Below are 72,089 nucleotides of genomic sequence, written 5' to 3'. Positions count from 1 at the left end.
AGCAAACTCTGAAAAAAAATTGTCCAGTGCTCAAATGAAAGCTGTCATCATGTCTTCATTTTAAATATGTATTCAGAGGAAAAACATTTTTGTATATTTTTTCTGAAGGTTGGGGTTTTTTGGACTACTATTTATTAGCAGAAAAAGAGAAGGACCTTTATATTTTTCTGTTATAGGTTATTTTGAAGAGTGCCACAATGCCAACATTTTAATGCATATATAAAAGCTGGGTTAAAATAATTATTCTTGTTCACATGCTATTATTTCTATTTTTCAATCATCACTTAAAATGAGGGTTTGCGTTTACGTCATAAGCGATATTAACGGTGTACTCCCTTTAAATATTTTTTATCCAGTGATTAGCAATTTGTACAATCCCTTCATTTGCAGAAATGAAATCTAAAAATGTCCTGGAAGATTCTGGTAATTATAAGTTGTGTAGCTAAATCCTGAGTATTAAGTATTCAGCACTCCCTATTCTGCATGACTATTAACTGTCCATTTGTGCCATCATGAAGCAGTTTCAACCCTGTCTTCGTTTAATTTGACCACTGTCTTTGTGGCTCTATTTAACTAGCACTGTAAATTCATATAGCAAAGCCACCATCTCTGTCCAAGACTTCTGTACCTTTTGATATTGGACCAATAATTGTCCCAGGTAATTCCTCAAAAACAGGGATGGTCTTACATAAAGAGAAAAACTAGAACAGTAGACAGGGCAACAGACTGTCCAGAGCGCACAGCAATGGAAAGCCATCCACAGACCCCGAAATCTAGATCACTGTTTCCATGCCTAAAAACATGAGTTAATCTTAAAAACTTAACACACATTAAAACCAGACAGATTTCTCTCCATATTCCTTCTATTAGAACACTGTATCCGGAGCCTTCATGCTGCCAGCAATGATGGCAGATAGCCCAGCTACCAGCCTTTGCAGGTTACATTTGCTTCAGACCTCAGACAAGAATGATTGATATCAGCTTTTCAGGGAGGTCTTCCTCTCCAAAAAGCATAATGGCAGTGATCATGGAGTTTTAGGATTTGATTTATTAAAAAGCATTTTTATTCAAGTTTGTGTACTATAAAAATTGAGCACAAACAAAACAAGCAAAGATGAAGTGTGTCTCTAAGCATTAATTTTATGCAATATTCTTATAAAGTAACACTGAATTATCCTGAGCTACAAAACAAGTGTTTTTTCCTAACTAGACATGTTGGTACACTTTTAAATATATCACTACTCACTCTGTCTTATCATTCTGAGTCCAATGATCTAGATCTTCAAAAGGCATGGAGGGGTACTTGACTTCAAAAAACTGTGCCCTAAATTCCTGTGATCTCAAATAGGCAGTGTCTTAATAGCTAACTGATAGCTCATCATAAGTTTTGCATTTTAATTCAAAAGCTAATTTCCTACCAAGCCCTCTTCTGTAGAAAAGAAAATTCAATCTGCTCCTGCTCAGTCTTCAGACAAAAAAAAAAGGCCTGCGCACTAAGCACTGACACCTTACTATATTTGAAGGAAATACATAAGAAAATAGGTATTTTATAATTTTTTTTTTTTAGGATTGCATGTTAATTATGCTCTATTGATTCCCAGTCTTTCCTGGAACTGAAGTGTTGGGTATTTACTTATTTTATTCTGAGTTACACAAAATATACTCCTAAAGTTTCTGAATTCCATCACAACATTCCCAAAACTCAAGGTTACCTTTTCTGACCATAACAAAGCAGCATGAACACCCTCTCCAAAGATCCCCATCTCTTTATTCTCAAACTGGAGAGAGAATAAATAATATTTCCAAAGGAGAAAATCCATTAGAAAAATGTGAAAACACAGTGCATAGCACAATTTCAAGGAAAAATAAGGGGATGATACTTCACAAAGAAAGACCTTTCAATTTCCTGGAGGATGAAACAAAAACAAGCATACAAAAAAAACAAACAAAAAGAGAAAACTTTTTTCAAAGGAACTTTCTAAATCCTTTCCCTCACAAAAAAATAATCAGTAACAACAACAACCACCAAAAAAGCCCCAACAAATTGACACTCTTACTATAGATTTTGAAGGTAAACACACAATGACTTCTGAGAAAGCTACCAGACACTATAACTTCATATAATTTTTCTCCTGGCTGTTTACCCACGCTGCCTTCAGAGTCACCACAGTCTCAATGACACATAGAAACACACAGCCAGGATAGTGACAGGGGAAAGTAGTCTGTGACACGAGGCCTCACCCCTTGATCCTTTAAAGCTCTTGAAAGCACAAGCATTACCCAAGTGTTGGCAAAGTGCTAGCAAAGTGTTGGGAGAGCTCACCAGAGGGGCAAGCAGATGAAGAGTCCTCCACTGACAGGCTACACAGCTGCTCTTTAGCCACATCCTTGTGTGTGAAATATGATCTCCAGAGCTTTCACAGAGCCTAGCTGCTAAACCTACCTATTCAAACCGGGCAGTGGAGTGAGACTGAGGTTTTATTCAGTGCTTAAATATGAAAATGACTGCAATATGCATCATGGACAAGGACTTGGAGAACAGTAACTCCAATAGATCTGAGTATTTGCACACATACACGTTCTATTCAAAGCATCTGTATGCTATAGAGTGTTATCAGAAGACTAATATATCCCAATCAGACGGGATTTATTTATAGAGAACGCTCTTTTCGCAGTGTTAGATGCCTCATTAACTTGATTCAGCTTGCACACAGCAAAAATATTCCCTCCCTCTTCAGATTTTTGATATGGAATTATAATTTCTTGTTTCATTTGTTAAAATCCTTTCGCTACGAGGACATTTCAGAAATGCTTTATTGCACATGACTTTTTAAAGTGCCGAAGTATTCATTTTGACCAAAAGGCTCTCCTTTTGATGATTTCCTCTTAAGAGAGATACAGAGAGGATTGTCCTATTTCTTCTTTTCATTTGCCTCTTCCAGAAACCATTAATAGCCAACATTTGATCCTCCTACACAAAAGTTCATGATAGCAAAGTTGGAAGAGTGGGTTATGCATCGTGCTATGAACTGATTATGACTTTGGTATGTCACTGCTACTGTCACTATAAAGCTGAGAGAAATTGTACTGTAAGAATTTCATCTAAATGTAAGTACAGTCTTTTTCAGGAAGATCTAGGGAATCTATGAGCTTAGAAAAATTGGAGATTTTAAGCTCAGCATTTCAAGTTAGCATGGAGATTTACAGAAAGTATGATCAGAATCTGTCCAGGAGAAGCTGACAAGAGTATAACAATTTTTTGGTAGTTTAACATTTTTCTCTTGGTTTCATAAAGCAGAAAGCTCCAAGATCCCTACTTCCCTGGTTTCAGCTCCACAGCCTACTCTCATTTCTGATTATAATTAAAGACAGAGCAAAAGGAACACATGCAGAAAAATGTATGAACATACAAATGTATTGAAATTGGTGAATTTGAGTCATAAGCTTACCCAGCAAACAGGGTCTCTGTCATTATTAGAATACAACAGGGATTAGGAGCTGGGCATGCTATTTTAAAGAAACGAATAAGCAACACATTCTTTAGTAGCTGCAGTTCATTTGCAGTTTGATTTTAAACTACTGTTATCAATTTTCTTCAGTGGATTACTTATTTAACTCTTCTATCTTAAAATCTTTCAGATCAATTCAACCTCCTTTTTTAATATCTCTTACAAGAAAAATAATGTTTACACATGTTCTAATCATTCCAATGGCAAGCCCCATCCTCTATTCCACACCATTTTTGTATTTTCAGTATCTGAATATAGAGAATTCTCTTTTAAGATTGGATTATCGAATTTCTTTTTGAGCACCATATGGGAAGGTGAGATGAAAATAATTCTTTCCATCAACAGTAGGTTTGTTGCAATGCTGCTTAAAGGAAGATTCCATTCTCAAAGAATCTGTGCAAAACAGCCTTCCTTTTCCAAACATGTTAAACATGAAGTCAGTTTTAGAGTCAAGAGCAATCTGAAGACCTGTTGTGTAAAAAAACCACAGAATTGCTGAATGCTGTGATTTTGTTGCAAACTGTCAAGATAATTTGGTGGTTTATTAGAAACGAGAATGAAAGTTATGAATTTAATTAAATCTTATTTTTAAAAAATTCACATCTATGTTCTATGAAAACAGTTGGGTGAAAGATCTGGAAAATTAGGCCTGAATCAATGTGAGCAAAAAGAACCATAAATATATCTACCTCTAATTCTATGTCTGTGCCTGCCTCTATTATTACCTTTCTCTCTAGTTATGTCTCCATTCTCTCTCACTCTGTTCAAGTATGTCTCAGTTTTTAAGGCAATCTCATGATTTATGCACCCACTACATAGCTCTTGAATATTTCAAATATTTGCATAATACTTCTGAATCCAAAGGACTTTGAAACACAAGAAATTATTACAGAGTAATGAGTTATCAGATATGCTCTGCTCTGTGGCAAAGATTGTCTGAGAAATCCGACAGCATACATGATAAAGATCATGAGGTACTTTGAATTAACTTCACAGTAAGCGTCAAGGCTCAAACGTTTAACCTGGAGCAGCTGATGCATGATAAATCAATAATTATGCTAATTGTATTGCAAAATTACTTCCGCTCAAGCGTTTAAAGTTAAAGAAAGTTATGTGAACACTACAAGTACTGTTTAGCATCATTTGTGCCAGAAAGGAAAGTTATTTGCTGTATGCCCTCCATCAACTTCCTTGGTGCTACATAATCTAGGGGATCAGGGATTTCTCAGCCTTTACAATCCCTGGTTTGATGCAGAATGGTCAGGGCAAAGACCAGCTTCTTTTTACACTATATGAAAATGTTTGAGATGTCTCTTTTAGCTGAGCACGTGTGTTTCATTTCTGTCTCTAAGAATGCTTTTTTCATATTTTGGCAATACATTCATACTACATTTCTGCCTGTATTTTCTTCCTTGGTGCGTTAATGCTGATGAGTCTGTGCAATTTCCTCCGTGATGAAGAAACCTGCCATTAAAAACACTGTTTAACCTAAAACACATAACAAGCATAAAAACAGCAGCAGCTCATAAATGAGCCTGAGTTTCCATGGAGGTACTATAGATCTTACTTGTGTCTTAATTAGCTTCTCTACTCTTTAAAAGTGCTTTCTGGCTAATCTGATGGTCTACTCTACTGAGAGTACAGACTGGCTTTATAAGCATGAATTCCTCTTTCTTGCTGTATATCATGGCTGCACCAATCAGGATGATGAAAAAACAGAACCTGCAGTCTGCTGATACAGCTCTCAGGGAAATGAAATCTGATGAAAGGTGGTAATAATAGTAGTAGCAATAATATAGAGACATATTAGAATAAACTCCTTTATTTCTCCAAACTGTCAGATTTAGAGACACTAATGGTATTTTTGTCTCTAATAGCTCCCTAACTAAAGTAATCTTAATTTAAATCTCAGCAGTTAGTTATAGAAGATGACTGCAATCAGCTGTTTAAATTAACAAAAGAGATTATATAAATTAATCACTAAGTCTGTCTACTATGGAAAAGTTGTATTAAAATCTTTATTATTGCCACATAAAGGCCAGCTACAAAGGGCAGGGGTGAATTTCAGAAGCCCGTGTGAAATCTTGGTTTATTCTCTATTTTCATCTGTTTACCTCCTCCACAAATTATTCCAATCACATAAGAGCCCCTCAATCATATTTTCCAATGTCTTCTTGTACCTGTATATATCTTTTTTCATGGCTTGCTAGAATTATATTCAGCATGGCCCAACCTTTCCAAAGAATCACTAGCAAGATTGTTATTTTGCACAGGGGTACATGAGACTCTTCTGATACCTGATCAGCTCTGATAAAAGGGAAGGTTTCTAATAAAAGACTGCTATACACATGTTGTTTAAATACTGGACAACCTTCTCCAAAGAAATCCAATTATCCTGTGTTTACAAAGAATGTTTTCTCATTTGTCTCTTGATTTTGATTAACTTCCTTTCTTATCCTGTCTCAGCTTCAGATTCTAATGTTTTATCTTGCCATGTATGGTCAGATTTTGCAGCAATTTTATTAGTGGTCCAAAATGCCTTATGTCCTTATAGATACTTCCCTTGTGACTTCTCTTCAGAATAGATTCAGTTAATTTTCATCAAATTGTGTATCTCCTTGTCTTCTCTGGAGCAATGACATATCATTCTGTTTTGCCCCACGTAACTACTGGAGGTAAGCTATCTCTGTTTTTATCACCATTAGAATTCAAAGTAGAATCAGAAGTTGAGTCCTCGTTGGCTGTGTTAGGCTATGGCGAAATTATTCCTCTTTCCTCTGCAGAAACCTAAAGCAGTAAACAAGTGCCAAGAGCTTGGACAACACGCACCAGAGGCACTCAAGAAACAATGTGGGAGTTCAGATAGACAGACAGATAAATGGACCTCAAAGAATCTTGTGTTGATGTGGTGGTATTCATGAGCTGAAAGAGCAGCCCCCACACAGCCTGAAGTGAGTCAGGCTGATTATAAAATGCAAGGGATGCAGCCTCCCACATCTGACTCTAAATTCCCATTTGTTCTGCTAACAAAATTTTTTCATTTGATCAAATTCATTTAAAGACTGTTAAACATTTCTGTGGTCAGTGTGAGACAGAGCAAAATATGCTCAAGCCTTCAGACAATACTGCTTACTGGATTAGGTTGGAAAAGGTTTTTTGAGCCATCAGAGTGCAAATTAATTTTAAAAAAGGACATGAATCAACGTGTCTAAGCAGCAGAAGCAGACAAGTGGGCCAGAAAAACTCTATGAGAAAAGATGCAAGGCATCATTTGTATAGAAAACCTGGGAAAAAGAATCTTTCAAGGGCACCTGGATGTGGAAAGGTAAAGAATTGCTCAGATCTGGAGGAAACAAAACAGACACCTTGGAGTGCTCTGATTCATGACCTGAGCAGAAATATCACTTGTATGAATGTATGTTCCCTATATGTTTTGTCATGTTGCCATTAACAGTTTTCAGTAGCCATTCCCCAAACTGGAAAAAAAGAGTACATTTCAAGATGTTTTAAATGCAGGCTGAACAGCAGGATTAAATCAGGCTGTACTTTAAGGAACAGTGTTAGAAGGAAAGAGTACTTCACTCCCTTTGCATAGATGAAAGGACATCACAGATATAATGCCAGAACACATGAAGTACCAGTGAAGCAAAAACAAAATAATCTTTTGATTACTTTCCACCTCCCAGGTCCAGTTTAATGACTTCTGAGTAGTATGTGTTTAGAACTGTGGTTTAGGCATGACAGTCAGGTTCTAATGCCATGTGCACTCTTCCTTCATAGTGACTCTCACTGCTTCACGTGTAGTCAGTCTTACCTGCATGCATGCAGGGACAACAATTTACAGAAAATTTATTCTTAAGGGCTGTATAGTATTAAAGGCAACAATGGCTGAAAAAGTAACTGGCAAAACTGGGATGTACTTAGAGAGATATACTTCTGTAGCTCTTAGTCAAATCTTATTTCAAATTCTGGTTTTTTTCTCATTTCCATTTAATTATGATTTTGGATTGTATCCCTCTAAATCTGTACTTCATTATTACCACAGCATATCTGGGCTTTTTTGAATGGCTCTAATTGGCATCCTTGCTGGCAGTCTCAACAAAGAGGCCAAAGACTGAATGTGCGTGGAGAATGAATTGTCACCTTCTCTGAAACTGTCCTCCTTAAGCACAGTGGAGACACGCTGCAGAAGCAGGGTCTGTGACCACTGGTGATGCCAAAAGGCTGACTGAGAGCAGGATGGACCTCTCTCTGCTAGCAGACTACCAGCCAGCCAGGAGCCAAGCTCCACTCCACGGGCCCTCGCACACAGCAGTGTGCAGCACCAGAGAGTAGATGAGCAGTGGGCTTCACCCTTAGAGGCCTGTGGATCTCGTCATTTTTAAAAATCGCAAAATGCAAGCATACAATTAAAATATAAATGTCCAAATACCTGCTACTTTCAGCTTCTGCTGCAGCATAAATTGGATGAAGTCCCATTCATATTGAAATGTAAATGCAAAACATAAATTTAAAATGTTAAAAAAAAAGGATGGCTTGGAAAAAGATAACGCTTTTCCTCTGTGTAGAAGATAATGATACAATATTCAAGTTTTCCACTCTAAAGGTAATATTTTTTGTCTAAGTCAACATACTTTACCATTTTTAAACTTTTCTCATCATATTTTTGACAGCAGGTTTTCCAATTTTGACAGCTTTTAAAAAGTAATTTTAACAGACGAGTGATTTCTCCTCTCAGCAAAGTCAGATTATGTGAAATGTCAATGTAAAAACTATATACTGTGACACATAATCATTTTTTCATTGAATTTACTTATTAATTTTACTTGCTATTGCTAATAAAATGTAAGTGCTTAGCTAATTGTATTGCTTATTTAAATTTTTTGAAGGAATGTATTTTAAAATTGTGCTTTTTTTCCTGACTGCAAAATTTCTGAGGCAGCTATAATTTGTCACCCTTCCAAATTATTTAAAGAAGAAGAATTACTATCACAATTGATATTCCCAGCTGAGAGGCCAAAGAATGAATCAGCAGGGAGGGGTTAAACCAGTCTTTCATCTGTAAGGGTGGGCTACTTGAGTTAAAGTTTGGAGCATATCTTCAGAATTTTACAGGGAATTTCTTTCAGAAATGCTGCATGTAGTCCATAGAAATCTGAAGATTATTGGTATCTATGCTATCAGTTGGGTGCCTTCAGTAAGAGTGAACTCAGCAAAGAGGGGAGAAAATCAAAAAGGGAATGTACAGTTCAAAGTTTGCACTTCTACATCAAAGTTCAAGTGAGGCATAAATGAGTTGGACCAATTCCTACCTCTGATTACAGTTCTTCATCTGAAGTTTTTTATTTCGAGGCAATTAGTTTTATTTGTAATTTTCTATACCAGAAATCCAAAGGTATTATATATTTCTACTCTGTAAGTCTAAAAAAGGTCGAACAACTCACACTCTCAAGATCAGTACCATAGGTACTATAGGTAGAGTGTGTCTTCAAAGCCTTTGGGGAGTAAGTCAAATCATGGGTTCACTGCACCTTCACACACCTGTAACAAAAACTGGAAGGCAATCCCAGTATAAATCACTTCCTTTATTTGTCCCGCTTCATCCAGGAAAACACTTTAATGTCTAAGAGAAAGTACAGGGACAAGAGCACATTTATAAGAAATAAAGATTTTTCTCTCTTTATTAACCTTAAACCATCAACTAATCTTATGAAGTGAGGATTATGTCTCGCAGGAAGAAAAAGGCTCAGTGTCACTCCTTGTATTTAAAGTATTTCTATATCAGCTCAAATTAAGTGTCATTACAATCTATTTCATATTCCATTTTGATCCATCCACTTCATATGTCACTGGGCCAAAAGTACGTGTGCGTTTGAAACTGCTGACAAACTTACCATGATGTAGGCTGCTCCTTCACAGCATTAATATAAAACAGTTCTAAATCGAGCAATGTTCAATTATCCCTGAAAGTACAGATGACTTAGTTCTTCGTTAACTCCATTGTTTTCCAGTAAAAGTGAAATGTGCTGTATGCAAATTAAATAATACCAAGTGTCAGCACTTAAAAGAAATGCTCATTTAGCTTCAGAAGAGGTTTTTGTCACAAATTTTGTTCATTTATTTTATAAGAAGTTGTGTTTGTCTTAATTTGTTCCAAACATAATATGATTGTGAGACACAGTGCCTGCTGGCAAAGTTGGAATTGCTGTCAGCAGGAAATGGCAAACTAATAATAAATGGTGGTAAAATATTTATGTTATACTTTACTGGGAAAATGAATGCTGTTTTCTATTTCATTCCTGCTTGAGACAGTACACAATAACATAGTTGTTTTCAAAATAAGTAGATAGGATTCTAAACTCTGTGGTGGCTTATCTTGTAACCATCAGCTGAAAAAAAATAATTATAAAAATAGACCCTTTTAGTAGCTCCAATTTAAGAAATTTTAACTGGGAGTACATAGTGCAGTAATTAGTAGCATCTCACATTCAATGTCATCGGACACTAGTCCGATAGATCAAACACTTGTGTATGTGGCCTACTTACTTAGTTGCTCACTCATAATTTTCAATAACACTGCTGTTCTCATGCAGGGAGGGGTGGTCCAGAGCCACTAGATTACTCTGCAGGATGGTGATGTTCAAGTACAACACTGTGTTTATGTACTCCCCAAAGTGTATCAAAGCTCAGATCCACAGAAATAAAAGAAAAGTCAAACAAAACAAGCATTAGACTGCGTAAAATAAGGTATGGACAAGGCAAACAGGTGAGGCATTGTTTAGGTGGCTAAGGTAGATCAATATCTGTGCTTGCAAGCCAGGAATTCTGCCTGCTTTCCTCTGGCACTATGCAGATCATCTTACGGCCTGCAGACAGACTGTCGCCTAAACCCAATTGACAGACAACCTATTTCACCCTTGCAAAAATCATACCCATCTTCATTCTTGTGGCCCATGAAGGATAAATAAAAGCTCTCCATGCCAATGGAATGCTGAAGACTAGGCATAAGCATCATTTCAGCTAACTTTTTTACTATTCTGTCTCAGCCATTACTTGATGGAAGCAGCTAAACTTTCTTTTTCTTCAGACGCCAAGAGAAAGTTTGCATTTTGCCTAGGCTGGTTTATGAAAGCACACTGCAGTAGTCTTTCAGGATTTGAAAAAGATTCATATGACAGGTGGATACTGTTGCCTCCTTCTCTTCAAATGATCCATTTATTATCAGAGATGATTTCTGATTTCAGACAGGCAGACATCAAGAAGCTCTGACTGCTCATAATAATAACAGAGATCACTCAAAATCTTTCTCCCTTCAAAAACACGTTTTCATTTCTAAAAAATTAAATGAACACATGGTCAATTTAAAGAACCACTGAACTCCTTCAATAAAATCCTGAAGACCATGAAGTGCTTCATTTCCAGCACCAGAGCTTCCAATGGGAAAACCTGCCTGCAGGGGTGAATAAACTGCAACTTATGCCAGCTTCAGTACTGGAGAGACCATTCTTGCAGCCTGTATCTTTTAGGTCTTAGACACACAGTGTCATAATTTGAGATTGGGAAAACAATTGAGGATAAGTAGACCTTTTTAAACCCTTAGAGAAAACTTATATCTTGCTTTTATTAAAGACGTTCGTGCAGATACTCTTCAGGTTCATTCTGTTCACTCTTTACATTTAAAATCTCACACTTTTTCTCTCATCTCTGAGCTGATTAGCTATTAAAATATAGTTACAATTTCAAAATAATGTCTATTTCCTTATTTTAAGAAGGTAAAATGCTCAGCTTTAATCTCCAGAGTGGAAAAGGTCACCTTTGTAGACTGATGATTATCATATCTCCAAGTAATGAGAACAAGTGCGCCTTTCCTCAGTGCAACAACCTTAGTTACTCTTATATTGCAACTATTTTCCTGCCTTACCTTTCTTTATGGTAGAGGAAATGTAATTTACTTGTCAGATTGAAATGTTTGATATAAATCCTTAGCCTTTCTTTCAAACAAGTATTTCTGTAACATTATATTACAAACAACTGGCATGTTTAATTAAACAACTGCTTTATTTTCAGCAGCAGAAGAAGGTATGATTATATTAATTGAATAGTAGGACCTATGACCAAATTTAAAGAAAACATTTTCAGCTTAACAAGGAGGTATGATTATCTCAATTTCAAAGCAAAACATGTGACTATAACTGAAACAAAATGTTTGTCTCTGTCTTATAGTTATTAAAAAATAGTTTCACTGAAAAACAAAGTGAATAAATGCAATTTTAAAAGTGTCTTTCCATAAAAACTCTTCTTTCAAATCATGAGCTGGCTAAAAAAATTAAATCAGTTAAATAAAAAGCCTGGAGCACTTGATTTCTCTGATGAAATGCATTTTAATTGAACCAGTTTTAACATGTTTACTAGTATGTTGAATTAAAACACTATATTTCTACATATGCACTATAGCAAATCTGCTGCATATTTATAAGGTAATTCTTGTAGCTAGATACAGAAGCAATGCTTAAGCTCACATGGCTTGTTCATATAAGAAGTCCATTTAGTACAAGTGATTCTACCAGTGTGAGTAAGGAGCAAAATTTCACCTATCGTGAACAAAAAATGGCTTTGAAGTTTCAGTACTATCAACATTGCTGCTGATTTTTATCCTGTTTTCTCAAAAATAGTTTATGTTATTTTCTACATGTATAGAATTTTAAAATTTAAGTTATGATGATTTCCTGTGAAGAGAAAAATAAGTTACAAAGTGTTAATAGGAAAAGGGATGAGACACAAAAAGTAATTTTTTTCAAATCATCTTTTATTTATCTGAAACAGAAAAAAGAAAGACATACATCGTTTAAATGCTTATGAGCAAATGAAATTATCAGTGAAAATGGCGAAGCTGTTAAAGGAAACTTATATTGAATTACAATTCTAATTACCCATGTTTAGATATGCTTATTTAGGTAAATAGATGAAATATTTTTGATCCAGATGTGACAAATTCCATGCTGTCATTTACCTTGCAGAGATCATAGAATTTTTGCTTTTATCACATTCCCCGGAGTGCTTTTGTGTTTTCATTAAAAAGCTGTAGTTGAGAAAACATGTCAGATGCTAAGAAAAAAATCCACAATGCAGCAACATGGAAAAAATATAACAACTTTTTGGAAAAAATGTCTTTATGTCAACCTACATACAATTTTAAATGGCTTGCCAATGAATGTTAATTAGCTTTTAAGTTACACATGACATGACTTCATGCGCTAAGGAAAACACTTGCTTACTTGGCTGGTGCATGACCAAAGAACAAACATTAACAGATACAGATTTGACAAATAACTATTTCTAAACTTGTGTTGGTATTTGAGATGGTTTATGATAACTAGAGATTAAGCCAAGGGTTAAGTAATGACCACTGGCAAGTTGTGATCATTAAAGATGTGATTTTTTTTTTCTGAACTACTGACTTAAACTGAAGCTTATGGTAAAGTGCAAAAATGTCACTGTCTGAGACTGGAGTATTTCTCTTCTTTTACAAAATCTTTGCATTTTTTTCCTATTGCAGCTAATGAGACTCCTCGGGGATCTAATTTGAGGATATTGTACCACTTCTGTGTATCATTATCCAACATATATATAACAGTTTGTAGGATGCTCATTAAGAATATTTCCAGTCACAATTAAGTTGAACAGGAACATTGTTCAAGTAACCTAAAAACTTCAATAAACATCACGAGTATTGTGTTCCTTTGTCAAATGTGGACAGTACACTAGCTCCTTCTGATTTATTTATATTTATACAAGCAAGTGCAATACAAAAGGACAAGTCTTCTCACCCTCTCACACAGAAATTGCTGAGATGTAAGTGGAATTATTCATGAAGAAAATTAATGAAGTTTAGTGCAAGATTTTGAATTGTTAATTTACTTGGGATGAAAAATGTATATGGATTAACAAAGATGAGTTTTTCATTTTCCTGATAATAGATGATTTCCTTAGAGTCTTCCATGACATATCTCATCAAGATTTATTGTTCTACAAAGGATATAAAGAAATCAAAAGCAACTACTCACATTTGCTAATGTCTGCTGTGAAGTTTGTTGAAGAGAAAGGCAAGCAGACTTTATTACTGTTTTGCTGTAGAGATCTGAGCAGACACTCAGATTTAAACAGATAAATTAAAACAATTGGCTTGCAGGGGATTGAAAAGACAACAAAACTTACATCTAGAATCTTCATGGCAGACTTGTGATATTTCACTGCAATGTACCTTTCTAGTTAGGAATATCTTCCGTTAAATCTGTAAAATGCTTTGCTGATTCAAGGAATACTTTTAAGTAATGACTCTACTTCTAGTGCCATAATTTCCATCCCTTTACTTCACCTCTCCTCTTTACTTCAACCCAAATAAACCAATATATGTTAGTTTGCATCTGAGCAAATGTCATTTCCAAGAAACATGACAATTCTGTATCTGTTTCAACCTGTACTCTAAAATCCAATAGCTTTGTTCTATGAAAATAGATGTAGATAATGAAGATGGACATAATATCTGGTAATCTGCAGCACTCACAAATCTGACAACTCCACTTTTCAAATCCCTGTGCTGATTCATCCTGTGTCTGAAGAGCAAGCAAGCAAATAATTGTGTAAAAGTAGAATGCCTTCTTAACCCTCCTAAATACTGAATGACCGTGGAATCAAACCTTTGGCATAAAATTATAACTTCAGCTTTTATCTTGGACTTAATGATCATTTTTCTGCTTAGGTTGTAAGGTTTTATGCTATCCTTCAGAAATATTGATGTCTAAAACAAAATATGATTGTTCTGAAATTATAAAAATTGCATATAAGGAATGTTTCTTTAATTCAATGTTCCATTCATATTAGTAGAGCATGCTCTCCTAAAAGTAGGGATTGTCCTTGATTTCTAAATGTGAAGAGGGTAAGATGTTCTCTTCTGGAATTTGTAAGGGTTCCTTGTTACAGGTCAGAATTTTCATTTACTTAACACAGGCTTCCATTGCCAAAAAATGGCTTATTTTAGAGAGACAGGATTTCTAAATTATTTATTACTCCTGCATTAGCCATTTTCTGTGTCCCACACTTACAGCTAAGCAAATGGAAAGCTAACTGTAAACATGTTGCACTGACTTCTGACAATATTGATGTCCATAGCAATCCTGTGGCCACTAAACAATCCCACTGGCCATAATGAAATACAGATTCTGTGCTGGATTCTGAGCCCTGACAAACAATTACCAAAGCAGGACTAGGAGAAAAAAATGCACTATTTTCCACTCTTCTGAAACAGAGTGTTAACATTACGGTCAGCTGTAGCAAAACTGAAAAAAACATAACAGATAGCTAATGAAAGAAAAGCACCAATGTGAACTGTGAAGGAATTCTATCCCTAGTAAACTTCAATAATACCATTTAGGCACAGACACTGAGGTGACCACAATAGGGGACTCCAATGGCAGAGACTGGATGGGCATGAGAGCACACAGGAAACATCCACAGCTCCTGTTCCCTGTGAACTCCAAACCCATCTTACAGCAAGATACTCAGGTAGGGAGCTGTTAGCATAACCCAGGTCTACTCAAGTTATTCAGTCTGAAGAATCTTTGGAAAAAGAATCATGTAAATATTAGCTCAAATTTCAATATGAATATCTGCTTGACTGGATTTATAACTGCTTATATTTATTTGACTTTTTTTCTCATCTAAATATATCTTTCCACTGAAGCCAAAATGTTCCATAAAAATGTGTAAGATTTAATGATGTTTACAATGGGAATGTTCTAAATATCCTGGCTTGTCAATTTAGTAATTTCCTAATGAGAGAGTGAAACAAAGGATTGGAAAGAGAAATGCACACACAAAAAAAATTTATTTGATCCCAAAACAGATGTATGCAATTTTATTACATAAAAGTGTTCCAAAGAGTTTTGTTTTATTTTCAGTGTGAAACAAAAAGACATCTCAAACCATACATATTTTCACAGATTGGGAAATAACACATTGCCCTTAGGTTCATTCAAGGTATGACATTTTCTGTTTGCTTCCTGAACGGAATACAGTAGTTCTGTAATAAGGAATACTTACAAAAATATTTTTCAGGTCTAATTCATTAGTAGTTCCAAAAGCAAGTTTCAGTTGAATGTAACTTTTATATCTACATTTTTTTCATATGTTGTGTTGACCTACATAAATCAGCTCTTCAGTGAAAAGAAGCAGTAATTACAAACATAGCAAACCAGTACCATATTTACAGATGACACTCCAGATTATATTCATTTGCTTTGTGAATAATGTCAGTTATTCTGAATGTATTTGTATGACGTATCAGTTGTATTGCCTGCAAACATATTTTAATTTCACAGTAAAATATAAATTCTGAATTTTTCATTGAAAGGATCCATAATGCTTCCCTATAGCCACAGTTAGGCATTGAATAGATGCAACAGTTATACAAAATTGCCTTGGTCAACCCAAGTTTCCTGAAATTCAGGAAATCGTGCTTGCTCTTCCTACCTCCAAAGAATCCAGTGTGAATGGATGTATACTCTGTGTCCATGGTTCTTAAAAAAACAAACAAACAACAAATAATCACTTCCTTAATCGTAGTGTTAACTTAATTTAGGATTTAGTCAAAAGCTAGAATTAAGGTGTATCAGAGGATGAGAACAAATGTCACAGGTTCTTGAAATTATAATTGCAATATATTGAATAAAACTGTCAGATAATCCATAGAACACGATAATATTATTCATTACAAAAGGAGATTAAAATAACCTCTTAGTGGTTCTTCTAATCAGATCTGGGGGAAAACAATCTTCCTAGTTGAAATTTGGCAGCTGGTTTTACCTCAAAGCCATGATCATGACATGTTAACTTTTGAAAATTAACCGGTACTCTGCTCAGATTTTCAGTCAAGGCAAGCTGGCATAATGTAGACCTATGTATCCTGAAAATGGCAGCATTAATCCACATAAGTTACTTAAGGAATTAATAAAATGTAGATTACAAATTGTCAAAACTGACAACAAAGAAGAGGGTCTATAGATTGAGGATTACCCACTGAAGTGATTTACAAATAATTTTGAAGTGTAACAGTAGTAAAGAATTCTGTAGCCTGTTTGCAAACAATTGGGGAACAGAAAAAAAACCAAAATTTCACCAATTATTCATTTGTGTCAATCAGTTCACTTCAGCTGACACTATACTGGAGACATTTTATACAAGGTTTTCAAACTGCGCTGATGTAAGGCATGCACAAAGAAATAATGGAAGGCCTTTTGTTGTCCTCATAGTTTCTTTTTATTTTTACTTTCACAATCATGTAGAAACCCTTTGGGTCATCCATGTTGTTTACAAGGTGATGCATGTCTAACCTATAATATATCTGCAAAGCACAATATCTGTCAAATTTTAGTCAAAAATCGCTTCCTTTCAAAGCGGTCACTGTTAAAATAACTTATAAAAAATTTGCAAAAAGACTTATAAGATTCTACTGATGTTCTGTCACATATTTTAGAGTTATTTTCTGAAAAAAATCTCAATATTTTCAAATAATTTTTGATCTAATTAGAAATGGCTATGAAATCTAGGAATAAAACAGCATTGCTATTATTTATATTTCTACAGAAAGGAAAGATAATATCCAGGACTGGCTTTTAAAACTATTAATGAGCCCTGGCAATGCGAGAAAGAGATGGATTAGGTAGATGTAATGAGATATGATTAAAGGGTGTAGGCACTGAAGGGTGTTGGAGAAATTCTTTTCAGAGGGAGTATAATTAGTGTCTGATAAAAGTACTTAGTAGATAAGATTTTTGAGGAAGAAAGGTTAAGATAAACACATACCATATGACAAACCTGCTTAATTTTTTTCCTTTGGTTCTTGCATAGTCAATAAACGGTTGAAGTTTTATACATAAATAACATTTGCTGAATACCTAATGAAACCCCACAAGACAATTAGAAGAGCTTTAATTGCAAAAGACAGAAAGCAAAGAAAATGTCCTATTACATTTCCTTTTTTGTTTTTCTCTTTTGATTTATGCAACTTAGATAATAACAAGCAACCTTTTCCTGAAATTAAACAAACAAATGGACTTATTAAAAAGCAAGATTTCTAGAAGTTGCTTAGCAACTTTCAAATCACTTTTTATTAAATTGGAAGCTTCTTCTCCTAGTTTAGTGTCTAAAATATGCAGTAGCCTAAAGCAGACCATCCCAGCCAGCTTTATGCAAGTCCTAGGTGGAGTTGCTTCTTTGTCCATTTAGCCAATAGTATTGTGCACACATGAAAATAACTCTTAGAATGAGGTACCAGGCCTTCAGTTTTCTACTTCTAGGTCTGAACCTTCAACTTGCAGCTGGAGTTTGGATTTGGGGTGACAAATATCAGTCCAAGTTAGAGCACTCATAGATAAATTGCAGATAAATATATTAGATACTTACAGATCCAGAAGAGAAGTTCACCATGTGAACTGACCATGTGAAACATGAAAACCTGAAATAAAAACAAATGCTCTGCCCTGCACATCTGGGGATTCCTCAGTAAAGGAGAGGTACCATGCCATGGTCTCTGGTCCCTATTTACAAGACCAGCAATGATGAATTCCCCTTTGTTGCCTTGTTTTTAAGACACACTCTCTTTTCTACAGTAATTCATGGCAGCAGAAAATTGTTTAGGACTTCATAGAATCATAGAATGGTTTGGGTTCAAAGAAGTCCTAATCTCATCCAGTCTGAAGTCATTTCCCCTTGTCCTGTCACTACATGCTTGCATAAAAACTCCTCCTCCAGTTTTCTTGCAGGTTCCCTTCAGGTACTGGAAATCTACAATTAGGTCACCCTGAACCCTTCTCTTCTCTAGGCTGAAAAAAACGAGTTCTCTCAGCCTTTCCATTCCATCCCTCTAATCACCTTGCTGGCCCTCCTGTGAACCTGCTCTCGAAGGTCAATGTCTTTCCTGGTCTGGGGACCCCAGAGATGGATGCAGCACTCAAGGCGAGGTCTCACCAAAGCAGGGTAGGGGGACACTATCACTTCCCTCAACCTCCACATTCTGCTTTAGAAGATTGGAAATGGTTGGCTTTCTGGGCTGCAACATTCTGCAGTATTCTGGACATAAAGTGTTTCAATTGTCCTTTCCTCATCATGCTTTCAAGAAGAAAAGCATTGGTAAAATTAAGCATTGGAAACTCTAGCCCTGACACGTGGCTTCTGAAACAGCTCTGAAAGCTAATTCAGGCGCATGTTCCAAGAGAATTGGCCTCAACATGGCTGCTTCTTCACGCTCAGTCCCAGAGCAGAGGAACTTAACTTGCAGTAGCAGAGCAGAAAAGCAAAACTGCAAGCTTGAGATCGGGCTTGGCATGAAGCCCACATGCTGATGGCATGGGCTTTACTTCAGTGCAGAGGGGTAAATCAGGATCATCTTCCTCATCCTCAAAAAGTATATGTCTTAAAGGACTGCTACACATCAGGAGCAGATTTTCTTCCTCTTTCTGTGTACAGGAGTGTCATAGTTTCTTACATCAGACTTCCTGTTCCATGCTGTGTGTGTGGAAATCAAGTCTCTACATGGCATGGAGAGTGGTCCCACTTATGGAAAAATGCACACTTATACAGAATATTCTCTGAATCATTGGCCAAGTTATTTAAGTGTACTTCTTAATCAGTACATAGGACCAGTTCCCACCAGGCACATTATCTACCCAGAGAATATCTGAAATTCCTACAAGGCGCTGAGTTCAAGTATCTTGCAAAAACTACCCCAGAAGACTTACTGTTATCAATGAGCAAGTAACCAAAACAGATGATAGAATTGAATAGAAGTTCCTATCCCTAATAAATAAAACCCAAATACATACATCCAGACTTGAGGATTATTTTTATTAGGATTGGTATGGGCAAAGAGAACAGTGCTTTTTGTGATATTTCAATACTAGATCAACATCTTAAAAAGAAAGAAAATAGATCTTTTTGTCTTGTGACTTCAGTAATTTGTGCAGTTCCTTCTAGTTCACTACTAATTAACTAATTAACTGTGAGATTTTTAGCTCCTCCAAACTTCAGGCAGGTTTTCAATAGTAGTGAATGAATTCTAGGTGCCAGAAGGAAGTTTGAAAGTCACTCCCTATCAATAGTCCTAAAGGAAGATTGAAAAACTCCTTTTCTTAGCAGTACCCTGTTATTTCTGAAGTGTAATGATAACACTGTAAATCAACATTGTTCAGCATCATGAACATTGGTTTTGATACTTCTTTTTCAGATTCAGCTCCACCAATATATCTGAAATATTTGATTTTTTAAATGGGCACACCAAGATAGTATAAAACTTGGCTTATGTTTTTGTGAAAGTAGCAATTCTAAAAATTTGTAGAAGAAAGATCTACAGAAGAAGTTCATCTATTTTCTTTCAATGAAAGGACATTGCTCAGATTACATTAATCTCTGGGGGTTTTTTGCAAACTTGGCATTGAATGATTAGATCCGTGGGGTTTCCAACATTTATGTAAATAATCTCAAAAATCTTTTCCACCTGTTTTCATCAATCAGAAACATTTCAAGTACATTTAAAACAATTTTTTTGCAGCTTTTTATTGTTAATCTGCTTCTTCCAGTGATATTTCTGGGTCATCAGGCAAGGAGGCAAAGATTCAATGGACTCTGGCAGAACAGGACTGAAAATGGAGGTGTCAGGAATTCTCCTGTGTTGTAGGAAGAGAGAGAGGGGTGGTTCTTTGGAGAGAATAAGGCAGGGGGGTCTCACACACGCTTGGTTGTACACACCTCCTTACACAAGCCCTGATGCCCAAGTTTCTTCCTGTAAACCAACAGCACTATTTCACAGTTTCAGTGGGGATCATGGTGGAATTTTACAGAGAAGGTCTGGATATCCTTAGGATCTACATGAAAACACGGCAGTGAGCACTTTTCTGCTCTGCTTGTAGGGGCATGTGTCAAAAAACTCTTAGAGACATTTAAAAAGATGGGTTAATGTGCTGCAAAACAGACTGATCAGACACCCAAAGACCTACACTACTCTCTCTTGTCATCTTTTAGGGTACTGCAAGCTGTGGTCTGCTCTGTTTTTGGGGTAAGAATCAGGTAGGCTGGAAATCAGTAGTACCATTCTGTTCTGCAAAACACTTCTACTTGTTTTCTTTCACTGCTGTTAGGCTTTCTTTCCTCTTCCTTCTATCTTTATTTCCTTGATAGAGTCTCAGCGTTGCTGTTGCTGATGCTGCTGTTCTGCTTGAATCAGGAACCAAAAACTTGTGACTTTTCTAGCTCTCCCCTTTTTTTGCAGTTTCTGCACCACTCAGAGCGACGGCACAGAGTCCAAAGTCACAACTCTGGGCTTTCCATAGATGAATCTTGAAGATGCAAACACACCACGAAGAGAAAAAAAGGAGTTTGCCTGTAGGTACTCTGAACTTTTCACTGAGTTCATTTGAGCTGACAGGAACAGGACGCTATGTTTGAGTGACAGCATTTACCCTAAATGGAAGTCAGTGTAGAGGAGAGGAGCAAGAGAAACATTATGAAAATCTTTACTAAAGATGAGAAAATATATCCTCTTTGGAAAGAAAACTGTGGAATAAGCCCTCCTGGTCATAAATATTTTAGGTGTTCCTGCAGACAACTGAAATCTATCACTGATTTAATTTTTTTTAACCACAGAGATTATGACTGATATTTTCTGCTTGTGTGCGTGCTTTGATGTTCCCTACAATTGTACTACATTTATTCATTATTTTTTTAAATGTTAACATAAAGAGACTCTCTTTTACTGCATTCTCACTTGCTTTGGGATTTGTTTTGTGCTTGGTTTTCTTGGTTTGGGATTTGGGGGGTGAGTTTTGGGCTTTGGGTTTCTTCCACTTACAATCAAATGGAAACTACTTCTAGGTGAAGTAGGGTTATCCTCCTCCCCTCTCCCCAAAATACAAAGTGGCTCTTTGGAGTATCATTCTCCTTTAGGAAGGTCTGTGCAATCTCTTGAAGATTAGGGACACGTATGCAGGAAGAAAGTTGTCAGGGTTTAGATCAAAGTTGGGGATTGGTGAGGGACAGGGGAGTGGGGAGAAAAAGAAATCACCGAGCTGATCTCAGAGACTGCAAGGCATCCAGCGCCTTCTCTCTCAGGGCAATGTGTACTTTTCTCCTACTACTTGCAAGGAGTTTAAATAACTATTTGAAAAATAAGGAAAATTGTTATTCCCATAAGGCCTAAGCAATACTGAGCTGAAGCTTTAGGAAAATATTGCTCCTTTTTCACCTCTCAGACAATCAGAAAATTCTTTGCATTTTCTGTTTGAGAAAACCCTAAAAATAATGGATAGTTCCTTTCAGAAAGTGCCAGTAACACACCATTCTTCCCCGGTTTTCAGAGCTCACAGTAGTGGCTGGATAGATGAGGCCATCACGAGCCGGAGACATCATCAGCACAGAACACTCTGCTATTTATTTAGACTCTGAAAAAAAGCCTTCTTGCTTATTTTCCTAAAATAATTAAAATGCATCACTTAAGTTCCGATATGCTAAAAAAAAAAGAAAGGAAAAAGAAAAAAAAAAAAAAAGGCGTGGGAGCATAAATGTTTTGGCTCTGAGCTGACAGTAAATATATCTTCACATCATGTTTTTATTTTACCGTTTCCAATGCATCTATCCTTCCTAGCCCCTTCCCCTCCCCCATTAATATCTGAAGTGTCTGAGAGAGCCCTGGAGCTCGCAGCATTCTCTCTCTCCCCTCTTTGCGGCGGGAGATCAGATGTATTACCTTCCCCTTTCTCTCGCCCGATGCCGGCACGGAGGAGCGCGTTCAGCGGGAGCGGGGCCCGGCCCGCAGCCCAGGGGGCCCCGCTCGGAGCCCGAACCGGGGAGCTTCCCCGGCGGGGCCGAGCGGGGCCGGGAGCCGAGCCGAGCCGAGCCGAGCCGGGCACCGGCCCCAGCCCGGTCTACGCGGCCGTCGGGCTCCGGAGCTGCTGTGCTGGTGGCATTGTTAACCCGCAAAACAGGTCGGGGGGGCGTTGCCCCAAATTCCTCCACTGCTGACTGGCTACCCCCGGAAAGGAGTTTCTTGGATTAAACTACGAGGAAATATAAATATATGTTTGTTTCAATCTTCATTCGCCTCGCAAGCTGAGAAATGTCTGTTATTTACACGTTGTGCAGGGAAGCCAGCTCGATATTAATTTAAAGAGGGTAACTCCAGCACTGCTGGTGATGTTCATTTGCAATTCCTACACACTGGCTATTATGTGCAGGGAACTAATCCTGCCTTGCCTTGAAAACAGAGCTTTCACTTAGCTCGCTGCGCTCCTCAGATTTCCTTTAAAAGAGAGCCCTTGTTTTGCTGGGATTTTATTATTTTTAATAACATTACATAGATATTTGAATTCTCCCAATAGGTGTGCAGCGCTTTCTTTTTTCTTTTTCTTTTTCTTTTTTTTTCTGGCATTTTCTCTCACGAGCCCTTGGGGTCCTGCCGTGCTCCCGTGGCTGCCGTGAGACGGGAAAGTTGGGAGCACCCATGACTCGTTCCTCCACCCGGTTACAGCTGTCGGCGGTGCACAGCAGCCCATAGGCGCTGCATAATGGCCAACCCTCTCACACCCTGGATCGATGTCCAGCCAGGGAGCACAGCCGAGGCTTAATTGCATCCATCTGCTGGCATTCACTGAAAGGGTGAGCGATATGGGCCGTGCTGCCCCCCAGGGAAGCCGTGCCTGGGAGAGTTGTGTCTCCTCGCAGGCAGACACCAAGTCCGGCACAAATCGGGCAGGGCTGTCTCCGGCCGCTGAACTCAAATCCTGCAATCCTGAACCCACTGACAGGGAGGGAGCGCTTTCCTCTGCCACCCCCTGCGAGCCAAAGCTGGCCCCTCCGAGGAAAGAGAACCCGGAGGTCAGTGTGACAGCCCCAGCTCGCCCAGCCACATTTCCCCGGAGCACCAAGAGCACCCGACGGCAGGGAGTGACCCAGCAGACCCGAACCGAGCCAGATCTCCTCTAGACCGGGCTTGAGGGGCCGGGGTGTCTGATGGCCGCTAGCAGGACGCGTTTAAAGCGTTTATTGGCATTACGGCAATACAGTGCACGGTCAAAAACAATTCAAGAAGTTACAGGCTTGTTCAGGGCAGCCCTTCCTTCCTAGCCCGAGGAAGAAGCTCCAGTTCTGCACGAATTACTCCAGGAATAAAATAATGCTTGCAATTTTAGTAGGATTTTAGTTTATGTAGCAATGTCTCTCCGACTTCACAACCGCTTTTCCCATCTTATCCCCTACCCCGGGGCAGAATTTGCTCCCTACGATGAGTCGGCGATTATCGAAGAGCCTGACTATACCTCGTACACTTGCCTGGAAGATTTTGGGATAGATTATAACATAATTATAACATAAAGTACTGTCCCTGGGGTCGGTCGGGATCCGCATTTCACAGCCGCATCTCGGGGCGCTCCCATGGCGCCTCTACCTCACGTCAGCGCTCTAGCCCATTTGACAAACGCAGCTTCTCTTTCTCCCGGGGAGACGATGAATTCGTGCTAACATTTCAGCCACTGATTTCTCCCATCTCTCACTTCCAGTCCTCACTGACCCCCTCCCTAGGACCGCCCCTCCCCCACCTCACCTTCATCTCTCCCCCCCCGCCCCCCCTCCGCCCCCTCCCCACTTTTCTTTATGGTTCTAGCCAGCAAAAAGCGGCATTTGATGCCAACACACTGTCCTGGGCTGCTTGTGCATCATGACTTCGCAGACCTCATTCATCACGGATCCTTCTCCCGGACAGTTCCCACTTTGGCTGTCAGGTTTTTCTCGTCACGTCACCTTCTTCCTCCACAGATACCTAATCAGGGAGAGAGCACATCCCAGGCACATCCAAGGCAGAAAAGTCCGCCCACCCCCACCTTCCCGTGCTCCCTGCGACCGCCCTTCAGGCCCCATGGCTTCGGTTTCCCAGGGCTCAAGAAATACAGGAATAGAGAAAAGGGCTCAGCTCTGCAGGACCTGGTGCTAACACAGCTTCCCCGGTCCCAAGCTAAGGGCACCGATTCAGTGACGAATTTCCCCAAACATGACGTGACAGCACCAAAAACTTTCTGAACGGACTGTCCACATCAATTCCTGCCAAAACACTTGCAGTGCTGGAGAACGATGCTGCTGAGATAGCAAACGGCGTCTGGAGGTAGGTTAGGAAATGCTGAAGGTCCGGTTAGCGGAGAGTGCAAAAAGCAGACGTCGAGGAGAGTTTCTCAAGAGCTCCTAGTAAAGTCCAACTATTCTCCTCAGAAGAAAGGTAAAGGTATGGGGGAGCCTATTTAACCCTTATATTAGTGTTTTTAAAAGCATGAAAGAAGGTACAATCCTTAAGAGATTTCTCTTGACTTAAGTGATGACTCTTCACACGGTTAATAGCTTTTCAGCTATCGGCTACCACAATATGCGCATGAAAGCATTAAAAAACCAAAACAAACAAAAAAAACCCAAACAAAACAAAACCGAAAAACCAACAACAACAGAAAGAAACACCAAAGCAAAACCAACTAAACAAAAAGGAACTGCGGGCCCAAACTCCCGTGAGTCATCGTGTTTAATAACTAACTAGGTTCAACTCTGCATCTCTACGTGCGTTTGTATTTTCATTGTCAAAGAATAAGCGTGTATGTTCTTCACATGTTAGATTTGCAATTTCGTGTTCATTTCGACATTTCCTAACGACCCATCCCACAGAGGTGTCTAAAAGCACCTACAGATTATCTCTCATCTCTCTACTACTCTAATGTGACACACCTACTTACATTTTAGGGGTAAATAATTTGAGACAGATTTACAGTTCAACCCTCTCAGTAGACAGGAGGAGAGGTCTGCGTGGAATATAAATTCAAGAATGTAATTCTTTCTCAAACAAATAATCTGTTCCCTTTCAAATATAATTAATGTTTTGATAGTGCATTTCTTGTGAGAGAGAGATACAAAAACAGAGGCAACCTCTTGGATCTCTGTTTGTATATTTTCAACAGGAATTTACAGTACCTATCTTGTGAATGTGACAGATAGAGTGTTTTGAACATTTAGAATTTTATTTATTAGCAGAACTACAGCAAGAAACTGATAGGTCCTTACTATCCACCATGCCCATTTAATACACGGTTTTGTTGCAAAGGAAATTGCAGTTGCAGGAGGAGGGCATTAGTCTTTCAGGGGGATGAGAAATGTTCCCTGGTTCTCAGGGTGCAGACTTCTGTGCTGTTGTGCTCCCGAGGCACACGTCCTTGTGCTTTGTCTTTCATTCTCCTCTCTCTTTCCTCCCTGGGACTGAGCCTATGTCCCTTTTTCTTCTCACGTAGGGAGTTAAGGAAAAGGGTGGGAATATTTTGGTTTTGAGTTTCCAGCGTTCACACTGGTCCGGGCAATGATGTGTTTCAAGTCACATAGTCTGAATAAAGCCATGTTTGAAATTGCCCAGAACATTCGTCAGATGTTTGTTAAATACTGTTATATGACTGCATGGTTCATTAGTTATAGATTTGCTACCTAATTCAGTGGGGTTGAATTGTCTTTTTTCCCCTTCTTCCCCTCTCTCCCTCTCTTTACTTCTTTCTCGCTTTGCTTTCTATCGCTGGTTTCAGAGGAAGGTATGCAAAGACGATTCTGCCACGCTTGGGAACACGAAATTCACTGATATCTGTTCTCAATGCCTATGTCGTTTCTAAAGCACAACACAAAACTGTCTTTGTGAGGGGAAAAAAAAAAACACCAAAACAAACCAACCAACCAACCAAAAAAAAAATCAAAACAAAACAAAAAACCCACCCAAAAAATCAAAACCAAACAAAACCCAAACACCCAACCTCACACCAAACCCAAAACACCAAACCCATCTTTCAACTCAAAATGCTATGAACGCTGGAAATCAGTTTGAGACCAACACCATGTGGGCACTACTATCTAGTTAATGAGTGGCCAGATTCAACTTCCACAAGTATCAAAAGTAAATTTCGCAATCATGCCAGTGCATTGGGTCCCCATTATGTCTATAGCTTAATAATACATCTTGTCATATCGTTCATTTTCCTATGTCATATTATTTGTGAAAAATCGAGTATTAATTAGAAGAGCAGAGAAACTTTGAAAAGTATTGGTTTCCAGCTGGGGCTGCCTTGCCTCACCTCACTTTGCTCAAGCCGGTACTTTCAAAGAAAGGGACGACACATCTGAAAATGACTCTTCATAGAAAGTGCCAGACCTGCAGTCAGTCTGAAAGTCCTTTGCAACAATAAACATTGGGAATATGCGTCATTACTAACCTTGAAAAAATAATCATTGGGCTTAGAAGAGTGGTATTTGCGTTTACAAAATACTGCAAGGAAGGCCCTCTAGTACAGGAAACAGACATGGGCATTCTGATGTCAGGCTTAAAAAAAAAAAAAAAAAAAAAAAAAAAAAGAAAGAAATAAAAAACAAAAAACACCTCAATTTTTTTAAATTTATGAACTCTAGATAGATTATTACAGACCCATAGAGTGTTATCTCCCTGTGCATGGGTAGTATAACTCGGATTTGAAGTATGCAATATTGTAACACCCTTTTAGTTTTATCGTATGTATTGTCTGGATTTACCTTTTCTGGAAACTCCTAAAATGCCTTGTAAACACCTGAACACTATGACAGAGATAACCTTAGTTCAATACAAAGTTACCAACCTCAGTCATTGAGATCCAATTAATTCGATGTTTGCCTCCAGTGATCTGTGAAAAAAAAAAAAAAAAACCATACGGAGAGGGAGGCGACGGACACATAAAAAAGGAAAATATTTACCGCGTTGATCTGATAATATGTAGGAAAATGTCAAATACACACTTTTTAACTATCGTCTTTAAAAATAACAAAAAATAATAAAAATAGCTTCGGTACCTCTGATATGCAACTGGTCTTTTTTCGCCAAAGGCTAACATTAGGGACGATCGCACTTACGTTCAGAAAATATTGTTATTTTTCTTAATGGGGAAAATTGGACTCCCGCGACTTAGATCTGTGGTTTTTAGAACTGGGATGGAAATTGGACTGACACCACTTTGCACTTTAACAATCGGATTTCGTCAGGGTACAAGTTGTTTGTTTAACCCGACAGCTCCGTGCACCCCGTCGCACGCTTTTACACACTCATTAAAACGATTATTCACGACCTGTCGAGTGTTTTCTCGTTCATTCACAGGAAAGACTTAGCGCTCTAAGATTCAAGAGCATACGGTCAGCTATACCACTGGCCGAGGGGAGAGATTACTTATCTCTGTGATCATCTGATGCGAGGCTGTCTTATCTCTACAGGTTGTAAAGCAGCAGTTCCTGGAGGTAAAAGAAAGAGGAAAAAAAATCCTCCCCCCCCCCCCCGCCAACAAAACTTGCCGAAAGCAAAGACGCGGCAGACGAGTGAAGAGGGGCTCGGCACGGCTCAGCACCGGCGGGTCCCGTTCCCGCTGCCGTGGCTCGGGCTCCCGCCGCGCCGCTCCCCGGGGCAGCGCGGGGCCTGCGGAGCCGCTCCCCTCCCGCCCCTGGCCCCGCACCGGCCCCGCTCCGGCCCCGCTCCGAGCCCGCCCCGCGCCCCGAGGTGCCTGTGCCGGCACGGCCGGAGCGGTGCGGGAAGGCATCGATAAAGCAGAGCCCTCCCCTGAACGGCTGCCAAAGAAAACGCGGGTGCCGGCTGGAAAAGAGTGTTTAAAACATACATGGCAATGTCAGCCTTCCGGGGTCCTGAGACGGGACGGCTGGAAAATAGACTGCCTAGCAGAGAGGCTGGGGCGATTCCTTTCGGACCGATTAAATCATTAAGCCAAAACAGCATCACAAAATACCGCCTGCTTTGAACACTCTGATATTTGGATGCCGAACCCTCTCTTTTGTCTTGTTTGGTTTGCTTTGGTAGGCTTTTTTCTTTTTATATATCGATTTCTGATTTCTATATTCAGATTACCTTCCATCTATGAGGAAACCCCAGGGGCCACTCTGTTGCTGGGAAGGTGTTTTACGCTTACAAAGGAACCTAAGGGCCCGGAAGGCGAAGCACACATCAACTCCTGTTCAGCCTCTGCGGATCCAGAAACCCATTTTTCATTTGGAAAATATCTAAACATAATGCCCCTTTATTTAAATGAACCGACCCCGAATGCAACAAGGGATTTTAATCTGAAACGGTTTCCTAATTGCTCGAAAGGCAAGCACGTATAAGTAATTTGTTAAACTTATTGGATTGCAATAATCCACTATCAGGTTAGCTAAGAATGGATCTGTCAAGTGTGTTTCCCAGTCTAAGTTCTTTCTTTCAAACCAATCTGGTATAATAATTAGCAGACAAAGAACCCGAAATATGTAAGCAAATACCTAAAGATCTGCATAAATAAACATACTAATCAATAGCAAGCTACTCAACACTTGTCTTATTGATGAAGAGACAATCGATTTCGCTGTTCCAACCCGCAATCAGAGATCTGTATTTAATTATTAGTACTTTTACCTCCACTGATTTAGTAATAAAAATAGAGGTAATAAGTCCTACCCTTCCATCTAAATACAAATGATAGTGATGACATAACTAAAGGCAACTTACGCTTCCCAGCAAAACAAACAACTTTGCTCAAAGAGAATAAACAAGCAAGCAAGAAAAGAGCTGCCTTTCCTGATGAATGCTAGATGACACCTTCACAGTCAGAAAAGATCGGACAAATACATACATGCAGATACACACACGTCTATACACGTGTATATGTATAGCTATAGAAAGATAAATATAGAGGGAAAAGTTCATTGATGGAACAACAATGCCATTTTTATTTGCAGAATTCTCATCTGTTTTCTCATAAGCCCATATGAGTGTGTGTATACTATATGCTAATAAAAACACACTTGGCATTTTGTACCACTGTGGTACAAACTCTAGACTGCATTTAGAGCCCTCTAGATGCACTCGCCATCAGAACTGCAGTTCAGAAATCTACAGGGAGATTTACTCTTCACCAGCGTGTTGTGAAGTTACCTATGAGCCACAGTATTAAATATATAAACGATTATGTGATATGCTTAACCATACCCCGCCACAGACCTCTCTGATAATCTGTCCCAGCTTTGCTTTGTTTGGGGTCTAGTGAAAAGTCTAATCGGAGCCATCATCTCCATGAGAAAATATATTGGTGTGGGGAGAAAAGTGTGTTTGGGCGTGCAAGCATCATAGAAAGATTTGAAACGCAACTTATAGTATAGCATCGCCAGGATTTTTGATTCAAAAGAACAGTTTGGTAACCAGTGAATATTACCCTTCCTTAATTTATAAAAGGATTGCATCGTTTTGAGACATGCCACGCTTCACAATGAGATTATGCTTTTTTTTTAATGTGATAATGCTTTCTCTGTCTCTCTCTCTTTTTTCTTTTTTTCTTTCTTTTTCTTTTCTTTTGGTTGTGTTCTGAGACTGAAAAAGGGTTCCTCTTTCTTACTCTATAGTCAGGCTTCGCTGAGATTTTTTACTCTATAGTCAGGGTTAAGCAGGTATGTGTCTCTTCTTGGATATAACTAACTTAGACTAGCTAATATTGAATACTTGAGATGAGAGAATTTCTGAGTAAAAGCAAGCAAGGTGGGGGTGTGGGGTCGAGAGGCGAAGGAGAGGGGTTCTCTTCCTTCCACTAGCGAACAGTGCAGGGCAAACACTCAGCCTGGAGGGCCTCCAAGTTAATGGGGATCTCGGCGAGGTCTCCCCGCGGGCCGGCCGAGGCAAACCCGGCTCCTCCGCCGCAGTCAAGGGAGAGCTGCCGGGAGCGCCCCGAAGGGGAAGAGCTCCTTTCACGTGTTTCTACTTTCCTGTAAAAGATGCCCCTGCGAAACCTTTGTAAAGAGCTCTGAATTCTCCACCGCGGAAAAAAAAAATCAATCCAAGAGAGCCCAGGCTTCGTGCCGCCTTTGTAGTTCGAAATTCAGGCTCCCTGGTCAGGCGGCTCCGGGCGAGGAGAGGTTTCACCTCTCGGGCTTAGGTTAAGCAGTTCTTTGCAGCTAGCTTTACAGGGATGCTTTACTCACCTTAGGGTAGGGTGACAATGGCAGGCTTTTCTCAGACCCCCTCTCGTTTAGTCTTTCCTCTCAAATCACGGATAACCCCAAATACACTTGAAGGACTCCCTAGAGATAATTCTTTGAAATGGACTTTGCATTCATTTCCTCGACTGAGAGCAGCAAATCCGCTCGCTTTGAGTCTAATTCGCTAGCCTGATACTGTATTCTGTTACACAGTATTGAAGCGGGGGAGGAGGGGAGGTTGCTGGTAGTTGCTTTGGTTATTTGTTTATTTTGGCGGTTTAATTATTTTTTTTCTTATTTTTTTGTTTTTCAAGTTTTCCCTGATTTGTTTTGCTCTAGCTGCGCGAGAGGTGAGTTTAACAATCCCATTCCTGGATCGAAGCATCCTGTGCTAGTTCTTGGGAAGAGGACTTTAAACGCCTTTCCCTATGGCAACATCTGTCTGTTGGCAGCCAGAAGAACGCAACGCTGAGTGTGCACGGAGAAGGACACTTCACATCTCCCCTCCTTTCTGAGGGGAGCGAGGCGGCGCGGACCCCAGGCCCTGCGAGTACAAACGCCGCCCGCAAGCCGCCCTTTCACCGCCGGGCGGGGGCTGCGGGGCGGCGGGAGCGGCGGGAGCGGCCGCCGCGGTGTGCGGCTCTGCGGGGCCGGTGCCGGGCCCGGCGGGGCGGCTCTCCCGCGGGCCGAGAGCGCCCCCAGCCCGCCGCAGGCGCAGCGCCGCCGCACCGGGCCCCGCGGACACGCGTGTGCGGGTACGGCCGCTCCGTTGCGCCGGGAAGGGCCGCGGGCCGGCGGCGCCGGTCGCTGCCGTCCCGAGGGTAAGCGAGTGCGGAGCCGCCCTGCGCAGCGCGGGGCGTGGGCGGCTCCGCCGGTGCCCCGCGGCGCCCACGGGGCCGTCCCCGGGCAGGTTCGCACCGGGCACACAACGCGCCGGCCGATCTGTCACAAGCCGCCGCCGGCGTGCGCTGCGCGTGTGCGAGCGCTCGTCTCCCTGCACCTGCGCCGGTTTCTGCCATGCGAAAGAGACGGACGCTCGGTACCGCTGCCCCCCGCGCTGAGGTGTCCCGAGCACAGCGTCGCGGAATACTCCACTCGCTGTATATCAAAAAAATTAATTATTTTCGAAAGGTCAAAAATAGCAGGAGCAAAGGGGTCAAAGTCATCGGCCGGGTGGGACACCAGACGCGGCTCTTCCCCTCTGCCACATCAGGACAGCAAAAGAAGAACGAGTCGGTCCGCGGAGGGCCCCATCCCGGGTCCTGCCCACGCAGCAGCGCGCCTGCCCCCACCCGCAAGGATGAGCACAGTGAGCACATCACTTTTATCAGTCATTTAAACTTTTGCCCCTATTCCGAGATTTCGGCACGTAAATCTCAACGTACACCGAACTCAGTCATGGAATTTGGAGAGTGGGAAGACAAAGGGAGAGTGCCTGCAACTCTCTCATGGACAGCAACGCTGCCCGTGATCCCTTTTAAGGGCGCATTTTCTCCACTGGAGCACTCAAAGCAAAATTCAGCTCAGTAAGGCTCTTTGCAAGGTCTGTTTCCTCGATCTCCCCAAATTTTTGGCATTTAGTCGCTTTCCTGGAAATTTAGAGATATTAGCACTCTTTACACAACCCCGAAAGGTGCGATAAGCCTGTAGCTTTTTCTCAAATGACAAGCTCAGAATTTTTAGAAATAATTCATTACAGAGTCCGCCTATACTCGCCATGCTAAAACCGTCTTTCATATAGCAGAGATGGATAAAGGACCAAATTTCCTCCCGACATGAGTGGTGGCGGGGAATTTTGCCTAGCCCCCGTAATATTTCAAAAAGGCAGAGCACGCTCAGGGATCTGCGGGAATGGCGCTCTCTCCCCTTCTGGTACCAAAGGACAAAAATCGCGCGTGAAGTTACTTGATACCTGAGTGTAAAAGAGGAGTAAAATCCGCACTCACCAGGTGCCGTCGGAGGACTCCTATTCCCAAGTGCCATCGTGCGCCTTTCTTGCAGGTAGAGGCAGTTTCTCCTGGCATCTTTAAAAAAGGCAAACACAACATTGCACCCGTGTGACTTTCTCTGACATTGGTGGTAAACAAGCAAACAAAGAGCACGTTAACAAAACAAGCTAAAATATCTACAGATTAACCATAAGAACTGCTAAATCGGCGAAGAAACTTCCAACTTACCGATTGAAACGAAAGAGCCCGAGGGGGAGGGGGAAGGCCGGGGGAGGAAACACTTTGAGGAAGAGACCGAAAAGAAAAAAAGAAGAGAGAGAGAGAGCGAAAATCCTGACATTAGGCACACGCAGTTTTGGTGTAACCGGTGCTTTGAAACTGTGCTTCGGTTGCACGGGCGACCTGCTTATCGGGGGCCACGGGGAAACTGTGCGTTTAGACAGAAGTCTGTCATCTCTATCCATTCGTATCACATGGATCTGCCTGTGGGGATGAGAGGTAGGGAAGATTTTCTTGAAGTGCACCTACCCTTCTGGCGGGAAGGATTGCTGGGCAGGTTTCTTCTGGAGGGTCCCATCTCTCTGGAGTAGCTGAAGTGGAGTTGAGGGCAGGTTCTCCGGTGAGGTAGGAATGTGCAGGAACTCCGCCCTCTGGGCACAGTCACACAAACCCAGCACAACAGATACAGCCAGCCCTAAAACCTCTATTGATCTTCACCTTCACCTCTTCCTAACCCATTTGCCCACCAGTTTTTGACCCATTTACCCAGGCACCTTCACCACGGGGCGGAAAGGGGGAGGGGGGGGGGGTGTGTAATAAAAACAAGAACACTTCAGTGCACAGAAAAGCAGAAAAGCAGACACTAGTGCAATGGATAGACACCTCTGCAGTCTGTGTGTGTCTCTATGTGTGTATACATATTTATTGCCAATCGCTGATTTTGTAGTCGCGTAAGATGTATGCGTATATACTTTCTCGGGCGGGTGCATTATTCGCGATCACACAATTAAGTGCAATAGCGGTGATTATCTACAGGCAGACTTTTTTGTTTGTTTGTTTGTTTATCTCCCATCCTAAGGGAAAATACAACAATTAAAGAATAAAGTCGCTGATAAAAGGAGTATTGCTCAGTGTTCTTTCTTAAGCAAAACTCTGATGCGGTTCAGTCAAAACGTAACCGGAGTTCAGTGGGAGTTTTGCTTGAGTGAATGCTGAATACATGGTGATTGAGACCTCATATTAACACAAGTGGTGAGGGGGTGTGTACCTGAATCATAATTTCTGACATAAATCTTAATAATCATCAGAAGAAGTTATAAAGAGCAAAATGACGTCCCAGTTAAACTATTTTTTTCAAGTATCAGATTAAAAAAATGTCACTCCCCCAAGCAGAAGTTTTGTGCCATTTAAGCCAAATTACATTTTTGTTCATTTTCTTTTAAACCCTTTCGTAAGAATACATTCCACATAAGGGATGATATTTTACTGTAACAAAAGAAAGATATCTAAAATATGACAAAAATTTGTTGGCCAAATATCGCGTTGAGAATTCGAGTTACTGTTTATTATGCTTCAAACATGTTTGCGAAGGCAGTCTTAAAGTCGTAATTGGATGTTTCTTGATGAGCAGATTTCTTCTCCTACGATCTACGCGAGCAAAGTTAATCACCTCCAACATCAACTAAGAATATAACAATAGCTCCTTAATTCCATAAAGACCGCCCGTCCCCCATAAACACTCTAAATTAGGAAACGCTAAAGAAACGACGCTAAGACACGGCATCATTCTAGAAATGTACATGTTTAAAAAATCCTAGAGGCTTAGCTTGAGGATTTGACATATAAACCACTGCGGAAACAAGTATCAGATAACAGAAATACTGTATGCTAAGCCACCCCCCCTAAAAAAAAAAAAAAAAAAACCAAACAATCAAACCACAAAAAACCCATCACTACCAAAAAAAACACCAACTCCCCCAACAATAAAGCAACAACAAAAAGAAAAACAAACAAACCGGCACCTCGAATTCAGTGCCGAACGAGCCTGGGCAAAGATCAGCCTCAGCGAACAAAAGGGTTTCTCTGTCTGAGGAGCAGGCAGAGGTATAAGACATATTTGGGGCCTTAGCAGTCCTGACACAATCCGTGACAACTTTCTCGATTTACTGGTGTTATTTTATTTTTGTTTTGGGTTGTACTTATTTTTTTCCTTTACAAAAATAGTCTGATTCCTGGTAACGTGTATGGAAATGTGAATAAATTACCAGCTCAGCAACCATCCCTGCGCCTGGTGTAAGAGAAAGAGGGAAAAGTCTGTGGCACCTGAACTCCTTAGGCAATACTTTGCAACGCCGAGCCTAAAGGAGAGCTCTGGGAACGAGTGCTGGCTTAAACTAAGTCTGGAGAGACATGCATCAAGGCTACCCTTTTCAGGAATTATTATGCATCACGCTTATCTAATTAATGCTTATTAGCCAACCTCAAACTCTGACATGGTGAGATTGTGCTTTCCTCCAACCTGATCTGTCTCTTTCCTCCCTTCAGTACACTGACAGCAGATTTTTTTTTTTTTACATTGCAAACAAAATAATACTTTACATATGCGCTATTGGATTTCCTACAGCATACAATCAGTTGCAAGTGGTAAATAATAAATCATTTTCTTTGTCAGCTGCAGCAGATGCTGCTCTTTTAAGTTGTTTAGGCACTAGTACACAGAATGGGGTCTCTAGGCTTCACGAATTTAAATCACACCTATTGTATTTTATTATTTCCAATAGTTTTGTTGAAAAAGAGGTTTGTTTGGTTTTTGTGGGTTTTTTTGTATTTTTGCATCACTTGTTTTAATGACAATAGAGTCAAGAAAATGGGGGAGGGTAGGAGCTTCCAAGTGGTGGTATCATCTCTCCATCCCTAAACAAAGCAATCGTTTTCTCACAGTGATGATTAATTTTGAATTGCAGGAGTGAGAGTGAAAGCTAAGAATATCAGAGAGTTCTCTCCTTCTCCCCCACACAGTGCAAAGCTGGGTGTCCCATCTCTCATCCGTAACCTTTCACTTCCCTCTCTTTGCTGTAAATCTGTTTGCATCTGTTTATATATTACTTATTTTCGGGAGATTCCCTCTTCCTCCCCTTATTCTTTCAGCACGACAAATACACTGTTTGCAAGAATTCAGATTTTCCACTGCTTCATTATTCATCCCCCAGGCATTTTTTTTCTTTTTCTTCCTCTTTTCTGTCTTTCTAAGATAAGCTCTTTAAAGCGTTTGCGATAACATCTCCGACCTAGAGATTATTTTTCATTCGGCCTATTGTGAGCAGTCGCCGATGTATTGCACTGCTGCAGAGCTCAGTTTGGGCTACAAACGTAACAAATGAACAACTTGTCCTCTGCGGACTCACCGCGGGATCCAATTAGTTCCTAAACCTTTTGCACAAGTTTTCTAATTATTTTCAAGAGTTGTGGCCTTTATAGGCTTCCCTAAACTCATCAAGACACCAATTCTTTCAAGGATTAAATGCTTCTTAAAATTACTGGCAGCGTTGCCCCCTCAAAACCAATGGATCGATTCTCCGGGCAAAGCAGCTTTCTTAGGGACGCCCGCGTGAGTTACTGGGCTGCAGCAGGCACCGAGAGGAAAAAAGAGCTGGTTTGCAAAACTTTCCATGTAAGCGCATCCACGCAGGTTTGGTTTGTTGACTCTTTTTCTTTGTTTGTTTGGTCGGTGGGCTGTTTTTACCCCCTGAAAGGTTCGAATATCGGTATGCGAGGCAGGGCGTCACGTGGGCCCGGCGCCCTGCCTCCCTGCCTGGACTGCGCCCTCACCTCGCCGCGCTCGCTCTGCCCCCCCGCCCGGCCCGAGGGGCACAGCGCCCAAAAACACCGCTACTGCCACAGCACCTACAGCCACGGGGTCCGCAGCACCAAAGTACATCCATACACACAGCCTGGGTACTGCCGCGAGAGCGCTCCTCTAAGATAAGGGTTATATTTTATACACACACACACACCAGGGCTTGCTAAATTTGGTCAAACGAGCGTATGATAGCTGATGTGTGTGTGTGTATATACGCACAAATACACATCCTTTGCTAATATATCTCGAGTCATCATAGAGACGAAATTAATTTCCTTCGGCACAATAAGTCTTTGAATGCATTTCAGAGATTGGAGGAAGAACACGTACCTATACAATATTGCACCTTGGCCTTTTTCCCAATGGGTGCTTATATACTTAAATTGTATATGTATGTGTGTATATTTGCATACATATGCAATGTTAAGCATTTTCAGCCTAAGTCAGATTTTAGTAAAACACCATACCTCCTACTAACAATTTTTAAGCAGACTTTATAAGAGTTCTGCCCCAAAATGGACATCGAAATACTGGCCATGGTGTTTGATTAAATGCCCTGATCCTTTACATTTGAAAATACTGCAGCTAAAGACAGCATGGGAGGGGGCGGGGGGAGAAAGAAAGGAGCATGTGAAAAATGGTGGACTGTGCAATAAGCAGCGCTCTGATCTCACTGTAACTTTAAAGCCTCTGCCACATTAGGGTTAATAAAAGAGACAAAAAAACTATCAAGTATATATGAATTTAGCCTATTTTTTTATTTCTGTGTGTTCATAGTAAACATTTTTGTAAGTGACAAACACGGGCATATGACCACAGTATCACAATCAAGAAATTTTAAGACGACATTAACAATCACTCAAATTTATGCGGCTTCTGCGCAACACAGGTTACATATTTGCAAGGTTTACCTATAAGTACAATAGGTATTAACATTTCACTACATTTAGAAAAAAAATAAAGGTGACCTGTTAGTGACCACATACATCAAAATATACACAACACAAACTGAAGGCAATCATTAATTTTGTCCCCTTCTGATTAATTTGAACGGGCAGTGCTGAAAACTGAAATAATGTTGCTGTTTTTTTAAATTACTTCGTACACTGAGTGCATTTTCTAAAACCCAATCTTTGGTCTAAAAGTAAACAAACAAACAAATGAACAAAAAAAAAAAAAGCAATTCGGTAAAGAAAATAATAAAATAATAAATGGCCAAAAGTAGATCTTGGGCATTTTTCAGTATTAATTCTGCTTAAATACAAATTATGTTTTAAGGTTTTCTTATAGTTTTCATAAATTTAGTGGTTTGGTTTGGTTTTTTTTTTTTTTCTTTCAAGGTCTGCACCCACCGACATATCCATGATAACTTATAATACTGCAAACATGGAGAATCGGGCGGCTTTTAGTGATAGACTTATCATATTTGAGTAAAAAAATTGCAAAAGCAGTCACTATTTAGATACACATTCTACTATAATTTTGTCTTCCAAACTTCATAGTCTACAATGCAATCTCCCCACATTGCACCTTGCTGACACTCCTCACCTTGGTGGAATAATAAACAACCCTAAAGACTGAACAAACGTACAGAAAATGGGGGACTTAATAAAAAATACCTGGACTTTTTTGTTTTGCTTTTTTTTTTCCTTTTAATTATCATTTACAATGCAAATGTGTGTAAAATGTTCACTTACAGTCTGATCCAATGGATGTTAATGTATTAAAGGGTTTGAAGAAGACCCCTGATTTTGATGTGTGAAATAATCAGAAAGTCCTCCGGAAAGTCCCGTTGTAAAACTTGGCAAAGAAGGTCTTAAGGACTCACAGGGGAGAGTGGAGGGCGCCTGTGGCGACGTGGAGGAGGAGGCTGCCCTGGCCGTCATTGAAGTGCTGCTTTGAGAAGTCATTGAAGGGTGAGGAACATGGGGGAAAAAGTAACTCGTCTGTCCTGCTAGGAGATTTACAGAGCAGGGATTTAGGGAATAGGTGCCGGAGCAGGGAACTGACAAGCCACACGGCACTGAGGCGGCCAGAGCTGCTGCTGTGAGGTGATGAGTGGCATAAGGTATCTCTCCATTGACTAGTCTATCAACACTTAACCCATTAGACGTGGAAAAGGAGTGGTTGTTTCCCAAGGAGTTTTGAGTCAACACTGAGCTGTAGGGCATGGGGTGGCTGGGGTAGGCGGACGTGGTCCCATTGTAACTCAAAGTGCTGCTGGCCCGGGGGTGGTGCAGGGAGAGGAAGGGGGACATAGGCCAGTACAAGGATCCTGCCCTATCCATGAATGTCAGTCCGGTAGAGGTGAGCCGGGCGCCCCGCTTGAAGGCCAGCTTGGCCCGAGAGGTGGTGGAGCGCCGGCGGAGCTTGCCGGTGGTGCCCCCGATGAAGACGTCGTCGCTGGAGGGGTCCAGCATCCAGTAGTTCCCTTTGCCCGGGTCGTCGTAGTGGCGGGGCACCTTGACGAAGCACTTATTGAGCGAGAGGTTGTGCCGAATGGAGTTCTGCCAGCCCTGCTTGTTCTCCCGGTAGTAGGGGAAGTTCTTCATGATGAACTCGTAGATGCCATTGAGCGTGAGGCGCTTCTCGGGGCTCTGCCGGATGGCCATCATGATGAGCGCGTTGTAGCTGAACGGCGGCTTCTCGTACTTGCCGTTCTTCTTCTCCCCCTCCTTCCCGCTCTCCCCGTCCTTGGCCCCCTCCGCCGCCCCCTTCTTCTCCTCGGCCGCTTTCTCCTTCTCCTCCAGCTCCGCCGCCGCCGCCGCCGCCGCGCCCGCTTCGCCTTTGCCCGCCAGCATGTCCGCCTTGGCCACCTCCAGGGCGCCGGAGGCGGCGGCGGTGGGGGGCGGCAGGAGGTGCTGCCCCTTCTCCTCGTCCTCCTCCTCGGCTGCGGCCGCTCGCTGGGGCTGCTGCGGCGGCGGGTGGTGGTGGTGGTGGTGGTGATGGTGGTGGTGATGGGGGTGGTGGCTGTTGTGGTGGCTGTGGCTGCTGTGGTTGTTGTCGCTCTGGACGGCTTCGGGCACCAGGCTGTTTATGCTAAAGGAGGATTTCGGCAGCATTTTCACTTCCTTCCTATCTCCCATGTCCAACATCACACACTAGTCTGAGGGGGAAAGTTGCGGCGGCTGAAGGAGCTACGCGCGGGGCGGCGGCGGAGGCGGCGGCCGAAGCGGCGGCGGTGGCCGAGGCGGCGGCGGCACCACCGGCGGCGGCGGCGGCGGCGGCAGCGGCAGCGCAGTTGGACCGCAGTCTCGAGCGCTGGCAAGTCATGTAGCACGGACAGGAACCGCCGGGGAGGGAAAAAATAATAGTAATAATAATCACCGATCAGAGAAAAATCGAACCGAGTCGCAGCGGAAGAAAGAAAAAAAAGGTGAAAAAGGGAAAAAGCCTTCTGAAACCTAAAAAAAAAAAAAAAAAAAAAAAAAAGGCAACAACACACAAACACAGACACACCAAAAAAAAAAAAAAAGCTACTTCATGGTGCCCGGTTCCCCCGGCACGGCAGCGCAGGGGGAGGCAGGAGGGAGCAGCAGCCGCCGCGGGCCGGCGCGGAGCGAGGCAGACGGGCGATACAGCCCGCCCCGGCCGCAATTAATTTCAGAGCTGCCGGCACGCACCGGGGCTGTAAAACATTTTTTGGTTTAACCTTTCCCACCGGCCGCCCAATCAGGGCCGGCGGCGTGCCCGCGCGTCTGCCCGCCCGCCGGCCAATGGCGGAGCGCCGCCCCGCCCCGCCCCGCCCCGCGCGCCCCGCCCCCGCCGCCGCCGCGGCTCCCGCGGCGCAGGGATACCGGCGCAGAGGCGCATCACCGCGCGGTGCGCGCGCCCCCCGCCCCGTGCCCCCCCCCGGCCGCCGCCGCGAGCACAAATCCCCCCGCGCCGAACAAGTCACGCCCGTCCCGCGGCGGCGGGCCCGGCCCGGCCCGGCCGCCCGCTCCCCTAGTCCCTCCGGCGGACTCAGGCCGCCACGAGCCGCTTTGCCCCTTCCTCTGGCGACGAAGGAGTGGGGGTGGGAGGCCGGGTGGGTGAAGCGGCACTACTTTGCGGATCCCGCCGAAGTCGCTGGGCGAGTTTATTTTCCCAGGCCCGGTTATTTCTGTTTGTTATTTTGCCGAGGCAGAAAACAAAACAATCGTCCGAAGGGGACGCAGGCGGCGGGATGGGCCCGGCCTGCGGCTGGGGCCGGACGCCGCTGCCCGCGGCCTGCCGGGGGAAGACGGGGTCTGCTCCGGCCCGCTCGGGCCGTGCCCGCCGCTCTCCGGACTGTGAGTGGGGAGGCTCGGCAACGAGCGGCCCATCTCCTCCCCTGCGCTCGCCCCGTGTCACCGGGGCCGGAGCCGGGCTGCGCGCTCCCCTGCCCGCCGCCGCCCTCTCAGCCCCGCGCTGCTCCCGCTAGGACGCCGCTTCCCTCGCGCGGCCGCTAGAGCCGGGCGGGAGGCGTCGGCCTCCGTCCGCCCCCTCCTCCGCGCTGCCGGCGGACGGAGCCGGCCGAGCACAGGCCGCGCGCCAGGCGTACAAAATAAATGTTGGCATTGGTAGCCCATGAAATGGACACTGCGGTTTCCCGGCGGCCCGGCCCGTGGGCCCGGCCGCGGGGTCTGAGTTCCGCGGGGTTTCGTTTTGTGGGAGAAGGGATAGGGCGGGCAGAGCGGGCCGAGTTCTCCTGGGGCAGGGAAAGGGTCTGGCACCGCCGCTTTCCGCAAGTAGACGCGGTGATACAGGCTCGGGCTTACGGCTGCGCTTTGCCGGGACCAAAGTGTTTCGTATTAATTGTCCACAGCTTATCGTTTTTTACTGTCAGCACGGGAACAACAACAACAAAAAAAAAATCAAGCGGAAAACAAAGTGAAATACATCGCGCAGCTTTCTTTCTCGGAAAGGAGAAGGGGAAATGTAATGGACAGAGAGCGTGCTGATCGCATTCAGACCAAAGCTCTGGCAAACCTCTAGCAGCGCGTTAAGCTGCTTCACGTTTGTGCTGGAGGAAAAGATGCTCTGTAGAAACAATACGTGCAGCTCAACCCCAGCTAAAACAACTTATCCCAAGGAAATTCAGGTTAGAGCACAATGCAATGAATGTAGTTCTGTGCAGACGTGCGTTTTATATATGTGTTTGTGTATGTCTGGTAGGAGGGAGGGAGGAAAAGCGAGTGTGGGAAAGAGAGAGTAAATAACGAGGACAAGTAAAATGGGCCGGTAATAAACAATTGCAATTGGGGATGCCATGAACTCTGGGCATTGGATTAACCTCGAATGACCTTACCACAATTGTATTTATTTAACCAATTTCATAACAGGTTGCTACTGACACACACACACACACAAGTTAATGATCAACAACCACTCTTTTTTCCTTTGTTTGTTGTGTAGTTTTAGATTTTGGGGTTTTTTTAGAAATTCAGGTTGTATGTTTTGGTTTTTGTTTTTTTTTTTTTTAATCATGACAATTTATAATTATTTCGTTTCTCGACACTGAAGTCAATGTATGGGATTTCTTGACGAAGAGTGCAATGAGGAGGATATTGTATGACTCTACCATGGCAAGGGGTAAGAGGAAAGGTAGGCTTCCTGCATATTATTATGATTATGATGATCATTAACTAATATGTGTCATTATGGTGCACTAGGATCCCATTAGGGTGGCTGGGCCCAGTGCGTTTTCCTACTCGGTCTAGCATGTAATGATTCGGTGTAACCAGATTCTTGAGAAAGGACAGGTTACGTAAACATTTACTGATGTGGAGTAACTATACTATTTGTACTCTGATATGCAGGAAGGAAAGTGTTGATTAACACAGAAGAAAAAAAAAGCGAAATTAGCTGATTGCATGCTCATAAGTGCAAGCTGTCATTGAACTGCTTTTAAAATAGACACAGCTGGGTGTTTGTGTTGAAAAATTTCTTGTGTTTTTGCTAATACTGAAATAAGCATGATTTTGTATACCAAACATTTTCAGATCATTAAAATTTGTAATCTGTGCTGGTTTTAAACACAAAGAAAAGAAACAGATTCATTTCGTTGTAAAATTTGCTGATATTATATTAACTCAATCAGGTCTGTACAAATGGTGTATTGTGCCTTATCAAATCTCTTTGATCCATTTAATACACAAAGTGCCAAACGTGTGTATTGTTTGTTAACATTGAACGTTTTATTCAAATCCCAGCTCTGTAGCGAACTGGAGGAGTTCTTGTTTAATGTAACACTGACATTGCCTGTTGAAATTTTAATGCCTTGAGGTGTTTCTTAGGTCAAAGCTGAGTTTACTTTGTGTTATGCTCAGGGATGAAAATGTAGCAGGGAAGAAAATAGAAGTTTTATCTTTTTTGCATTTCTGTGCAAAAGGCTAACACTGCAAGAAGCACACTTTAAAAACATTTGATGATCTAGATTTAACATTTGGTCATTTGTCACGGGTGCGGAATAAAACTCTGTGCACAAACTTAGGATTTATATATATATATATATATATATTTTAATGCTGTGGACACACAGTTCTACCAAAAAAGGAAATGTTTTGTCCAATATGTAGCGCATATCTTTCTACGTCCATGAAGATTAATTCATTGTTTACGGGAGAGAAAAAGATATGTGAGAGAAGCCACGTCAATTATAATTATAATTTCTGCTGGACTTAAAGTTTCGAGTCTTTTTTTTTTTTTTTTTTTTTTTTTTTCTCTCTCTCTCCTTCGGCAGAAAAGGCACCGTTTATAAAACTATTTACTTTGGAAAGGCGGGAGTCTTACTGCAACGCCAGTTCCTTCCTGAGCTCTGCCCCAAACACGACTCCACTTCAGTGGTACCTTTGTGCATCGGGGCACTGCATGAGCGGCAGGTTTGGCCGCTCAACTCTGGCTAAACCCGAATTCGCTTAAGAAAGTCCCTCATGGCAGGATTTTCTAACAGGGAAGGTTTTGTGGAGTGTTTGGAGTAGAAGCTTGTGCATGGAACTGAAGTGCACAAGCCCTAGCCGTGTGAGATACGGGTGGGTGTGCAGAGAGGAGCTGCTCTCTGCAGAGTGTGAATGGTGCCTCACCTGCGCGTTCGTCGACGCTGCGGATGCACCGAACCGAGCGGCGGGGATGGACCGAGAGTATCCAGCTCCGGGGTCAGGATGGGGCTGAATAGCTGAGCTGAAACGTCCTGGCTGAAGTGCCATTCAACAGCGATCTCCGTGCAGCTCTTGGGTATAACTCGTAGGGATAGTGTTTCAACCACATACTTTTCTGCCCCCGCCCTCCCCCCTACCTTTTTTTAAAAAATTATTATTTTAATTTTTATTTAGTTTTTAAATTAAAGGCCAAAGGAAGAAAAGACCCTCTCCAATGTACACTTAATGCATATAGCGTACTTCCCCTGCACCACCCCCCGCCCCAGCTTCAGCCTTCAATCCACCTTCACACGGGTATAGTGGCTCTGTACTCTCGGGCTCTTTCAAGGCCGTTAAGCTGCTAAAATGTACTGACAGCTTAAGAAATGAATGAGATTTTTTTCAGCCATGAAGAAAGGGTATTTAGTAACCACGCTTCGATGGCATCATGCTTCCATGAAACGAGTCCGGACACTTTGGTTTAACAATCAGTAATATCACATTCGGTACAGAAAATGCCTCCATGTATGCTTATATAATTCTATTCCCCCTTGACTATAACCTTGCCTTATTTATTCCAGGTTACCTGGGCAATTAAGGTAAGGACTGCTCAGCAGATACTGATACCCTGCTGCTAAGGCATGGCGAATGGGGATGGAGCAGTGCGCTAACAAAGAGAAAGAGGTAGTCAAACATTTTGAAGAGGGGTGAATGGGACTGAAGGTGGATGGATGAATGGAGGCAAAGAGGGAGAGGAAGCAGCATTCAATGGTCCAGACTTCTCTCTGAATTTGTAGATTTAAGTTTAGGTGTCCGCCTCTAGTCAGCTTCCAGTTAATCCTCAACAGCTTCTAGTGATTAGAAGTTAGTCTATTTAGCATGCTATATCCTTCTTCCTTGGGTTTTAGTTACAAGTTATGCGATTAGGATTGCGAGAACAGTAGTGAACTAAACTTCCCAGTAAGAGGTCTTCACACCAGGGAAGTGTTACTTTGCTGCAGCAGCCCTGCCTCGTCAGTCATTAGGAAGCTGCAGGTTGTCAGAGGCTTCTCTTGCGCGCACACAAGCGCAGACACACACGCGCACACACACAAAACCACAGCACTAAAACTAAATTAAGAAGCCGATGATTAAGACAAGCGTCTACGAGGCCTGTCATTTCAGCATCCTTCCATCATAACATTGTGGCACCGAGAAATTTGCTTGAAAACCCTGGAAAAAAATGTCTATGGGAGAGCCTCGTATTTGAGGCTGTTAATATCAAATATAGACTGGGAACTGCCTCGGATGCAAGACAGTATTCCGCAGAGGAAAGGAGCACTGCAGAGACCTTGGTGCTATCCGCGCACTCCCGAAACTCTGGTAAGTATCTCTCCCTTCTATTGAAGCAGGTACGCACTGTGTGACTGGAACTGGACCGGGTTTGAAATCCGCAGCTATGTTCCCTTCGGGGAACTCCACCTAAAGATAAATCTGTAATGAAAGGTCCCTACTGGATGACTAATGGTTATTGGCACTCGGTGCCCCTTTAAGGAGAGCAGCACGTATTGTGCCGAAGACCTTGCAAGCACACTTTAAATACAAACCTTTTAAGTTTTCCTCCCATGCATACACATCCCTGTTGTTTTTGGGCTAGCTGTATTGTGTCTCTCCCCCCTGCTCCCCTTATTTAAGCTCTCTAGTTTTCCCTCCCCCCACCCCATTCAGAACTAATTGCTCAGTTACTTAAATGTTTCAAAAAGAGCTAAATTTCTCCATCCGATGATCTTTTGAGAAGCTGCACTGTACCATAAGGAGCCGCCAGCGGGGCACTGTATACCTTAGAGAAGCCTGAGCAACTAGAGGAGAGGTAGCGTTAAAACAACGACATTAATAAACTAAGTGCACTGAGTTCCCCTCCTGTTGAACTTTAGGGAGTTTCTAGGGCGGGCAGAGGTTGAACGCAGAACGTCGAAGTGGGAAACAATGGCTATAGGGGCCAGAAAGCTTTGCTGATGTCGTAAGCGTAAAACAAGACAGAATAGTGACAGAAAGAGATCCGAGTAAACATTGGAGTATACATTTCCCACGGCGACTACGCGGACTGGAGAGGTCTGAATTAAATCGCCTTAATTAAAAGCTGAAGATTTTATTTATTTATTCCTGTAGCTGTAGAATACTAACCACAGAAAGCCTATCTAGGTGGTGTAGAGCATCCACTAGATTTATTGTGTTCAGCTGCCACTGCCAGAATTTTTCAGAACAGAATATTTTTATACTCACTGCCAACTTGAAGACCTGGAGGTTTTTAGATCCTAAATATCGCTATTATTTTATATGCCAGTGTGCAGAAAAGAGCCGTTACACCTGCACAGGCAATAGGTCTATGTAACGAAAGCTCTCCTTAATTCAGAAATCAAACAAAAATATAAAATATCCTTTAGGAGTTATCCACAGCGTTATGCAGACGACAATAATAAAATGCAAGGGAGAAATGAAAAACTTAAAAACCTTGTTTGTTCTCGAGGTTTAAATACATAATTTTATATTCTGTTGGGTTTACTGTTTAAAACGTTCTAGGCCGGTGCGTTTGTCGGCGTTGTGATATTGAAGCAAAGAATGTGAAATAAAATACGGGGGACCTGGGGAGAAAAAAGAAAAACAACAAAACACACCCCAAGTAGTGCTTGAAGAAGACCTCTAGCTGCTCTTTGACTGCTAAGAAACTGTTGCTGGAATATTTTCATGGTGTTGTTTTAAAGCTCCTCAGCCTCTTATAAAGGTAATCTTTGGCAAATGACACATGAATCTGGCTTTGCAGTTTTTCGGTGACTCGAGAGAAAAGACGCCCTTTCCCCCCCTCCACCCGCCCCCCTTCTCCGGCTTCCACCCCTTCCTCAGCAGAAGGACAGACAGGGTCTCTCTCGCAGCGCTGTTCCCATTCCCTCGCTCCGCCGAAGGCATCCGGGCGCGGGGGGGCGCCGGTGCCCGGGGGTGCCCATCCGCCCGTCCTACCTGGCCGTGCCGCGCCCGCCGCTGCCCGCTCGCCGCCGCTCCGTGCGCCGCGGCCCAGTCCCCGCACCGCGCCTCGCCGCAGCCCTCGGCCCGCCGGGGTCTCGGGCTCGGCCGGGCCAGCTGCGGATCCATCTTTTAGGGCCTACAAAAGCGCGTCTTCCTCCCCTGTCCTCCTATCTTCCCCCGCCCCGGGGTTCCCTTGTAACCACAGCAAAACGCCCGATGTAGAAAGAGAGGCACAATGGACCGTGCGCCGCTCTAGGGAGGGAGTTCGGCAGCCCCGGAGTGAGGATGCTGATGACTTTGCCCGTGTCGGGGCTCAGGCGTGAGGCGGTGCCGCTCCCGCTCGCGGCCGGAGCCGCGCTTGGCGGGTGTCGGGATGGTGGGGCTGGCGCTAGCGCCAATGACTGCTCGGGAAGCGGACCTTGCTCGCTCCTCGGTGTCCTGGCACAAGTAGGGCTCGCAGGATGTGCCTCTTTGTGTAGCTTGTTCTGAACACTTTTTATATCGGGCAGGGTGGTCTCCATGTTTTCTTTCTTTCATTCTTCCTTTCTTTAGCGGAGGGAGGGGGGAGTGATGGCAAGGGGCTTGTTGGATGATTATAACCGCTACCACTTAGAAATAAGTTTCTTGGGGAAGGGCTGATATCGTACCCTTGATACCAGTGGGTGTGTCCATGTATTATTTTAATATGATATGCCTTTTATATAGAGCTTGTTTTCCTCCTCCCTCTCTCCCCAGCCTCCCCCTCCCCCCCGCTTTGTTTCTGGAATTTGTTTCGCTTTTAAAGCACCAGCACAAACAAACAAACACACAAAAATGACTGGCAACAAGTTAAATCCCATTTGTGTCCCTCCCACCGAGCACGGACCATGCCTCGCTAAAGCCTGGGGCTTGTAGTTTTGCCTCGCTAATAGTATGACCAAGAAAATGAAGTGGCTGCAGACAGACTCTCCCGGCATTGACAATGCGGAGAAGAAAAACGTAGAAAGATTTCTCCCGGAATGCATCCCCCTGGTGTGGTTTCTTCTCTCCATCTTTTAGATGAGGCACTCGCATAGACGCTCACACACACTGAGGTTATGTTTCCTAGGAGTTTTTAGAAAACAATGTTTATTATAATCGAGCTATACACGCCACCAAGTAATGAAATCATGCCGTAGCTACGGAAACTCCAACAAATAAATAATTTCCATTTGTCTTCTAGCAGAATATTGCAGAGGGTCACATTACACTTTATTTTCGCATTCATTTCAAAACATCAATGAAAGGGCAGAGAAAAGTCTCTCAAGTCGTTGTACAGTTTGGAATTAATTAAACGAAAAATAGCTCTTTTTTATTATTATTTTTCTGCCTTCCAAGGCGACTTCAAGCTAATTCCTGTGGCTATACTAAAGAAGGAATCCGCAAAAGCAACAAGCGTGGTTCTCACTGTAGGTCGGTATCGTGTCCCGCCAGAGCTTCACTGAGAGCATCTCACAGTGAGCCACCCGCTCATTCCTTCACCTTCCCTTAGCTTTACCTTACAAAGTAATGGAGAAAACATTCGTGTTTGGCTGTACATAAAAAACACCTTTTTACGCAATCGCACGGGTTGCAAACGATAGTTCAACTTTATCTGTTGTGCTGGGCACGTGTTTTGTCAGATGAAATTAACTTGTGAAAGCCTTTGTATGATTTTTTGATTTGTGTTTGTCGACAACGCAGATCATACCTCTCCGCGTTGATGGCTGATACAATTGCTAAATTAAAGGCATGCTTTCGGCTCCGGAAAACAACAACAGAACTCCAGCCCTCTGAGAGCTTATTCTCAGAGAAACAACCCGAGGAGCAGTAGAATAACCCACCGCACTGTTTCGTGTGTGTTTACGGGATCTCCATATATTTCTGTATCATTCTGCCTCTCTATTGTCTTTTCCTAAAGACAGCCAAGTCAGTCCTGGGCTTCCCACCTATAATCGCCTGCCTAAAAGAACATACGGACAGTATAGTGGCTCTAAATCTCCTCCAGAATGCAATTGGAGTGTATTTTCCCCGTGTCTTTTTTCTTCCGTGGTAAATACTAGCAACTGAACTTCTTGTCTTGATGTGTTTCTATGTTTGAGCCCCAAGAAACTCAAATCATTGCAGTAAGCTCATCAATCCTTCCTATGCACACTGGAGAATTTTTCCTCACTGCTTGTTCTGCTTCTCATTTCCAAGGACAGCGTGTTGAGCCAACGGTCTGGTTTAGGCACTTCTCTGGACTTTCAGATTTTCAATCTAAAGCTTTCAGTATGTTGGGACTGAAACAATGATTTTCCACATTTCAAAAGGGACGAGGCTCTATTTATAAATGTTACAGAAGGTTTCGTTACTTCAGGATCAACAAAACAGGAATAGAACTGCAATTTTCAAGAAAATAGGGTTTCAAAATATAGAAATAAAAAAGTAGTGGAGATGATGTATAATTCAATCAAATTACAGAAAATTGCTTTAAAATTCAGAACAGTAGCGATCCATTATGTCTCTGTTTTATTAGTGACAAGTACAATTACTCTAAAATAAAGAACAGTGGTGAATATATAATTGGCTGTAATCATGTTAGTGTTTGAATAAAAATGACGGGGACATTTAACACTTTGACAACAAAATGTTCAGAAAGAACTTATTTATTCAAACAGTTTTTATTTGCATCCACGTGAAGGAGAAACACACTTTTGCTTACGATAAATCCAGGGGTTTTAACTTTCAATAAAAATATAACTAAAAATATATTAATTATTTTACTATCCAAAGCTTAATAAAGTCTCCTGAGTATGACAGTACTATAATTGATTACTCAGTACCAAAAGGACGCCATCTACAGGAAGAGGTCTCTAGGCTTAACACCATTCTAATCAATGTTGATTTAAAAAAAAAAAAAATCTGAGTTAATATTCCTCTATAAATCCGGCTACGATTTTACTCACAACACCGATCACAATATTTGCTTTGTAATTTCTTCTTGTGATTCAATTCATTATAATTTGACACGATCTAGGAATCTGTTATAGGAGGCCTTTTCTCTGAAATACGGCATTTAAAATAATTCATTGAACTCTCCGAAGCAGCAGTTTTTCTCCTTCAAAAGCGACTTTTTTTCCCCCCATCTTAGGATTGACTTGATCGTCTCTGAAAATGCAGAACAGCCCATGAGATCTCTCCTTTCCACCAACCGTGTGGAAGACGCTTGCAGAACAGCCCTGAAAAAAAAACAACTTTATTGAAGGCAGTTGGTGCAACAATTGTGTCATGGAATACCTAGCATTTCTTTATCTGTAACTAACTTTTTAAATTTTGGATAGTTCAATAAATGTCAGCTCTGCCAAGCATACTCCCACCCGTTCTTACAATGCATCCTTTGCCCCGTATCTCGGTGCTTAGAGGTGCCATTTAGCCGTAGCCCAGCAAGCGCTCGGAAACCTATCGAAGTAACGAGAGTGCCCTTTACTATTTTGACCACACAAACACAGATCCATGGGAATGGCATGTGTCCTCCATGACGCGACTCCAACAGCCCGGTACAAACTACAGACTACAGAAAATACGAAGAGAGCGAGAAGAAACTTTCAGGACTCCTCTGTCAGGGGGCTTTGAAAAATTGCTATTTTCGGGTTTAAGCCGGAACGATTTTTTCTTTTTCTCTTTTCTTATTTTCAATTTTTATTCACTCCCCCGCCCCGACAAGTCTTCAAGTTTCTGCTCCTGGTGTATGTGTGCGTGCTCACAGCCGGGCGGACCCCGCGCCGGTCCGAGCGCGTCCCTCCTGCCGTGAGCAGAGCGCAGCTCGGTCCCACCGCGCCTTCGCTGCCGGCTCCCAAGGGTCTCTCCTGCCCTGGCGGCTCTCGCCCGCACTTGTAAAACAAAGTAGCTCTGGTTTCTTTCTACTTCAGATCAGTGATGTGAATGGGCTTTGAAAAATTTGGGAGGGTGGTAGGGGGGTGGTGTATAAACTATACAGTGAGGAGTCAAAAGGCAGAGGTGCGTTGGCACAAAGGCTGAGTAAAATGACCCACGGTGCAACCTCGATTTTACGTGTTATTTTGTAAACCGGGGACAAAAACCCTGGAAAATATTGTTATATGTACTTCCACTGGAATCAGGCTCAAAGTTTATGCCGAAGGTCCCCTTCTATCTTTTCACTTCTGGGCATTGACCGTGAACGTTCCAAATCTAGAGACTGTCGTATAGCTGTTTTCAGATTTGAGGGAAGCTCAGGAGAGGAGGTTCCCTTTCCCGGGGCAAGCCGCTCCCGCAGGCGCCGCCGGGGCTCGGTGGGTCCCTCCCCCGCCGGGAGCCGAGGCGGGGGCGCCCCTCTGAACCGGGAGGTCTGTCATTTCTCGGGTGCCTCGTACCAAATCGCAGATGTCAGCCTTTCCCTACGTGTTCGGGCTGCTAATGCGGGCACTTCACACAACAGAAATGCTCAGCTTGGGAGCTTTTCCCAGGGCCAGCCGCCGACTTCGTGCTTCGCATCTGCCTCTGGCGGCACCGGAGCTCCGTGTGGGGGATCCCAGTGTGCGCAGTAGCCTTTACCGGTGGGACCACATTCCCGTGGGAGCCAAACACCGCAGCGCTCTGCCCCCTGCAAACCCGCCGGAGCACAAACTCCGTACATCTCCACGGGAGCACGCTGCCCATGTTCCCGGCTCCAACCTCATGCGCGTCTTCCGCAGAGACCCTTTTATCGTGGAAATTCACACCATAAAGCCCCTCACCCAGCAGGCCACCGTATCGCCAGCCGGGGCCGCAGGAAGCCTTGCCGCCCCGGGACTCCGAGGTTTCCCCCGGGGCTCGGTCCCCGCGGGGAAGGCGGGGGCCGTGTGCGGTGCCGGCCGGGCGGGGCCGCGTGGAGCGGCGCGGTGCGGAGCGGGGCCCGGGCCGGGGCGGGCGGCGGCGGGAGCGGGCGCCATCCGAACGGCGCCGGCGACATCTAGTGGCCACGGGCCGCCAGCACCGCCCGCCGCCCGGGCCGGCACGGCAGCGCCCGCGGCAGCGGCACCGGCCCGGCCCGGCCCGGCCCCGGCGGGAACGCGCCCTGCAGCCCCTGCCCCCGCACGGGCCGCGCTCTTGTGAGCTCAGCCAGCGCTGTGCCACGCCTCAAACGCCAAGAAGTTTTCTGTGCAGTGCTGGTACCAGCACAAAACGGGTCGGTTTTACATTTACCTACACGGGGCACCGAGAAGAGAATTATAAGCACTTTTGTTTCCCCCTCTCGCCTCCAAAGGACCTCCATAAAAAAACCCCAAAAAACTAGACGCGCCGCAATAGGGGTTCCTGCCACCTTCACCCTGAGAAATGTCCCCCCTGTCAGGCACCGTCCCTGCGCGCACTACTGGGGCACCTCCCAAACCTGTGAAGAAGAGGGGAGGAAAAAACAAAAAGCAATATTGCGGAGACACGGCTAGCTAAAGGAGCCCTCACTATTTAAATCCTAGTGTCAGCTCTCATTAACAGCTCAAGTCATCTTTTCCCCGGGGCAGACCTTGTCTGGTCTATCGACTTAATGGAAAACAAAACACATGTTTGTATTCTATTATTGCAGCCTCGTTCCTTGCCTTACGGAGAGCAGGGACAGGCTTCGTCCGCTTCGTAACGGGCTTCCAGAAGCGACAAAGGTTTCCACTCGTTCCTCTCTCCTGCCTCCCAGGAAAAGATGAGGATTCCGACGTCTGTCTCCTGCCCTTTCTCATGAATAGGGGCTGCAAAGGCAGCCACAAGAAAAGGCTTTTGCTGAAGCCCCGGTGGCTAAAAAGAGCCCAAGAAAAATAGTTACTGGTGTGTTCAGTAAAACTTAGCAAGGCACAATAGTCTCTGCGGGAAACTTTGGGTTTATCTGCGCAGCAGGTGAAGTTCTCAGCTCAGATCCAGCTGCCAGGACCACAGCATCTCCCAGGGAGGCCGGCCGTGAGGAGATGGGCACGCTAGGCAGTAACAAGCGACAGACTGAGAGAGTTTTGAGACAACCCAAAACAAATAAACAAGCCCTCCCAAATCTTCCTCTGGGAAGATGTCTTTGATAAGGAAGCAGGGAAAGTTTTGAAGAGCTGCAGACATTTTTGCAAATGTGTTTTAACTTGTCTAAGTAGCTGAAGTAAATTGGGTGGTTGTTGGCTTGTTGTTTTGTTGGTGTGTTTTTTGGGTGGTTTTTTTTTTTTTTTCCTGAGACAAGGCTACAGGAAGGGGAGAGTAAGAGCTTGATAAAAGACAGGAATAAATTTCTCAACCAGCGAAAGCAGGAGAAGTCTGCAGAAGTGACAACCTGACTTAAATAAGGGGAGGATTCTGGTGAAAGGAAAAGAAATTATTAATTTCACCCCATCCTCAGTGCTTTCGTTGAGGTACAGGTCTCTGTGCAGCGCCAAGCACAGGGCGCTTGAACCTGGCAAGAGTAACCGATCGAAATTAGCTGTCCTAATGCCACCTATTCGCTCTACATTTTAAAGCCATGTCCAGCTGATCTCCCCCTATCCCCAGCCCCACTTCAGGACGCGCAGGAAGGGTGCGAATGGGGAATTGCCCAAGGGCAGCGCCGGTGCCGGGGCTCTCCGGGGCGTCTGCGGGGTCCCAGCTGAGGGAGCGGTTTCTGGGCCCGGATCCCTCTCCCGCCCTCGGTGCTCCTAGCATCTCGGCACAGAGTGTAGGGCCCCCAGCTTCAGCGCTTTTGAAGCGTCGTTTGCTCTCGAGTGCTTGGCTGTAAATAAACGCTGTAGCAGTGACAACACAGCCGTCCTGCAGTCAGAGCGGAGTCTGCCTCTGCACCTTTCCTCTGCAACACACGCCGTCAGCGTTTTAATTCCAGCTCCAAAGGGAACCTGCAATTATAAGCCCCCCTCGTCCCCTCCCGCTCACATTCTCTTGTCTGAAACATTCACTGAGGAAGGTTATTTGGATCGAGAGTAAAATCAAACAGGGAGGGGAAGAAGAAAAAAAAAAAAAAACAACATAAACCCAACAACCCCGCAAACCCTTCCATTTGCTATTTACAAACCTCATTGTCATGCTTCACTCAGGCTGTCTGCCTAGCTTAGGGAAATAAATGTGACTGAACCAGAGACAAAGCCGATGCAGCTGTATTTGAATTTCTCAAACACTGTCAAACGTGCTCTTGTCTCGTAATTCTCGGGGTTGTTGTTATTATTATGAACATCATACCTAATGTGAACATACTCGAAAGAGAGCTGCTTGGCAGTGGAGAGATGTTGCTCCAATCGGGATTGCACAGAAATTTCTTTCGCAAAAAAGATAAGAGCTAGTTTTCCCTCCTGCTTGGAAGCCTAGGCAGATAAATTAAGGAATATTTGAGACCTATAATTTCCCTCCTTTTTTTTTTTTTTTTTTTTTCCCCTTCTCTCTCCCTCTTTTCTTTTTTTTGGTTCCTTGTGTTTTCGCGGTTCCCGCAGAAGCGGTTAGGTCTGACTATCCAATTTCCCAGGTGATAACCCCCTCGGCAGCCCCGCACTGCAGCCGCGGTGAGAAGGGAAACGAGAGCACCGCTCTCTTCACAGGGAAAGGTGTCCACTGGCGACACCTCCGAGCCGTGGTGCCAGCCTCCCTTTCCGGGGGTTCTCAGGTGCCTGTCGGTGTGCTTGGTGTTAGCGGGGCTCCTTTGGAGACGAGGAGACTAAAACACTCCGAGGCAGCCACAGGAGTTCTCTGAGGGATGCCTGGGAGCATTCCCGTGTATCTCGCCTTAGATGCTCTGCTTCCCAGGGGAACGAGCTAACCCTGCCGGCCCTTCCCCGGGCCCCGCCGCCCCATAGCCGGGCCGGGGAGCGCTGCGGGGCTGTCGGGAGCTGCCTGGCCCGGCAGTGGCCCCGTGGCCGGGCCTCGCAGCCTCGGGCCTCGCCCGGCCCCGCCGCCGCCTCAGGCCGTGCCCTCGACGTGAAGGGAGCGGAGACGGCGCCGGCCCAAGCCAGGACGGGGCCCCGGCTCCTCCTCAGCGCAGCCCCGGCCGTGCCCTCGCTCCCCCTGCCCCGCCCGCACCCCTCGGATGTCCTGCGGGACCCACCGCCGTCCGGGCGCGGCTACCGCCCCGGGCTCTGGGGAAAATGGGGTCCTGCAAGCCAGGGGGACAGACCGCGCCACCCCAGGGGCAGGCTCCGTCCTCGCCATCCACCTGGGCAGCATCTCCCCAGCTCTTTTTCTTCCTTTTATTTATTTTTCTTAACCAGCTTCTTCGCTGCCACCCTCCTCTGACGGCCCTTCCGAGCTCTCTTGCGGGTATGAAGTCCCGTGTCACCTCTTCCCGGCAGGGCCACCGCCTCCGAGCAGGGCCGCCCTCTCCCCCAGCTCCTTCGCTCCGTGCCCTCCGCGGCTTTCCTTGCACCGTGTCCTTCAGTGAGTGGAAGCAGAGAAATGAAAAGTACTGTGATCAATTATTAGTTTTAGACCATATTTATGGACGTGTAGTAGTAATAACAGTTATTTACTTTGTCGAAACGTTTATTTCGCACTTGGTGTATTTCCCTACAATCGGAGAACCGACGTAGGAAAAATAAGCACAAATAAACTAATGCACGCAAAGTATGGTTTTAGCTAAAGGTGATCCCTCTCCTGTCTAATTTTCCCGGGTGCGTTTCTTCCTTCTGACATTAATTCAAACCAGCGAAAGGGCTAAATAGATTAATCTCCAGCCCTCAAGTCAAGCAAGAAGCAAAATAATAATTTACTTGTCTGTCCCCTTCATAAAAGACTAATTTTTTTCCTTTTCTTCAAATTATGAAGAAATGAATGAAGGACAATCAAAACCCAAAGCAGCCGGAGGGCAGGAGCTCTTTTGGGTCTCTCAAGGGTATGGCCAGGGTACCCCTGCTCTCTCCTTGGTCCTGCGGACTGCCTTGTTCTCGCTCCCTTCCCGAATTGCCGGAGATCGCCTTCCGCCCTGGGCACAGGGCCTCAGGCTGCTTTAACACCTCCTCACCAGGCTTTGTTGCTTTTGAAGCTTGATGGATTCTCTAACTTGTTAGCAGCACTTTGACTGCCCCCAGCTCAAGGAGGGGAATGATGCCAGAGGCAGGGAAGTAGACACCAGTCTGGGATTTCACAGTCTTAGTAATAGCGCACACATGCACGTGTTTCATACATCCCTGACATAAGGGTGACCTCAGCCAGGGGGACAGGGAAGGGCTGAGGAGGGAAAAATTTCAAAAAGATGCAGTTCTACTGTGTATGTCAAAGTTTTCAAATAGAATAGTGAATAAAATAGATTCCAAGGTAACTCTTCCCTGTTGAGGGCTCTTGGTCTTCTTTGAATTGCTTCAATTCTCATGTTCCAGCTATTTATTTTATCACCAGCTACTGTGTGCGACAGGGCCCCAGACTGGGTGACACGTATAGCCACTGGCAAACAAAAAATGGTCCTGGCTGCCTGCAGATGCTCTGCAGTGAGTTGTGGACAGCTCAGTTGGTCCCTGTCCCACGGAGCAGCCGCTGCCTCCTTCCCCATCACCCAGCCGTGGTGCCAGCTGGTCTGCTCTGGATTGCGAGGAGCTCTCTGGCCAATGACCCACACTTGTGACACCATCCCATCCTCCACTCATTCCCTCTCTTGCTATTTGCTCCACGGTTAAAACTGACAATTTTTATGGACCATGGCAGCTTGCTGTGGGATCTGCCAGGGAAAGAGCAAGAAATTCTGGAGAGGGCAGGGCACCTCACCAGTATTTACAGGGGTCAATTTGGAAATGTGTTTTTTGTATCAGCCTCTGTGGCGTATGCAGTCTCCAGTCTGTTGTCTCCTTTGGGGGCAGCAACATGGCCTAGATACCTAGTCTTTGTGCAGTGCCCATAAACAATATATCAGACAGTATTAGCTGGAATCAGAGCCTTCCACGTCTTCCTGTTCTGTTGGTGGGGCTGCCCCTAGATAAAGTCCCACCAGCACCAAGAAATACCCACTGTCACTGCACCTCGGGACACTTGCCTTGTGCCCTGGTCCCGAAGTACAGGCAACAGGGCCAAAGATGAAACTCAGCACTCAGCTGGAGCACTGTCCCAGCCCTGCAGATCCCTCCATGCAGCACAGCCCTCCCTTTTGCAGCACACACTGCTCAGGACTCCAGCACCAGATGTTCCCAAGAAACCCCTGTAGGGGTGACATTGCACAGACTGCTTGGTTTCTGACCCTGCTCTTCAGTCCACGTTTTCAGACTCCTGCTCTGCCAGTAGCTTCAGCTGGAGAGTTCCTCTGTTCTCTCAGGGATCTTTATGTTTGCAGTCCTGATAGAAGGGGCAGAATAAAAGAGGAAGACATTTGGTCTTTAGACCCACAGTTCTGGGCTACTTTGGCAGTGTTATTGCTTGAGCAGCTCTATCACCAACTAAAGTACACTTCCCACTTAGATAAGGTTCTTCCAGTTTGTGAGCCAGTTAATTCTCCTGGTAGCTGTCCGAGATTATAGCCCTGTCTTTCAGACAAAGTAAGGCAGGTAAGTTAAAACTTTATAACCACAAATTACTTACATTTTTCCCTCAAGTGAACTATTTTAGTTGATTTAGACATACCGCATTGGACAATAAAATACCATCTGAAACCTACCAGGAAGTTTTCAACATATGAAAAAATGCCAATCTTATTTAATCTCTGGGAAAGATAATTGTTTGTCCTTGACGTATGCTTTGCATTCTTGAAGTATATATTTTGAGACATAATATCAATTTTGAAATCTTATATACACACCTTTACAATAGTAATGGCTTTCCACAAGCTCTGTGGGAGGTGACATTTCAGAAAGATACTTCCCCTTGACTTTGTTTATTCCAGCAGTTTAAATTCCACCTCTGGTGATAGCTGTTAACTTGGCAATGTGAAAAGTGCTACATGAGGTGTACAGTGCTCAGTCAGCTCATCAGAAGCTCGCCAATTACGACCGTGGAGCCCATTCTTCTTGCCACAGCATGCCACCCACCATGCATAACTGGGACAGCTGATCTTCGCATGTGCATAAAATCTGAAAGTATGCACACATTTACTCAGAAGCCATGCAAAGCAGGCACAATAAGTCTGCTGCTTCTTAGAAGCCTTTTTATTTCCCGCAGTAGCTCATACACAAGCAGTTGCAGATAATTTCTTGCTCCCTGCCTGCCTTGGAAATGTCAAAAAGGGGAGCTTTCGAATGTCATCCTACAAGAGGATAAGCTTTGTACACATCAGGCATTCAGGACACCCGTATTGGGACCACACCCAGCTGTGAAATAGGAAGTTGCAGCTATCAGGATTATCCATCTCACCCAGGGCTTGGTCACCATCCACATCTTGGAGGTGCTTGGGAAAGGAGGTAGTGGGAAGCAGATTGTGGACTCAATTAAATATTTGAAATGTGCTGGAATGGCCCATGAATTGGGCACTTAAGCATTATGAGATGAAGAACTTAACAAAACCTTTTTAAGCCTGTTTCTGCATGATGAAATCTAATCTCTGTTTAAGATCTCTTAACGACATCCGTGAGGCAAGATTTAATTCTAGACAGATGCTATTTATCAAGCATATAGGGAGTGTTTGAGCTGCAAAAATAATGCTACCTTTGAGCATTCATTTTTGTTTGGAATGTCCAACCGAACATACAAAGTCGAGATTGGGCTTTTTGTTAAATTGCGATTTGCACTTATCCAAAGATATTATTTTCTTTATTTTGAAGCAACTCTTTTCAAAGACATTTAGTGCCAGACTCTGTCACCTTTGACTGTAGTTTCTTTTGCATCAGCTAAAATAGAAGTAACTCTGTTCAAGTAAGCAGAGTAACACTTCTGAAAAAACAGAATAAATAATCAGAGAATCAAGCCCTTTGAATAGAAAATGACTCCATAAATAGTCCCATTGATTTCAGCAGTATTTTATGACATAAGTAGCTACATTAGTAGAAGCAGCATACAAGACCCTTTGGGCTTGGACAGAGGAAAAAATTCCCTAAATTATAATTATTTAAAAAAATATTCCATGGCACATCAATCAGTTGACATGTTACTAGCTTATTCTATGACTTGTCATGTTACTAGCTTATTGTATGACAAAGACAGAATCAAGTGAGTTGATGATAAGGATGATTTCTCTGCTAGCTGCTGTGACAGCTAGGTCCCTTATTTACAAAAAAGCTGGGTCCCTTATTTACAAAAAAGAGAAAGCAAATAAAACCACACCAGTGAAATGCTTTCCATTACCCTTAGAGAAATGATTCTTTTAGTCAGAAAGAACATTTTAGCAAATGAAGTTGCCCCTTTCTGGATACTGTTTATGGGCAGCAGCAAAATGTGAGAATGTCATGACATGGTCTCCCCTGGCTCCATCACTTTGTGTGATGGAAAAAACTTTTTGCTTGCTTTTCCTTGAAATCTGGTAAAAAATAAGTGAAGTCCAAACATGCTGTCTTAATTATGTTTTTTGGCTAAACATATTTCTTAAAAACCGACAAGTGTTCTCTGGAAATGTTTTGTGGCATCTTTAAGCCTGAATATGAGAACTGTGTCTGGATCCAGAGAGCAGCAAAACACCTACCCAGCTTAAAGTCTTCTGGAGCCAACAAAACTGTTCCTGGGATCTAATTGCTGTGCTGTGGACCACTTCTGAAAGTGACTTCGAGTGGTGTAACTCCACTTAGAGAGTTGGAACTTGATGCACAAGAGCAGGGGAAGAAACCACAATGATTGGGGAATATGGCTGCCTGACTAGAGATGGCATCAGATCCCCCATACCTTCCTGCCAGCCCTGAACTTGGAGTCATCATTCTCAAGGAAGCAGGTGATGTATTTCAAGTATTCAATAAGAACTGTGCACCCACGTACACGCTGCTGCTGAAAACTTTTGTAATTACAGTAATTTTAATGAAACCACATCAGCTTTGTCCTTGCCTTCCTCTCATTGCTTTTCTTTGTACTCTCTTCTAGTCATATCACACTGTAACTGTAAAAAATGTTTTGTCCAAATACAAACCCCCAGTTCTGAGTGCCACTCTGCTATCAGCAGGAACACTATTTCAAATAAGATGCTGGGCATTTGCCTCTATGAATAGCTTCTTCTTTGCACATGCTAGATTGTGAAAAGTAGATATATATCTTTTGAGTGAATATTTTTCATTAAGAACCTCTAGAGCACAAAAAGAAGGGGTCAGTAAAGGGTGAAAAAAGGATATCTTTAGCTTTATCACAAACAGTTCTCCGCTGTGTTTCCTCAGTTATGACCAAGCTGTGGCTATTTTCTATTGAGTGTGGAGCATTCTTATTCCTGGAAAATTTTTAAGGGAAATACTTTGAATAAGATCTACAGTGCTGATTTTTCAATGCTATCTGCCGGTAGTCTGCCATTTCTTTTCTTTCCGTGTAACAGTGAAGTGACACAAAGTGGATAAAAATTTTCCTCTCTGTTAGGTGAGGACAAGGCTGTGTACCACCCCACACCTGTACTGTCCATGTTGTTATCCCATGGCTGAAGGGTGGGACGTGTGCCTGTATCTCCAGTTCTGGGGAAAAGATCCTGTTTGGTGCTCACAGCACACCTTGCAAAAGCACCTGGAGGAGGTTAGGTGGAGGCTGGTCCCCTACAGCCAACTTTTGTAACCTTTTGGGTTAGGAATACTGTCTTGCTGGTATGGGTTCCTAGTGAATTATTGATACCCTTGAAACAGAGAGGACAAAGAGAAGTGAATGAGATATTTGTGAACCAATACAGCAGCAAAAGATTCCTAAGAATGGAATTCTCACCACCTCACCACAAACCAGAGGGATATTTGGTGCTGGATGCAATTTTGGTCCCTAGTGTCATAAAAACTCAGCTCCCTGATTTTTATAAAGTGTCACTCTAAAAGAAATTTCTAGGTTACTAGCAAAAAGTCTACTCAAACTCTCAGAAAACATAAACAAAAATTCAGATTAGGCTGTTTTCTGAAAATCAGTTTTTTTCTAAGCAATTTCTTGATATTTAGGGGGAAGAGGGAAAATATTTGTCTTGTTATTTTTGGTGTTTGGATAATTTTCCCCATACTCATCCTTAATAATAAAAAAAGCTGAAAAGGATCTCTTGAAATATTTCTGAGTGATTTTTTTATGTCTTACTCTGTTTAAAAAAGTCAATAATGTTTAGTATGAATTAGCTAGGGGTTTTAAGGGGTCTTGTCCCTAAATTTTTTCTTTTCTATTTTTGGGACTGACACAATCTTCTTCCACTTTCCCTTTCCCTTTCTCTTTCCCCTTCCCTTTCCCTCTCCCTCTCCCTCTCTCTTTCCCTTCCTTGTTTTTTTTCCCCTCTTCATTAAATTTCCCTTTTTCTTTCAAACCTGCCAACAAAACAACTAACCAAAAATTTTAATTTTTTTAGTTTAGTTCTGCTCTGAGATAAATTTACTACACAAGATAGTAGCAATCAGAAGCCCGGTAGCCCAGTGTTCTCTAGTGGCTCACAGACCTGCCTCTGCAATATCAGTGCAACTTGATCTCGCTGCATCGGTAACAGAGTGTCCGGTTTCACGGGCTTGACAGTGGTGGCATGAGAAGGAGTGAAAATTGACAGCAACTTGACAGAATGCTGCTGGGACTGCTCCTCTGGGGTCCATCAGAGTCATTCAATCCCTGTGCCACTGAACAAACTCACTAAAAAACCAACAAGTATGCCACCAGAGTAGCTGTCATAGGGAACTGATTTAACAGTAGTGGGTGTTTTCAGGTGTTTGCTATGAATGAGGTTTTCCTTTTCAGCCCTTGGGATTATCCTTATATACAGATGGAGACAAGAAGATGGGTGAAAACAAAATCAGATGGAAAGAGGAAAATATTTGTTTCCTTCATATGTTTGCATTGTGCTGAGTGCAGCAGGGTGCTGAGATGGACTCCTCAGATGCTATCACTGCAACTGCAATATCATGTAGCTCTATGTCCCATCAAGCTCCTCTGCCAAATTCTATAATGTGATCACTTAGTTGGCTATGTACAATCTATACAATCTAAAAGGAAAATGCACTTTCTTTTAGATACTGTGCTTATTTTCTGTTCCTTTTGGTGTTCAAAATTCATTTTAATGAGGAGTCTTTTTGTTGTTGTGGCTTCTTGGTTGTGTTTTGGTTTCTATTGTCTTAATAAATTAAAACAATGAAACAAATGGTTCTGAGAACAGCAGAGCTAATGAAGTCGTGTTTTGAGGATTTGTATTTGAGAGCCTTATATCCCTTCCTTTGTCCTGCTAGAGCAGCTTTGACCATTTATGCTGAGGTTTATGCCCATCTCCATTAGACTTGCCCCTTTCCAGTCTGCTCAGCTGCTCTCAAGTCTGCAGATATCAGCTGTGCAGAGGACATGACAGGCTCTCCGTAGCTCAGAGCTGCTTTTGCACTGACATGCTGGCAGAATACTTGCTGACTGGGTAGCAAGAGGTCAATCAAAAAAGGTAACTGCTGAGCTGTCACTGATGTTTTATTCCTAGTGGGACAGCAATCTGGCTCTGTGTCCTCTATCTAGACATCAATTTAAATGGAACTTGTGAGACTTCTCTTTAAGGCTTTGACCTCCTTCTTATCTTTTTCTGAATTTGGCTAGGAGTTTTGGAGTTTATGAAGAGTACAAGGACAGACAGAAAATATATCTCAGGTAGATCAATATTACAATATTTATAAGGGCTAATTAAAAATAAAAAGTTAAATTTCCAAACCAAATTGTCTCTCAGAAACAAAATAGCTGTAATGTTATTGTGCCTTATAGTACTAATTCATGTAAGGACTTTGAATATTTCACTAGGAAAGATTTTTCATAGAGTTAGAGTGAGAGAAAAACACATCTTTTAAAGGCATTATAACAAAATATGCTAGTTATGAGTCCATAGGCTGAGAAAAGAACATTTGCATTGTGGCACTGACACTGAAATGCTTTTTTTATTTTGAATTTTCATCTGGCTCAGAACCTTGCACTCTTGTTGTGTGATTTTGACTATCTGTTAGAGAATTCAAGCTGTATCATAAATAGCAGTATTGAAAACATATGCCACAGGGGAAAGCAATATGTAATAAAAGCAGCTGTCATTATATGATAATGAATTTCACTCACTACTGAGTTGGATAAGTGTTTTTCATAGGGAAACAAGTGGCAAATTCAGCAAAGAAGAATGTGTGTAAAACTTTCAAGTTTTTAAGCCAGTGCTAGGAGATATAATTCACTTTTATCAATGGAAAAAATAATACGGGACTAATTTTGAAGCTGAAAACATCTAGTTTATTAAACTGTGAGTAAGAGCAACATGGTAACAGTTTTCACATATGTAGGAGAGAAATTGTTTTAGGGTAGCAGTTTTAGGGTGCATAGTCATGACAAAGAAGAAATAAATCACAGAAAAAAAAAATAAATCAAGTGTTTAAACACTCCTAAAAACTAGAATTTATTAGGCAGAAAAGTAACTTGAAAAATGTCAGTAAAGATTTCATTATCTGGGAGAAGGGGAAAAGTTTGGCTGCATTATCAAATGTGTGTAATGAGAAATATTCTAGCTTCAGAGTGAGAAACTTAGATTGTCTCATTGTTCATTCAAACTTTAATTTCTATGATTCTATGACTGAATCTCATCTCTCCCTTTCCTCTTCTGGAGCTAGCTAGCAGATAAAATAAGCATGTATATAATGGCAAATAAGCAGTCAGGTTAGCTTTTGTATAGCATGGCCACAGAGAATTTTTGCTATTAGGACGACGGTCTGAAAATTTCTTTCAAATTCTCTATTTAAAGTAGGTTGAACTCCAGCTGGTGACTATTATGTTCTGAAATGGTGTTATTATCTCCAAGGGAATACTGCAAGAACACAGCTACTTCAGGAATCTCTCCTTAAGGACAAAGTTCATACACAGGCTCCCTCCCACCTACACACCCACCCACCTTGTATATGTATAGATATCTCCTTTAATGAAGAATTGTAATTATAGATCATGTTTTAGCATAACTGAAAGCAAATAATTTCTCTTTGGAAAGATATGGGGTCAGTTGCAGGATGTAGGAACAAAATCAGCAAGAATAAAACTGCAGATTTCTAAATGTGCAATATATTCAATAAATCCACATGACTAAACTTCCACATGACTAAAATCGCTTGATTCAGAGATGTTTTCAAGATACATGAAGAAGAGTGTCAGCTCATAACAGGAAGAACAAGATTTTTGAATAAGATATAGTTTAACTCAGTGAGTAAGCTTCTAAGGTCTTACTGAGCTTATAAAAGCAAAATAACATATTTGCACTGTCAGAGAATTCACTGGGAAATATGCTCATGTAAACAGGTAGGATGCAAGTGTGGCTTTCCTCTGGGATTACGACCTGAAGGTTGCTTGGCATAATGCCATATAAGTAGTTGCAGAAAATTTTCTGGTTTCATTTCTGTCATTTGGATTTGTCTCTGTCTTAGAGGGCAAAAAGTTGCTTTTTAGAAATTTTCTGAAATCCACCAATAAGATTTTTTTAATTGTGTTTTATCCTCTGGCATTTAAGGCATTAAGGAAAACTAGTAGGTTTGATCAAGCACAGGCCACTTTCTGTGTTGTGCATAGGGTCTCTTGGTCCTGAAAGACCCAGCTGGGCTGCTGTGAAGGGAGGGTAAAACCTTTTCCTTTCAAGTGTGCCAGGCTGCTGCACTGAGAGCTTTGGGAGATACAGACACACCCAGAACTTCCTACATAGTGCCTAGGTGAAGTGGAAAGACCTTTTATGGAGACAAAGCTCCAGTTGTTTTCTGACAGACCCCTGCCCATCAGTCTCAGCACAGACTGTTAGCAACAACAGTGCTCAACAGTGCTCATCTAATGTATAGCTCTTCAGAAGAGACTTGGCATAATTCATGGTAATCTCAAGGTACCACTAACCTCCGCTGAAACACAGGATTCTGCCAAACTGGAAAACCAGAGATTCCCAGGTCTCTGTATTCAATTTGGAGAGCTGTTCCTTATTGAATGTTTTGTTTTTCCAGCTTAAATAAGGGTAAATCAACATTTTCAAATAACACATGCATGTACCATTTTTATTAGAATTTGTCTCTCTCACATTTTTACAATGGCCCATGAAAATCAAATCAAGATAATAGCAGAAATAATTGACCAAAGAATAGCAGTTTCTTTAATCAAGAGAACATGATGATTAAATCAAAAGCTTCAGATCTGTGGATATCATCAACGGTCTTTTGACTATTAATAACAATATATCATCAGTGAATTTTAAAAATACATTTTTGGAGGGTGAAATGTCTACATCTAGATGGAGAAAGGTCAGAACAGTATTATTTGTAATTAAATCCATTAGCGGTACTGTTGACAGTTTTTCAAGTGATTTAGATTAAAATATATCACTGAAGTACAGCAATACTTAAAATGAGAAAAGATCCTACAATTGAAATGATCCTGCAATGAAAAAAATTCTACAATTTCTTAACATCAAGTATGCTTACCCTGGAGTCTTTAATCCTTAATAGAATCCAAACAGTTGTTTTTAATAATTAATAATAATACTACTACTACAACAGCAGCAGCAACAACAACAACAATAGAAACCAGAACAACAAAATGTCAGTAAAGAGAGGCTTGCTTTTCCTTCAGAAACCTTGGCAGAAATATTGAACAGCACTGAAGCCTTATAGACACCATTGTTTCCTGTTGTTGTGCTGTAGGCATAGGGAGGGTGAGCCTTCAATTCCTTTTGTGCACAAAGCTCTTCAGCACAAGAACACATTCAGGCCTGTAGGGATTTACTAGCCTAGGGAAGGAACAGCAAGCATCTGCTGGATGTTACCACAGTCTGTGACAGCATGGAGCTTTCCAAAACCGAGGGATACCCCTGCACCAAAGACCATTGCTTGCATGGTGCAGATATATTTGCCTATATTGGTCCACTAATAGTGAAAGACTATCTGTACATTCATAACGATGCATGAGAAGGTATGATTCTTCTGTTTCCCAAGCCTGCAGGGAAGGGATATTTCCTATGGCAATATTTAGTGGCATCAGCTCAGAAATCCTTCCTTTTCTTTCAGCCACTGAGTTACAGTTTCCAAGGGAAAAATTTTTTATAGACAGTGATGTCTTACTGTTTTTTCTGTCCTGTGTATTGGCCAACAAATATCCTATGAAAAATAGATTTTCAGACTAATGATACTATCAAAATGACCACAATGAAACCTGATGAAGTGCTTATGCACCTCAGTTCTTAGTGTTTTACTACTGAATGCAACTAATAATTTGGTGTTCCTCAGATTGTCTCATTAAAATAAATACTTTGTATTAATTTATCAACTCAGAGTACATTTCATGATAACTCTGTAGAAAACTGGGCGTAAAGCTGTTTGGTATTGTATAGGCATAAACTTGTTTTTGATTGACAGTACACGTACATCAAATTCACCAGAGACACTTCTGCTCCCTACCTTTGGAAGGTCTGCAGGGTCAGTATGAGCATCTGAACAACTGTCCTCCATGTGTTACCTGTGCAACTACCGAGGCTGGCAAAAAAAGCTGGTCCAGGTACAGTGGCCTGGACATGGTCACTTTCTTGGACAGAAATAGTTTGTGTACTACCCATGTAAATCATATGCAGTAGGATGGAGCTCGAGAGTGAAAGGAATCATGGCTGGCTGCAGAAAGGAATCATGGCTGGCTTAATGGAAGCTTGTTAACTGAATATAATTTATCACCCAGGTCTTTGGAGCCCTTACTCACAGATAGGTAGAGGTGAGCAATTTTATGCTGTACACAAAGCGCAAATAAGGTATGTATAATGTATTGAATTATTAAATGTGAGATCTTTGTACTTGCAACTGCAGTGTTTTAGGCTTTTAAAAATTATTCTTCAATTATTTTAGCCTTTTTTTTTAGAATTTGTCATTTTCATTTCAGAAGTGCTCATGTACTATCAAACTTTTTTCCTGTTCTGAACATCTTTGGTGTATCTATTTCTCTACCTTTTATAGAACCATTTCCTCTACTATCAACAGCTTTTATATACTATACTACTTGCTGACTACAGCTCATTTGTTGAAATTTCCAGTATATCTTCTAGAATATACTGATAATTTTAACCTTTTTTTTTTATATGTGAAGGGATGCTAGCTTATCACAAATTGTCATAAATTCAAAAGTACAATGTGCTGTAGAGGGAAAGTTGAAAGTATCCAATATGTACTCTTCTTTCATTTTTCTGATCATCTCTATTTAGTTCTGTTAGCACTTTCTCAGAACAGAAAGTAGTCCATTTAGAAATGATTGGATCATCTGTTTTGTCCTCAACGAAGTGATATTCATTCACCCATTAATAGTGCCTTGTTTCCTATCCAGAGCTCACCACTAAAGAACTTTTTCTACTTAGAAAACTCCTCTGAAACTCCCAGAATAATGTGAAATAAACAAGGGCAATTAAATATTTCTCAATGTAAAATGTTACTGATTTTTGGTATCAGAATTTTTAAAAAAGGGAGGAAAGGAACAATTAAAAAATGGTCAGATGATTAAATGACTACAGTCACTTCCTTGGGAAAAAGATACAGTTTTTCATGCTATAGCTCTACCCAAGAGTATTTAATATAGACTAATAATTTTGATATATTTATTTTGAGTCATATTTTTGCTCTCTTCATTCATTTGCAAGATCTTCATTTTTTCAGAACAGGAAAATTAACTCTCCAGACGAAGAATTTTTACAAGCTCTGGAAGCAAATAGAACAAATAGTTTTTTCAATTTGAAAAAAATTAAAAATCAACTTCTGTAAAAATTGGAAGGGGGTGGTTTGTCTTGGTGTTCTTTAGGTGAACCAAGAGCTACAGTTAAAATTTGCTGAAGTGTGGCTTAGAGATGGATCATTTTCCCTCCAGTTCTCTCTGATGCTTCTCATTGAGGAAACCAACTCCCTGTCCAAAGCTGGTTTTCCTGTTCTGTACAATGTCATGGTCTAAGTGCTGATTTCTGTTTTTGGAAATATGAAGTACAAATGTTCCTCATGTTATATCTTTTTATGAATGCATATAGTTCCTGAAGTCGGGAATGGACACTTTCTTATTTATATACTTTTGTGGTGGTATTTGTGTATGAGGCTAAAAATAAAAAAATCAAAACAAAGGTTGCACAGGGAAGAGCAGGAGTGAGAATATGTGAGCAGAGCAGCACAAAGACACCAAGGTCAGTGGAGGAGAGGGGCAGGAGGTGCTCCAGGTGGCAGAGCAAAGATTCCTCCGCAGGCCATGGTGATGACCATGATGAAGCAGCCCTGCCCCTGTAGCCCATGGAAGTCCATGGCGGTGCAGAGACCAACCTGAAGCCTGTGGAAGAGGAGCACCATGCTGGAGTGGGTGGATGCTTGGGAGGAAGCTGTTACCCCATGTCAGACCCGTGGAGAGAAAGGCCCTGGTTCCAAGCTGAAGCAGCCAGTCCTTGGAGGACTGGCCCCAAGGAAGAGTGAGTGACCCATGCTGCAGCAGTTTTGGGAGGATTATTGCCCGTGGGATGGACTCACCCTGCAGCAGGTCACTCAGAGCTGCTGCTCAGGAGATGGACTCACGCTGGAGAAGTTCAAGAAAACTGTCTCCTGTGCGAGGGACCCCACAGTGCAGCAGGAGAACAACTCCTCTCCCTGAGCAGCAGGAGAAGCCTTGAGTGATGAACTGACCATAAACCCCAATTCCTGCCTCCTGCTGGGGCAAGAGGTACAGCTGGGAAGGAGGGACGGGTGGGGGATGCTGTTTCTTCAAGGGCTTATTTTGTTTCTAATTATCCTGATATAATTTGTTGAGTAATAAGTTTGCATCTCTCAGTCAAGCCTGTTTTGCCCTTGATGGTATTTTACTGAGCAATCTCTCAGGGTCCTTAACTCAACTCATGAGCCCTTTGCTAAATTTTGTCTCCTCTGTCCAGCTGCAGAGAGGAATGAGAGAGTGGCTTTGGTAGGTGCCTGGCATCCAGCCAGCATCAGCCCACAACACCCCAGTAGGAACATACTCCTGGTGGTACTTTTTGCAGTGTAATCTTTGTCATTCATGCCTCATACAGATACTGCCCCCAAATCAGAAGGAGTGAAGTATTCAAATGTGGTTTAAACTTTGTATTTCACATAAACATTAATCTGCCTGTGCCCTTGGAGTGCTCTGGTTACAGTCTGGCCGGCAGCAGGGTCTGTATTCAAGGGAAACAGAGCAAATCTGTGGAGAACTGGAACCACTTTTGAAAGTCTTTTTCACTGTAGATGATATTGTTATACAGGAATGAGTAATTTTTAGCTAAGTGTATTAGGTCTCCCAAGAGATTTGCATGTATAATCAAATGAAAAGACCTCTGAAATATTGAAACTCTAGATGAGAAAAGTGAAATTCTATTAAGAAAGAAAGAACTGCTGCATTTATAGCACATTCAGAGAACATATCAGAGTATAAATTTAATGCAATACAGCAATGCTCATCTTGCTTTAAAGGTAATTATATAGAAAAAAAGGGCATTTAAAATGTATAAGTAGAGGCTTTTTTTTGCACTTGTACAGCATATAATTAACAAAGTTCTTTAAACCTATTCATAAAAGAAAGTAATAAAGCACTTGTAAATAATGGCAGTCTCATATTCTTTACAGTTAAATATCAATAATCAGAATGTCTTTTTTATACCTTGTTGTAAAACTACATTTTTGACATATTAAGTAGAAGCAGGTATTACTAGTGACATTTCAATTTTCTAGAGATTTAGACATATTCATATAAAAAGGTTACAAAATGAAGAACTATAGCTATAGAAAGCTGGAATGCTTGCAAATTAAATCAATACTCTGCCTGCAAAACACAAAGCGATAACAGAAAAGTGAAGTTGCAGAACATTTCATGGCAGAATTAAAAGGTGTAGGTGTTGAGACCTTAAAATACTAAACCGTAGGTGCAGAAAAAGAGAACAAGAGAACTACAAAGGAAAGTACCAAAGCTTGTAGTATTGTACAGATCAATTAATAATGATTTGTTTTGCAGCAATTCCTGAATCCTCAGAAGATATAACTTTGAAAAACAAATCCAGATTTCTCCAATGCTCATGTGCTACACAATTTTTTAGAAGCAAACACTTCTCAGAAATAAGGGGGAAGGGGAAAATGCAGAGAGGTTTAAAAACATATGAAGAAAAAATAATATAGCAAAACATATTAGATAATGAGTGATTGTGGGCTGATTTTATTTCTTCTTTGTTCTTCCTCACCTCAGCCTTTAAGATCCTTTATTGCGGAGCAGACTTCTGTTCTGGCACATGCCATCTTCAACTGCGAGAGTGCAGGGTGCTCCCAATAGATTATTCTGTGTTTGTAGGGGTGTACAGCTGGCTACAATAAAAGCCCTACCACAGCAATAGAGACTGGACTAGGTTGAATATTACAGGCATGGAATAAACTCAGATGAAATTAGTTAGGGTTAAATTTTTTCCCCTCTGATCTGACTGCATTTAAATTTCAGTGTTTAGGAATATCTCAGGTTTTTTCCATGTTTACTGCTGTCCATGGCAAGATAAGGTACTTTGCCAGTTTGTAGCAAGAAGTGAGAAAAAAAAAAAATCAATACTTTGCTGAAATAAGCTCCAGTTGCCATTGCTACATTTCAGACACTGCACTTTTAGAATCACAGTTTATGTTGCACCTAACCTTGGGTATTCAGGCTGGTTAGTTTTCCACAAAGTAAGTTGAATATCTAAATTCTTATTACAATGTTGTGGCTTAACTCCAGGTGTCAACCAAGCCCTAGGGAGCTCTTGCTCACCCTACCACCAGTGGGATGGGGGAGGGAATAGGAAAAGTGAGAAAACCAGTGGGTTGAGATAAAGATGGTTTTATAGGTAAAGTAAAAGCTGTGCATGCAAGCAAAACAACATAAGGAATTAAGTCACTGCCTCTCAAATGCAGACAGGTGTTCAGCCATCCCCAGGAAACAGGGCTTGCTCATGTGAAACTGTTGTCTGGGAACAAAAATGCCATTACTCTGAATGTCCCCCCCTCTCTTCTCCCCTCAGCTTTGTATGCTCAGCATGATGCTGCATGGCATGGGATATCCCTGTGGCCAGTTGGAGCCAGCTGTGGCCAGTCAGTCTGGCTGTGTCTGCTCTCAATGTCTTGAGCACTCCCAGACTGCTCACTGGCCTTGGCTCTGTAAGTACCCCTCAGCTGTAGCAAAAACTTCTCTATATTATCAACCCTGTGTTCAGCATAAATCCAAAAAACCCCGCAACACTGTGCCAGCCACTGAGATGAAAATGAACTGTGTTCCATTCAAAAGCGGGACACAGAATGATTAAAAATATTTTAAAAGATAATCTTGATTTTTAAAGTAAAAAATAAATATTTTGCCTGCATGAACTAGATGTTCAATGTCAAAGAATATATTACCGTATTTTCCAAAAGCGTTGTTTTCCCATTAAAATGACTAAAATTTCTTCCTCATATTTTTAGCTAAAAAATAATTATATCTTAACAGTCTTCAATATTGTATCTAAGACACTGTATATATAGAAACAAGATATTCCAGACAGACACATTTATATCTACATATAAATCTATCTATCTATCTATCTGTACATATATAGATACACACATACGCATGAATACTTTTCAGGGTATATTAAAACTAATTAATTAAAATAAGTAAACAAAAATTTTTGCTATCCAGATTTATTTTATGACAAAAGAAGCACTGATTCTTATGTGAGTGTTAACAAGCACTTTTGAAAGGCAGAAGACAAATTCCCTTCACTCTTCCAAATTTTCAGAGCTGGACCAGAGTTAGGTTAGATCAGAATGTGTCTTCCAGACACTCCTCTCTGTCTTTCTTCACCATGGAGGAAGAGTAGAGTAAGTGTAGCAGCTGTGTCCAAATTGTTTGTCCCAAGGTCTTGGTCTCTCACTTATGCAGTCCAGTGGCCTGGCTGAATGTCGCTGTGTTTCCCTGCTGTTTGCATGCTCACTTTTCCTTGCCAGGCAAATCCAGGAATGAGGCAAGTGTTGGTGAAGCCTGGGGGGCTTCCTGCATCACACAATCTTGGTGCAACCATGCCTGACAGTCTAGACACTTCCAAACTCCTCTGAGGACATCCACATAGAGACTTAAAATTAGATGGAATCAATCCAGTCTTTAGTCTTTAATTACAGAAATTAGAGTAATATTTACTCTTATGTTGAGTTTATATGGGGTTCTTTGAGTTCTTTCCTGTATGCACCTCAAGATGATTTTCCTTATGCGAGATACCCATCCTAAGATGAGAGATATAAGTCTCTGCCTGGATGTGGCTCAAATTCCCAATATTGCTCCTTCAGATCATCAAGTGTGCCATTGCCTATGCTGAGAAGGGTGGAAAATTAGCAGTAAGTCAGTAACTGTGGACTGGCAAGAAATTTAAAGAAACATGTTACTGAGGTTTTGGAACTTAAACTTCTGGATCAATGTGGAATCAGCACTAGAAAATCCTTCCCTGTGGCAAAATCTGCTGGTACATCTGATTCCTCTTTTTTCATTTCCATGCTGGAATGAAGAAAAGTGAAACAAATGAACAAATTTCATTTCGATGCCAAAGTAGCATCCCTGCAATGTGGGGAGAATCTGAAAAAGCAGAAATCTGGGCTATAGTGAGGAGATTCAGACT

At 42.4% G+C, this 72,089-nt stretch overlaps 1 protein-coding gene and 1 long non-coding RNA gene across 2 annotated transcripts; one reads left to right on the top strand and one right to left on the bottom strand.

Annotated features, from left to right (window-relative positions):
- Positions 1–37,128: 37,128 nt before the first annotated feature.
- On the bottom strand, positions 37,129–39,586 carry FOXG1 (forkhead box G1). The gene has a single exon (XM_054275634.1). It carries the CDS (start codon positions 39,488–39,490, stop codon positions 38,111–38,113), a length of 1,380 nt encoding a protein of 459 aa, XP_054131609.1. The 5' UTR covers positions 39,491–39,586; the 3' UTR covers positions 37,129–38,110.
- A 1,336-nt stretch (positions 39,587–40,922) lies between these two features.
- On the top strand, positions 40,923–50,140 carry LOC128936411 (uncharacterized). Its single transcript, XR_008482987.1, has 4 exons — positions 40,923–41,457; positions 41,880–41,960; positions 43,099–44,854; positions 49,623–50,140. It is a non-coding gene; the product is annotated as an uncharacterized LOC128936411 (long non-coding RNA).
- The last annotated feature ends 21,949 nt before the right edge of the window (positions 50,141–72,089 follow it).

The sequence above is a fragment of the Melozone crissalis genome, unplaced genomic scaffold, assembly GCF_028551555.1.
Source record: "Melozone crissalis strain CALT ecotype California unplaced genomic scaffold, PUWL_Pcris_2 ptg000018l_1, whole genome shotgun sequence".
Taxonomy (NCBI): Eukaryota; Metazoa; Chordata; class Aves; order Passeriformes; family Passerellidae; genus Melozone; species Melozone crissalis.
This window is presented reverse-complemented; position numbering and strand designations above follow the sequence as displayed.

Excerpts from the sequence above, each read along its gene's own strand:
- FOXG1 (XM_054275634.1), bottom strand. The coding sequence starts at position 39,490 with ATGTTGGACATGGGAGATAGGAAGGAAGTGAAAATGCTGCCGAAATCC.